At 31.6% G+C, this 71,431-nt stretch overlaps 9 protein-coding genes and 1 pseudogene across 9 annotated transcripts in view; 4 read left to right on the top strand and 6 right to left on the bottom strand.

Moving 5' to 3' along the window:
- LOC102590513 (naringenin,2-oxoglutarate 3-dioxygenase-like) overlaps positions 1-4,614 on the top strand; it is a 6,403-nt gene extending 1,789 nt beyond the window's left edge. Inside the window, exons 3-4 of the mRNA XM_006347459.2 lie at positions 3,285-3,609; positions 3,782-4,614. Of these exons, the coding sequence (XP_006347521.1) occupies positions 3,285-3,609; positions 3,782-4,024 (568 nt within the window). The 3' untranslated portion in view covers positions 4,025-4,614. The remainder of the gene's footprint in view (positions 1-3,284; positions 3,610-3,781) is intronic.
- Positions 4,615-5,338: 724 nt separating this feature from the next.
- On the bottom strand, positions 5,339-8,776 carry LOC102590869 (caffeic acid 3-O-methyltransferase). Its single transcript, XM_015308845.1, has 4 exons — positions 8,283-8,776; positions 6,383-6,693; positions 6,081-6,145; positions 5,339-5,980 (listed from the first exon to the last, which is right to left on the bottom strand). The coding sequence occupies exons 1-4, from the start codon at positions 8,699-8,701 to the stop codon at positions 5,684-5,686; spliced, it is 1,092 nt and encodes a 363-aa protein (XP_015164331.1). The 5' UTR covers positions 8,702-8,776; the 3' UTR covers positions 5,339-5,683.
- A 6,432-nt stretch (positions 8,777-15,208) lies between these two features.
- LOC102591225 (uncharacterized) lies at positions 15,209-17,710 on the top strand. The gene is made up of 3 exons (XM_006347460.2): positions 15,209-15,574; positions 16,281-16,367; positions 17,126-17,710. Exons 1-3 carry the CDS (start codon positions 15,320-15,322, stop codon positions 17,243-17,245), a joined length of 462 nt encoding a protein of 153 aa, XP_006347522.1. The 5' UTR covers positions 15,209-15,319; the 3' UTR covers positions 17,246-17,710.
- An 884-nt stretch (positions 17,711-18,594) lies between these two features.
- On the top strand, positions 18,595-20,340 carry LOC102591550 (protein OVEREXPRESSOR OF CATIONIC PEROXIDASE 3-like). Its single transcript, XM_006347461.2, has 3 exons — positions 18,595-18,674; positions 18,794-18,953; positions 19,546-20,340. The coding sequence occupies exons 2-3, from the start codon at positions 18,809-18,811 to the stop codon at positions 19,959-19,961; spliced, it is 561 nt and encodes a 186-aa protein (XP_006347523.1). The 5' UTR covers positions 18,595-18,674; positions 18,794-18,808; the 3' UTR covers positions 19,962-20,340.
- A 1,075-nt stretch (positions 20,341-21,415) lies between these two features.
- Positions 21,416-23,328, top strand: LOC102591892 (nascent polypeptide-associated complex subunit alpha-like protein 2). Its single transcript, XM_006347462.2, has 3 exons — positions 21,416-21,653; positions 22,601-22,713; positions 22,804-23,328. The coding sequence occupies exons 1-3, from the start codon at positions 21,500-21,502 to the stop codon at positions 23,149-23,151; spliced, it is 615 nt and encodes a 204-aa protein (XP_006347524.1). The 5' UTR covers positions 21,416-21,499; the 3' UTR covers positions 23,152-23,328.
- Positions 23,329-23,399: 71 nt separating this feature from the next.
- LOC102592222 (peroxidase 5-like) lies at positions 23,400-24,966 on the bottom strand. The gene is made up of 4 exons (XM_006347463.2): positions 24,678-24,966; positions 24,411-24,602; positions 24,082-24,244; positions 23,400-24,005 (listed from the first exon to the last, which is right to left on the bottom strand). Exons 1-4 carry the CDS (start codon positions 24,885-24,887, stop codon positions 23,593-23,595), a joined length of 978 nt encoding a protein of 325 aa, XP_006347525.1. The 5' UTR covers positions 24,888-24,966; the 3' UTR covers positions 23,400-23,592.
- Positions 24,967-26,822: 1,856 nt separating this feature from the next.
- On the bottom strand, positions 26,823-32,322 carry LOC102592566 (uncharacterized). Its single transcript, XM_006347464.2, has 6 exons — positions 32,193-32,322; positions 31,334-32,026; positions 29,080-30,650; positions 28,353-28,529; positions 28,044-28,215; positions 26,823-27,912 (listed from the first exon to the last, which is right to left on the bottom strand). Exons 2-6 carry the CDS (start codon positions 31,992-31,994, stop codon positions 26,972-26,974), a joined length of 3,522 nt encoding a protein of 1,173 aa, XP_006347526.1. The 5' UTR covers positions 31,995-32,026; positions 32,193-32,322; the 3' UTR covers positions 26,823-26,971.
- A 15,447-nt stretch (positions 32,323-47,769) lies between these two features.
- On the bottom strand, positions 47,770-48,839 carry LOC107060677 (uncharacterized; annotated as a pseudogene).
- Positions 48,840-56,116: 7,277 nt separating this feature from the next.
- On the bottom strand, positions 56,117-57,335 carry LOC102593133 (uncharacterized). The gene is made up of 2 exons (XM_006347466.2): positions 57,114-57,335; positions 56,117-56,553 (listed from the first exon to the last, which is right to left on the bottom strand). The coding sequence occupies exons 1-2, from the start codon at positions 57,241-57,243 to the stop codon at positions 56,285-56,287; spliced, it is 399 nt and encodes a 132-aa protein (XP_006347528.1). The 5' UTR covers positions 57,244-57,335; the 3' UTR covers positions 56,117-56,284.
- Positions 57,336-61,230: 3,895 nt separating this feature from the next.
- LOC102593471 (neurofilament medium polypeptide-like) lies at positions 61,231-64,046 on the bottom strand. Its single transcript, XM_006347467.2, has 5 exons — positions 63,723-64,046; positions 63,462-63,639; positions 63,097-63,269; positions 62,923-63,013; positions 61,231-61,944 (listed from the first exon to the last, which is right to left on the bottom strand). The coding sequence occupies exons 1-5, from the start codon at positions 63,741-63,743 to the stop codon at positions 61,487-61,489; spliced, it is 921 nt and encodes a 306-aa protein (XP_006347529.1). The 5' UTR covers positions 63,744-64,046; the 3' UTR covers positions 61,231-61,486.
- Between the last annotated feature and the right edge of the window lie 7,385 nt (positions 64,047-71,431).

The following is a 71,431-nucleotide window of genomic DNA, read 5'->3' on the forward strand; positions in this document are numbered from 1 at the left end:
TTTGAAAAGAAAAGAGGGTAAATGTCAGAGATGACAGAAACAAGCATGTGAGGCCACATTTGACTATTTCAAGATATCGTAGTTAGTACCATTTTTTTTTTAAAAATAAAATAAAATATTGTCTCAAGATGTAGTACCATATAGATTAATAATTAACTAATTAAATATTACGTCCTGGATGACAAATTTGATGACACATCATTGTCGCTATATTTTTCCATTAATCGACACGTAATCAATGAGTGTGTCACCCTAATGATGACATCAATATGGAGACGTAAGCCGACAAAAGTGATAGGTGATGGGTGGCCTTAACTCCTGATTCGTGTCGACTCAGAATCGGATTCCTTTGTTCGATTGAAATCTTTTCTTATCTTACTTTAATTAGAATAATTTAAAATTAATTTTTATTTATTATATCGTTATACAATTATTTAATACTTATTTTATAGCACAAATTAAAAAAATTATTATATCTTACTTCTATATTATGTTAAGTCGAAAAATGTTACATTTAGAAGAAGTAGCGCCTTTTGTTTTAGCAAGCTCTACTGTTTCTATTTGCTACACAAAAAAAGTACTTTTAGCCTCTTTATAAATATTCACCCGGTCACTTTTTATCGATCCAATTATATATTAATTAAATTATATTTTGATACGAATTTGTCTTTTTATTATCACAAAGAGACACATAATAACCTCGAAAATCAAAGAACTTATCCCAATTTTAATTAGCTAATTTCCTTAAAAATTCGTTCATTTAATCCATCCCAACCCATAAATATTAAAAAACAAAATGTAAAAATACTCAATAGGTGATAGATACACTGCCTTTGACCATTTCAGACCCCCATCATTTTCGTTCGTGTTATGCAATTTCCCCAGCACTTTTCTTTCCAAGTGTTGATATTCAAAAAAATAAATTGATTCGACTAATATAAAGTTATATAGCATATTTTATCATCAATTTTTTTTTATTGTGAGGTTTGAATCTAGAACTTTGAATGTGGGTACAAATATTTTATACATTCTATGTACCTCTTTCTCAAAAAGTAAATAAAAGAGTGCTTAATAATGAGGAAATAAAGAAATTATATACAAGTCTTTTTTTATTGAAATTTCTAGATCACTTTTTTGAAGTGGAGAATTGTCCAGAAGCGAATTAATTTAGTAAACATAATTTACTAGTGTAACATGTTGCGCTATAATTAAGCCGAACAAGGACAAATAACATAAAATAAACAAGATAAATATAATATTCATAGTTTTATGTACCCCATAAGAAACTGTCTCATCCCTTGAATTTCCAATTTGTGTGTCCAAAAAGTAATAGTGCCCTTTGACAATCTCGTAATGGTGAAAAACACAATAATACAGCAAATTTTCTATATAAATATCAAGTTTCGAGACCATAAGTAACTTATAATTTGTTTATAATGTTAAATGGCCAAGAAATTTGATGAGAAATTTAAAAAATTTATAATATTCTTTTTATTTTAAAATAGATGAATTTTTATTATTTTTTTAATTAAAAGGTATTAAAATTAAAAAGGTAAAATAACATATTTCACATCATTATGGCCAAATTTTATGGCCAAAAGGATTTTTCCTTTTATTTTTTATATTTTATCTTTATTTTTACCCATAATAGACTTGAAAGGATATTTTGTTCTATTCAATTTTTCTTATGCAAAGAGATTTTTTTTTCTTTCTGGAGTTTCTATTAACAATTACATAAAATGTTTAATTTTTCTATTTTTATAATAATGAGTAATGATGACAATTAATTTTCTTATTTTAAACAAAAGAATAAATGACGGTGGGTAAGCAATGAGAATCTGAAACATAAAAAATAAGAATATGCTGATTTTGTTGAGTTTCATGGCTAAAAAAACGCGTTTTTAAGGATTAATTTACCAAATGAAAGTGACTTGCAACAAAATTTCAAAAGACATAACGTATGCCAATGAATAATGGGGCTTTTAGTTCAATTATAGAGCATTTGATTAAACTTTTTACTTTAAAATAATAAAAAATGGGTGGGGGTGTTGAATTAGAAAGCCAACACAGCACAAAAATATGTTTATTCATTTCTTAGTGATTATTGATGGTTATTTAAGCGAACCCACCAGATCATCATTATGGTCACCATCAAAATTGATCCTGTTTTATATTCCATTAATTAATTAATTAAAAGCAAGTAAATTGTCAATACTAATTTGCGGCTGGTTTCACGCGTTAATTAAAGTGGTGTTGATTTTTGTACATCTGTTAAAGCTTCAAGATTTGCCGACATTATTTCTTTTCCAAGTTTCTTTTGGGGTAGAGTTGATGGACTTTTGAATAGCGGGGGAAGAAAGTTACTTCCTTTCTCTGTTCGGATTTATTTGTCAAAATTTTGAATAGCGTGGAAAGAAAGATACTTCTTCCATCTCAATACGTTTCGATGTTGAAAGTTAATTTTATTGATTTTCAAAGCTAAATTAGATTAAATTAGTTCAATATTTTATAATTCTTCAAAAATCTTAATGAAAAGTATTATAAATATTGGTCAAAGTTCGGTTGGTTCACAGATAATATTATACCAAGATTATTGTGTTGAGATCATATTCTTTGAACTAATTTATTTTTTTATTTAGAAGGTGGGATAAAATAGTACCTACTAGAATGCGATTTTTATTTGAGATTAAGGTTTTGTTATATTGATTGAAATTATAAATTTAATCTGGATTCATTTATATCTTTAATCTGTAAAATATAATTTTTAGCCCAAACTTAATCCTGAAATACATTTACTTTATCCTGCGTACCAAATTACCCCTTTGGTACACCCTTATGGAAGTATTTATTTCATAACTAGAGTTGATTCGCCTTTCTTAGTTTGAACTTCAGAATATTGTGTCTTACTGTTAAATTATGTCGTGCCATTAATTCCATGAACAAAATGCATAATAATCAAACTGAATCATTCAACCAGTTTCCTAATATAATTTGGACAAAAAAATGCTTCGATATCTATGTCAGGACTTGAGAGTTGTATAGAATATTAGTCTGATAGTTGAGACTTTGCCATTCTTCTAAAGTAAAGCCAAGCCCAACTATTATATTGACTACGCCAAACATAGCTTAGAGGGCTCTTACTAAATTGGGTGACATAATAGAATTCTCACTACTTTTTCTTAAATAAAATAAAATAAAATGATGTAATGTATCATCAATATTCATGTAAATTTTCTATTTATTTCAATTTGAAGAAGAATTAATCTAAATAGTCGTTGTTACAGGGATATCGTGAGCAGATATTGCACGGAAGTTCGACAACTCGGATTTAGATTGGAGGAAGCCATAGCAGAGAGCCTGGGCTTAGAGAAAGAGTGTATTAAAGATGTATTGGGAGAACAAGGCCAACATATGGCTATCAATTTTTATCCTCCTTGTCCACAACCAGAACTCACATATGGGCTTCCGGCCCATACTGATCCAAATTCACTTACAATTCTTCTTCAAGACTTGCAAGTTTCTGGTCTTCAAGTTCTTAAAGATGGTAAATGGTTGGCTGTCAAACCTCAACCAGATGCCTTTGTCATTAATCTTGGTGATCAATTGCAGGTAAACCACAACTCCTTGAGTCGTTTGTTTGTTGTGAGGTGTAAGTTATAATAATCCTGGCGTTTGATTGGAGGAATGAATTATTTATTCCACCATTCACCTAAAACATAAACTTTTTTTTTATTAAAGTGCGATTGCAAAATAAGTTAAATTTGAAATGGTGATTGTGCAGGCAGTAAGTAACGGTAAGTACAAAAGTGTATGGCATCGAGCTATTGTGAATTCAGATCAAGCTAGGATGTCAGTGGCTTCGTTCCTATGTCCGTGCGATAGCGCGAAAATCAGTGCTCCAAAACTCCTGACAGAAGATGGATCTCCAGTCATTTATCAGGACTTCACGTATGCTGAGTATTACAAGAAGTTCTGGAGCAGGAATTTGGACCAGGAACATTGTTTGGAACTTTTCAAGAATTAAATTCTTGCAAGTACGGGATAAGGTGGGATCTCCTGGGATTAAGTTTAGAATTAAAGTTGTATTTTGTTTGGTTGAGCGTGAGATAAATCTATACTTTCAATCAAACAGAATATAAATTTAATTTCAAACTTAATCCTGGATATCCCATCTTCTCCGATCCAATCAGACTTGGGCATCATTTAGTCAGCAAACCAAATGACCCCGAATCGTAAGTAGTACTACCTATTTTTAAAACCCACCATTTTAATTTGTCTTTTTGCAGAGTTGCCAGCATTTTCAGTACCTTTTTGTTATAGTTATGGGGTGTGAGTTAAACTAGTCTGAAAAAAGAAAAATGAAGACACCAATTATATCTTCATTGCCTTGCTGATTTACCCAATTACATGACTACTCCAATTTTATGTTACTGTCGAGTAGTATTAGCAATTGTCCCGGAGAAATGGACTACAAAATCTTGTTGGAATAATAAGTTGTAGTAGTAATTTCATTGTTTACTGTATTTGCTTCACTGATTTTACTTCTGTGGAAGTTTGCGTGTACCTATGAGTTATTAAACACTATGATAATAATAAAACATCGATGTTCGTTAATTCTTCAACGGATTGGAGCAATGTGGTGTCATGTTTACTCACCTTTGTTTTGTGAGGCCATATTCACAATGTAGGTGTTGAATTCTCTCTAAAATTGGTATAAGATTATCTGTTGGCACTCATGCTACAAGAAGACTAAATAGTGCACTTGATTATATGTTACAATTATTTATCTTGATTGCTCGGGATCATATTCAACTTAATACATTTTTTCTTCTTTTTTTTAGTGGTGCACTTATGTTCTAGAAATTCTTGATCCATCTAGGCGCCTCTGCAGCTATGAAACAACAAACAATGTCGTTGTGAGAAACTAACTTGAAACAACAAAGCCATAAACAATACTAGAATTTTGCTGTTAAAAGGCCATGTTATCTAGAGTACCAAATTAACAAAACAAATACTATTCAGTAACATATTTGCAATTGACAAATTAAAGCTGTGTCACAGTCCACAATTACATGTGCCAAGGCCTAGAAATGAGCAAGTTGGACTATCCGATGAAAGGTTGCGAAGCCCATGCATCTTCAAAGTACATGAGTCATTGCCAAAGCCTTGAGGTGATACTTTCTACTCTTATTCGCTTCAATTTGTTTGTCTTAATTTTTTTTTTTGGGGCAATTCTTTAGTTTTGATTTTCACATGACATGTTTAAAATCACATGATTAAATGATATTTTGATTTATTCTACATATGACATATATTTAAAATATTTATGATGGCCATATAGTTCAATAGAATATATGATTGAAATTGGCATTCCTTCAATACATACGTATTACAGAAATAGTACATACAAGTTCAAAATCCAGCCAAAAAGCTTCATATTAAACACATCCCTTTCACTGAGAACAATTATTTAATCTTCCTTTTCCCCCCTTTAGAACATCAATCTCTTCCATGTAAAAGCTAATTCTCTTTTATTTCACAAAGTGATCACTAGATCATATGTCAATCCACTCAGAAAAAAGTATAATCCCAATTACAAAATGACCAGTATATATATAGGGGTAAACAATTTCACTTCTTTTTTTTTGGGTTTGAAATCCTTCAAAGGAATTGAATTAGTTGATCACTTGCTGAATTCCATAACCCAAGTGTTGTAAGCACAACAAGCCTTGCTGAATCCATTAAATCCAGCGCCTTTAGCCAAAGCCTCAAATTCTTTCTCAGTCCTTTCTTTGCCTCCTGGATTATGTGCTAACATTATTACATCAATATGTACTGTATTCTTTGTGGAAGTTGATGTGTCTGGGACCTCTGGAAGTAAGCATTCCGCAATTATCACTTTCCCATTTGCAGGAAGTGCTTCGTAGCATTTCTTCAAGAACTTTAAGCAATGTTCATCGCTCCAATCATGACAAATCCACTGCAATAGTCATATATTCAATATTATCCTCTCTTTTACATCTTCAGTTTTTTCAAAAGCACAAAAAAGTAAAGCGTTCAAACTTCAATGTATTCATTACCTTCATGAAAATGGCATCCGCTTTCGGCACACTAACAAACATGTCACCACCAATGTGTTCGACGCCTGGATAAAATTTAGGAAAGCGATTAGTGCGCAATACAAACTAGAAAAAAGAACATTAATGTCGTTATCAATTGTAGGTGGTGAATAAGACACATTTCCTTCCGTCCGTTTTACTTATGCACCACGTTAATATCTCTCTCTGTATTTGTAATTAATGATAAATGTGGAGACAAACAACTAATCATAACTTGATTTTTTTTTTAAAAATAACACCGTATATTAATTAGCTTAAGTTACCTGGGTAAGGTGGAGCATCTTCAATAACATGTGGCAAATCAAAGTTAATGCCCTTAATGGAGGGATACTTAGAGACAATCATGCTCACAGTAGCCCCTGTTCCACCACCAACATCAACAATGGAGTTGAGTCCTTCAAATCCTTTATAGTCTTCCAGAATCTTCTTGATGGACAAGGTGGTGTGATCAGACATTCCACGGTTGAAAACCTTATTGAATCTTGGATCTGTTCCATGGTACTCGAATGCTGTCATTCCATATGCCTTGTTGAATGGGATTCCACCATCAAGTACTGCATCTTTTAAGTGGTACCTGTAGAAAAAAATTATACACCATTCAAATAATAATTGATTAGTCCAATTAACACCTTGCAGGTGCCATATATATTGTGTCGAACCATCGCAGCACAACTCATATGATAATAAAGTTTAGTGACCATACCTGAAATTCAATTCGAAAACTATCTGTTGTAGTTAGATGAGTAAGTGACTTAATTTCTGTCTTTCAATCATTGTTTCCATTACATCAAAAACTACTAGAAAAATAATTATTATACTGTGACTATTTTTAAAACAGAGATAGGTGCTTCCATATGATTTCTTTTTTCAATATTTGGTGGCCCATCTTATCATAAGAGAAACCAAATTTAATGAAAGTTCTCAACATCACGATACCTTCTTTTCCAGTTTACCACACATATAAAAAGGAAAATTTATAGTAGTAGGTAATACTACTTCTCATCAATTGTCTGTTGTTTTTTCAATGGGTAGAATAGAATCAATCTGTTGAATTACACGCTAAAGTTCCAATAAGGGGTTGGTCATAGGTGTCAACATGATAAAGACTCAAAACCTACTTTAATTCACATCTAAAAGGGTTAGCTAAGGGACAAACCACAGTTTAAATTCATTTTCTTTTTCTAGTGGTCTAGAAAATATGGCGTAACCAGAACGAAAAAGAGAAAATGATAATATGATTTGTACTACTTTTGATTGTCTCGTTTTTAACTTTATACGAAGTTTCAAAAGTAGACTTTGTTTTGAACTTTTTTATTTCAAACTAAAAATAGGTTGAATGTATCAAAATATATTTTAAATAAGATATAAAAAACTAAAATTAAAAAGGGAAAAACATTTCTGTTGCTAAAAAGACTAGAAAAACACTGAAACAAAAATAATAATTAATTTGCAACTGTTAGGTGTGTGTGGGAACTAAATTCACATTGAAAGTTGAAAAGAAAAATAAAGAGAGATGTATTGAAAACACCCCTAATGACGTAAATTATTAGTTTACTCCTCTAGTCATTGACAGTCATAAATACACTCTTTTACTTGGTTAAGTAATTTAAAAATGCCCTCTTATGCCACATGTCGTCCACTATGCGTATATGTGAAATTTTCTGCTGATGTGGCATACACGTAGATATATATATATATAGTAAAAAAAGAACATACAAATAAATTAAATGCTAAAATTTAGAAGATTTTTTGTCCTTATCCAACACCACTGAGTCCCCCTCCCCACACCCCCAAAAAAAAACTTTTAAAATAAAATATATTTTTTTCTTATCCCACACCCTGGCCCCTACCTCCTCCACTATCTGCCAAAAAAAAAGTTTAAGACAGTTTTTTTTGGGAGTTGGATAGGTAGTGAGGTGTGAGGTTAGGGTGTTGGGTCGACTAAAATAATAATTCACGTATGTGCTTTTAATACTTATGGCAAAAATAAGTTAGTTATAAGTTGTAAGAATATTTTAATCTTTTAAGAAAACTATGCCAACTTGATCCAAAATGAACAATATCACTACAACGGATACCGCAAACTACATTATAACTATAGGAATTGAGTAATTGTAAACCAGAACAAATGAATCACAAAAAGGCAGAATTAAGGGAATTTACCAGCTCTCCATAAGTACTTTATCTTGATTCATGAGCAAAAGTGGGGCAACAGAAACACCATCCGCATTCTTAGTCAAAAACTTACAAACCGGAGCAAGACTATACAGCCGCTCTACACGTCCATCAGGGAGTGTCCTGAGTGTACAATTGAGAACAGAGTAAGTAGCAAGGAGCCTAAGCATTCGATCGAGCATTACCGGTGCATCTGGGTTCTTCGAAGGGAGTTGATCTGCTAGCTCAGAAGGCGAAATTGATGCACCTGGACCAGCCTTAGCCATAATTTCAAGAAGGTCAAGTTCTACAGCTGATTTTAGGACCATGGGTAGTACAGAGGCACTGGCCAATTGCATAGCGAATAAGAAAGCTTCATCCTCTGTTTGAGTTAGGCTGTTGCTCTGGCTGTGGCTTGTTGAACCCATTTTTCAATTTTCTCTTTTTAGATAATTGAATTGAACAAGTAGAAGAAAACAAGAGAAATTTTGGGTGATGTGCAGAATGAGAGGAATGTGTGTGGCATTTTATATGGTTATATTTTGTTCACCAACCCAAATTTGGTGGAGATGCTGGCCTACAATTTGACGCCACAGCGCACCACTAAGAATTAGTCATCCTCTCTATAGTTGTGAGTTTAGATACCAATCTGACGTACAAATGAAGTGAGCAACCACTCACTCAATTCACGATTCCAATCGCGAATCTAAATTTTATGGATTTAATTTTTAAAAATTTTAATTTATTTTTAAAAAAAGTTATGAGATCATATTTAATATTAAATATGAAATGTAATTTTAATAAATTTTTAGTCCTTTAACAAAACTCTATATAGGATACAAAAGTTAAATCATCATTTTAATGTGAAACGGTTACACGTTTAATATTGAAAAGACTTTTTAGTAACATATGCCTACACTTTAACTCTACACGCCTTGCACTGAAAAAGTTATTTACACTCTAACACTTCACTTGCAGCTAATTGGAGGGAAATTGGTGAAAGACTCGAGATTGATTGTTAAATTTCAAGAGAGTCATTATGAGGACTTTCAGTTGTAAGATAGCCTTCCCCGAGGAAATGTCGATACCCGATCACGATACAACCTTAGGTCACTCTGGAAATGGTCCTTCCTAATTTACTTCTCTATTTTTTAAAAGTTATTTTCTAGATAATTATTTTAGATAAACTTCAAACTTTTAGTCACGAGCACACATATTTTAAAATAATTATAAAACTGCAGAAAACACGAAGTACAATAATTTACATCCCTATTAAATCAAAATTACTTTCAAGACAGTGTTTGTCACACAACATTCATTATCAATATTCCAAGTTTATTTTCCGAAAAGATTAGATCCTCGTAAAGGGGCATTGCAGACGGCATGATTACTTTAATAGAAGTGTATTCTTTTTAACATATGTAACGGTTTGATAAGTTTTAATATTATTCTATACGAAGGGTATAGGATAAGAAAAAAAAATACTTAACATAACATGAGCATTAGAACCTCCTACTTCGTGATATATATTCCTATTTACCAATCCTATTTTAAATTAAAAATTTGGGGACAGGGATCTGTCACCACTTCACCTCTCAATAAAAGAGTTTTATAAAATAAATTAAATCGAATCAAAACTGAACAACAAAAATGTCAAAGGCTAGACACAAAAAAATTACTCTCCGTCTAACAATAGTTGTCCACTTTATTAGAAATAGTTGTCCAACAATATTTGTTCAATTTAAAAAATTAAGAGATAATTTACCCTTTATATTTTTTTTATCCTTGTTATTAAACACTATTTATCATCTAACACATTTCTCAAAACATTAAATTTAATAAAGTCTAAGGATAATATAGTAATATTACCCCTATTATTTATTATTTCTTCTCAAATCAATAGTGAACAATTATTAATGAACAGAAGGACTAGATAAAATTGAGGTGAGCTATTGTTTCATTATTATGACTATAGAATAGAGAATACAGATGACAATGGAGCGGGGTGGGTCTAAGACTACGTGGGGTGGTAGGATGCGGGGGCGGATTGAAGTGGGGTTTTAAAATAAATAAATAATGCAAGGCAGGATGGGTTGCGGGTATATGTGATTTTATGTGGGTTCAAACTTAATTTTAACTTTTTATATGTTATAAGGGTGATAGAACATTATTTATTAAGATAATTTCTATAAAACTACTAAAATATTCAAGATAGTAAATGAAAATGATTCAATAAAAAATAATACAAATTCTTACATGTTTCCTAGGGGTGTCAAATGAGCGGGTTGGGTTGAAATTGGAGATATTAAAATGGGTTGAAATTGGAGATCGGGTTGGGTCTTGACCCACCCAAGTTTACTTTGGGCTCAAATGGGTTGGGTTCAAATGGGCTAAAAAACGGGTTGTGTCTTGACCCGCCCAATTTGACCCGATTAATCTCAATAATTTTAACATAGTGATATTTAACTTTTATAATCACAATTCGAATTTCAACTCAAGATTTTTTTAAAAAAAGTAACAAATAGATAGATAAATCCTAAAAGATGTTAAATAAATAATAATTCATACCTTTAATATAGTAACATACATTAGTAAAGAGTTTTAAAACGGGTTGAAATTGGAGATTGAATTGGGCTCAATTGAGGATTCTTTTAAAACGGGTTAGACTTGAATGGGTTGAGATTAAACCCAATTCAAATTATCTTGAGTCCAACCCTTAAAATTCTGGGCGGGTTACCTATGTTAGGGTTCATTTTTGACACCCCTAATGTTTCCCAATTGACCTCTAAAAAATAAATTTTTAAGTCACTATCCTATTAAATTAATATAACTTAATAAAAAAAAAATTTAGTATCACATTTCACTAGAAAAAAGAAAATATTTAAAAAGTTTTGTGGGGTAGATTGAAAATAAAAAAAATTGTTATGCAAGTCGAGGCGAATTAAAAATTTTAAGGGTTAAACTCAACCCACCCGACCCCGCACTTCCCCATTGCCATCCCTGATAAAGAAGCAATCAAGATCCCAAACTTGCTCCCTCCCACGGCCCACCCACCTTGGGCCCAAGAAGGTATAAATGACAACGACGTCTGTTTTTCTCTAGCTAATTTCTTCTACTTCTTACCTTTCTTCGTTTATAGTAAAATATGATAATTGCGTGAGGATTTAAAAGATCATTTTTTACCAAAAAAGTCAGGAATTAAGCAAACCCAAGTCAAGATAGTTACTGGAAAATGGAGATTTTTCAATTGGTCCACAATGACTAATTATCCAACTAAAGACATAATTGTGTTACCTACTTTGATTTAACTTGTACGTAGAAAATAATCTTGATTTTTTTTTATTGTTATAGTCTAAGTATTATTATGCATAAGTCATAGCATAACATAAAAAATGATTCCCAAAAAAATAAAAAATCAATTGTTATAATAAAATATCCTTATAAAAAATTATTGATAAAAGAGAAATCTAACTATACTAGTCAAATTTATAAGTTCCTCCTTGCCCTGAAAGATCAATTAATAAAAGTTTTGTGATCTACCTTTCTTCAAATCTTAAATAAAAATTTCAAGCCATATTGGGACTTCATTCTAGATTCAAGATTTAACGTAATTTATAGCAGTACTGATTACTTAATTAGTCAAAATTAGCACCCATAAGTAACACTCATACCCTATTATTCCTAAAAGCACGCTTAAGTTTTCAATTCCCACCCAAAACCGTTGCTATTTTCTCTCTTAATAACATAACTTCCCGTGATAGTTATGGTATATTGCATACTTAAATAGCAATATTTAACATATAAAATGTATAGTATAATGATGGAATATACTATATAATAACGGTATAATGTAAATGTGTACGTGTTTATTAAAAAACAATTCCCGGTATTGTAACACCCGGTGTTAGAACAATCTAGATTTAGAAAGCACCAAACTTGGAAAGAGCCAAAAATTTGAAATTTTGCAAGTAATGTCAAGTTATGAGTTTTGGGTCAATTTCAAACGATCATAACTTTCCGCACATGATGAGTTAGGTGGCCCATAAGATATCAAATGAAAGGTCTTGAAATCCTCTTTCCAACGCCACCAAGTTTGCTAAATTTTGAACTCGTATGAGGGAGATATGACCATTTGAAATCTGCCTGTCCAGTTAAAGAAAGTTACCTGAATTAGTGAGGGGTATTTTGGTCTTTTTCTTACCCAATCAGATTAATTCGAAATTAGTCTTATTTTTGGGGTCAAATCTGATTTGGGTCAGTTTGCATAATCAAAACACGCTTAGGGTTTTGAGAAGAGTTCGAGAAGAAGAGAAAAGGAGAAAAATTCAAAGCGTTCGTCAAGATTCGAGAGATTTTCGAAGGGTTTTCGCCAACGATTCAATCCTAAGAGGTATGTGAGTTCTCATAGTGTTGGCTTCGTTCACCCACACGCCAATCATGTTATTTTAATGCAAATTTCATTCTCAAAAGTTGAAGGATTTGAGTTCTTGATAAGTATTGTTTATGCTCTTGAATTATGATGGGTTTGATGAGTTCTTGAGATAAGTGTATCGAGTTTAAGAGTTGTTTTTGAGTAGATTCTTGTGTACTTGTATTGGGTAATTGAACATAAGGAAAATTTGAGGAAATCAATCGATTAAAAGTGATTTAGGATCAGAAAATGAGTAGAAAAATTCGTCGGACTGTTCTGGGGAAAGGGTGGCGCGACGCGCCCCAGATGCGCCAGGAGGTCTGGCGTGGCGCGCCAGCAGTGTGCCAAAAAGTAATTCCTGAAGTCTAGGGGCTGGCATCCGCGCCAGCAGTGTGCCAGGGTCTCATGCCCCTACCTTTTTTCCGTCGCTTGCTCCGTTTAAGTCTCTTTTAAGTATACATTTGCTCCTTATTGATTTTAATTACTCTAAACTACATCTAAACATCGAAAGATCGTTCATAACATGAATCATAACCTTGAATTCATAATTCATATTCAAGGTAGAGTTAAGAGTCAAGTTTTGAGAGTTCATTAGAGTTATTTTGATAAGTCTTTTTCAATCATTTTAAACTTGTTTTAAGACTTGAGCACTTGAGTTTGAGAAAGAGTAGAGTAGAGTTTATTTTCTTTAAAATGATATATGGGAACTAAGTATTTCCAAGAGTAATGTTTTTACATTTAAGATAAGAGAAAACACTGATTTTCAAAAGAGTTTTTGAGCAGTTTTGAGTTCCATCTCTTTTAAGAGAAAGATTTTTGCGTAATAATTTCAAACTAGAGAAAGAGTTATGTTTTAAACATATGAGCTAGTTATATTTTGGGAGTAGTATTGAACACTAATATGGGGACGAGTTCAGATAACTCTAAGTTCTCATAAACCATGTAGCCAACAAGGATGGAAAAAGGTTATACTTTTTAGATGATTCCTTATTGCTTTTAAGCATAGACTAGTGGATCAACTTAGTTAGTAGGTCCTATACCCCAGCAAAGTATATGACAGTTCTAGTAGCATGCGCTAGACGTTGTACCATCACATAACTCATAGTGATGGTTGTTGGTTAGAGAATCTCCCACAGAGTTATTTTGTATTTTTGCATACAAAATGAGTTATATTGTATTTTCTAATACATTGAGTTATTGTCTACTGTTTAAAAAGTTTTTCTTTATAATGCATCTTTACTAATGCTTTATATTGAAATGAGTTGAGTAAGTTGAGTATTCTTGAGTGGAGTTGAGACGAGGTAAGTTGTTTCTTCAGTTCCAGTTCAAGCTTATGTCTTGTTTAGATTTCTCGTCTCATGCTCGTACATTCTATGTATTGACGCCATTTGGCTTGTATCTTTTATGATGCAGATACAAGTGACCAGGATCATCAACCAGCGCTTCGCTGATCCAGTCGAGTTCCAGATTTGTTTGGTAAGCCTATTTGCTTTCGGAGGATCCCTTTTTTATATTTTTCCAGTATTTCAGTTTGTTAGGATAATCGTGGGTCTTGTCCCGACATTCCTCATAGTATTAAATGCTTCATAGATAGATAAACACTAGTTCATGAGTTTTTTCATTTTTAGTTGTTCATGTTGAGACTTGAGTTGCCTCTTTTGGCCAGTTGAATGTTTCTTTAAACATTTCTGAGTTTATCTTTTGAGTTATAGTTTACTTTTAAAAGTTATGTTATTATTGAGTGAGTCTTCCGCTGAGAGTTGAGCAAAGCCAAGGGTTCACTTGGGGCCACCAATGGTTCTCGAGTGTCGGCCACGTCTAGGGTGTAGGCTCGGGGAGTGACAGGTATATATAGAGAATAAATTAAAAAAATTACATAAGATACATATCAATATCCATTAAGTATTCTTTAAAGTAAAAAACAAAGAAATAATCCATTAAATATTATGAAAATATCGATGCTTAAAAACATATGTATGTGATCAAAATTCACCGTAATTATATCTTATACGCAGAATATATAGTTTACCCTCTGAGTTAGACGTCAAATCCTTTTGACATACCTCCACAATGTGAACAACTTCTTACTCACCAAACCCCTTTTTTCAAGTGGATTTGCATGTATACATAGACAAATCTCGCTCGCCTCACTCTTATCTCGCTCACCACTCTCATATCTCGCTTGTGTATTTGGTATTCCAGAATCCTGATATATGTATATAGTGTGTATCTAGTGTGATTCATATATGTATCTAAATTTTTGTCTGGTATGGAGTTATTAGATAGTGAGATAAAGTGTAATCATTTCAAACTATAGGGAGAGTTAGTAAATATGATAGAAATATTTGTGTAATTAAATAGTTTCGATTTTTTGAAAAAGGAATTCCCCTATGTTGAAACCAGGCCCAAATGTTCCCCTCGCCTAACGTTTAAGCCCATTTAGTCCTCTAAGAAAGGCCTCTTTTGGGGAAGAAAAGCCTTCTACGGCCCATTGTGTGTGGGGGGGAATTAAAAGGTTTATACGGCTACTCCTCTTCCCCAAAAGAAATTCGAATTTTGGGAGAAACGTTCACTTTTCCTGCTACCATCGCAATCCAAATTTTATTTCCATTAACGTTCACTTTTTTCCGCAAAAATGGTGAAGAAGCTTGAAAGGCCGGATTGTGTTACTCCATTGGTAGTAGATTTATCTACTTCACCAATCGATGAAGGAACTCCATTGAGACCTGTATTTTGCCTCAAAAAGAGAGAGCAATTGAAAGAGTTTGAAGAGAAAGAGGAGTGCTTTATCCTCGATTTTGATCCTTATGAATCTGTAGATATCTCAAAGTTATCTGTTTCCAAAAGTCTTGATGCTTCTGACCTTTCTGTTCTCGCCGAAAAAGGAGAGGTACATTTAATATCTAGGGGTTCTTTTGTTTTCTTGTTTTAACCATTATTTGCCTTCAATTTCGACTTAAATTGATGGAATTGGGATTTCTCTATTAGGGTTTGGGGAATGCTGGTTGTATTTTCTTACTTTTTCTTGATATCTTATTGAATTGATTAGAATGTCTTTATTTGAATCTCTCTTAATTTAGTCTTATCTCATATATGCAATGTAGCTGCACTTACATTTAAAGGTGATTTGATGACAAAATGAACTATTTACCTCTAAATTGAATACTACATTCCCTTAGCATGAAATGAGATTGATAATCTCCTGTCAGAATTGGGGGTGAAGTGGTACAAACGCGAACTTAATTAGTCGGTGAAGTAGCTCTTAAAATGTCACAACTTGAACAGCATTATCATTAGTCTCATTTCATAAGTCTGTCCAGTTGAGTTTTTTCTTGCTACGTATTTGGGGCACAACTACCGAGTGTTGGATTGATCGTGGATGATGTTCCTTAATTTAACATCCCATGGAACAATTAAAAGGATGGATTATTATCTTTTGCTCTTCCTCCGTGGCGATTCCTTATCTCTGTGTACTTACCATCATTTGGCTACCATTTATTATGTGCCGCTGTATAGGATTTTTTGGCCTTGAGTAATCCTTTTATTCTTAATGGGATTCTATGACTGACATGATTATTGATCTTGATGGTGAAAAGGTGGCATGTCGAGACTTTCCACATCCAAGGCATGACTGCGTGAAACATCCTTTTGAGAAGACACCTCACCAGGATTACTGTGAAATGGTAATATTTGTTTCATTTTATTAATTATGTGATTTTTTATGTCATTAGATTAATCATTTTAAGATTCAATTAGATTGGGTTTGACAGATAGTTGTTGTAGTATTAAATTTATCATCTTTTGTGCCTTGGATAAGAGGAAACGTGTGCATCCAATTCTAGTATAATGTTCTTGCTTCAGTATTTTAGTAGTAAGCTTCTGTTATTACTTTACTCTTTTTAGCTTCTTCTGTTTTAAAAGAATTAGGTAAGAAACATCTGCGGGTATATAGAAGATATTCCTGAATTACCGAATAGGGAAAACTGTTTCTTTCTAGTAATTTAAGTTGTGAGATGAGCGATGCCAGTTATTCATTGGAAAACTATATTGGCAGAATATACAATGCTTTTTGTAAGACAAGTTTGTGGTACTGATTTCTCTGGATTGTCTCTAGCTTTATAGATTTAGTATTGCCATGAAAAATTTCTGGTCAAAGTGAGAGCTAACCTGTGTTTGGTTGATGTCTGATTATTTATATGTTCAATAATTGGACTTGTTTGAAAAGAAAAAAATATTTATGCAATCCATTATTAGATCCAAGAATGGGACAGTTCTAAATTGGAACTTCGATGAGCTAACCTGTTGTAATGCATTCCTTGTATTGTTACTCTAGCTTTACGTATGCAATACATTCTAATGCTTCATAGCTTTGTCTTAAATAGTTGTTGTTGTTGTTGTAGTCACAAATTAATCATCTTGTGTGCCTTTGGATTTGGTGCAGTGTTATTGCTATGTCTGTGATGTGGCTGCTCCTTGCAAATCCTGGACTGGGAATTCAGCCCATTGCCATGCCATGAATAATGAGGCTTGGAAGGCTCTGAGGAACGCCCCAAAAAAGTAATTGAAGAAAAAGTATTCACAACATTGCATCTTTCCTAGACTTGTAAATTTTGTGCAGTGATGGCTCGTTCGGCCCATTAGCTGCAGTATGGTTACGTACCTAGTTATGATCTGGGATATTAAGTTGGATATGAGGTCTGTATTCAAGTGTGTCTCAAAATTATGCTAGATTTTTGTAGATATTTTGCTTAAGGTATGCAAAAATGTGGGATGAACTTGTTCCTTCTAGTATATTAGCGGTTGAAGTGAAGTCACCAGTAAATGCTTCAACTTCAGTGGAAAATGATTTCAACAGTCCTTGCTGTTCTGTTTGAAGCCAACTCCCTTAATTTCTTTGTGTTACAAATTACAATGTTGCAGATAAAATCTTGTGTCTTTGCGAGTACATATTGATTTTTGCTTCTTGTGTTCTTGTTATATCTACGAGTGAACATTATTTAAACTCCGGGGAAGCTTTATAGCTCAATTAGTTGGCTACTTGAACTCTCATCTTACTGGTGAGGGTTCGTTTCCCACATTGTAATCCCCTCTTCATTTCCTTCCCCTACCCCTAACTTTTTTAAAATTATTTATAAAGAACATTATTTGAACTCCTAAAAGCTCGATGGAAGTGGATGTTGGATCTGGTTATTCGTTTTGTGGCAAACTTAATGATTTGGTTCCAAAATGGATGAAGACTATCCATGGTCAAAGTAGTAGGAGGTCCGAAGTTTCATATTTACATCACTTTTGTGTGAAAGTATTTTATAAAGTTATAAATTTGCAACTCTAGAAGATTAATTATCACTTTGATATAGTAACTAGCGACTTAATCCTTGGTATGACTAATTTGAATCCGATTTATTCATTTGCTAGTTCTGGTGAGAATAGAATTATGAAGTTGGCCGAATATTTCAATAATAAGTTTGGTGATAACCAACTTTGAGATTTCAATTACCAGCTTGATGATTTCATTGTCTATGCTCGAGAGTGTGATAGCAAATTTCTCAAAAGGGAATTAAGGATGTTGCTGTTATGATGGAAAAAACAAATCTGGATCAAACTTTGATGACTTGTTTTACTTGTGAAACTTACATTGATTTTACATGTTTGCTTTTAAGTGTGAAAAGATCATTTTCCTTAATGAAGCTCCTAAAAAAATGATATGCTAGACGAACTCACAATCAATTGAAAGTAAAGGATGCTTACCGTCCGAGCAACTCTCTTTTGTCAAATACTTTTTTTTTACATTTTTATTTATAATGTACATGATTTATCTTTTGCTCACAAAGTTACTGTCACGGTAAATTTTTTAGATTTTATCATAAATGCAATACTACACTCATATTCGTATTTAGATTCAGAATTCATTTTAAAGAGAAGAAGCAATGTATTAGTTGGGCCGATGAAATTGGGCTATAGTTAACAAGTCCAAAGGGAGGAACCATAAGGTAATAGACCCACCATTTGGTAAAGAAAATATCTTCCGGCGTACAAATTTTTAATCACAAAACACTGTAAAAAGTGAAAACCCCTTCCCCTTCCCCTTCCCTTCCCCTTCCCGTGCCAGCATTCAGAAGCAGCGATGCCAGGTCTTATCGTCGAAAACGAGAAGAAGCTTCAGGATGATGACTGGATCGTGGAAGTCGACGATGATATGGATGATTCCGACGAAGGTGATGACGCCGAGGATTCTGACGATGACGATGACAAGGAAGATGACGCCGAAGGTGCTCGTTGTCTTCCCTTATCCCTTTTAGAGCTTCATTCTGCTTTTTGTTATTCAAATTTTGAACTGTCTTAAGTATGTATGCTGGTTTAAATATGGTCTGTTGGTAAACCTCTCATTTCGTGAAATATCTATTCCGACGGCTCGATTTGGATTTAGATTTTGAAGTTGAAATGTGAAAATATGAGTTTTTGAAGTTGTTTTTGGACATGCATTATACTTGGAAAAAAATTGAAGTTTGTGAGGGAAAGTTACAAAAACTGTCACATTTCAGATCAAATTTCATGGTCAAACAGATATTTGAAGATAATTTTCAGAAACTACTCTCAAAATTTATGGTCAAACACTAGCTTAGAGAGATCGTATGGTATTTGAAGACTTGAAGTTTTTGGTTGCATGAGTTGTTTTGCTGCTACACGTTTGTTAATTCCTTGAAAGTTCTGCCCTAATAGAAACTATTTGTTGTTCTTGTTTTGGTAGTTTTAACAATTTAAATGCTCAGTGCGCCTCTGTTTTGAAAGTTTTTTAGAATGAGAAATAGATGAACTTGCATTTCAATTAACTGACCACGAGCATGCATTTCGCAATTGCAGAGCGGAATAGGGAGCAATTGGCTGAAATTAGGATGATGTTGGCAAATATTGTAAGGGACCTTGCTGATATTAGAATGACTATGGAAGATAACTTCAAGCAGATGTTGCTAACGCTAGAAGCTCTACCTGATAAGGTTTCAGAGATTCTAGCCCAACATTTAGCTGGTCCATCCGTGTCCCATGAGCCTGGCCCAACCCCCGCATCTACCACGGTGGACAGTGTAGCATCTAAGCCTGATTCCGCCTCCTCTTCACATGCACCTGCACCTGCACCTGCACCTGCTGTTGATGCTCTTCCTGCTAATATTGGTTGTTCCCCTGAAAGGGTTCCTGCTTTTCTTGTACCTGCTGCTGCTGCTGATCCTATCCCGCCTATTGAGGCTGGAGACACACATATGCCAGATTCAGCTGCCTAGTGGAAGTTCTCTTCACCCTACTTATTATTATTTTGCGTGCATTGGTTGTGTGGTGGGGTGAGGGAATTAATTTTTTGTGGATAATTGTATTTGATTGACTAACCCTTCTTCTAGCAAAAATAGCCTTGCTGACTTACTGGAAAAATTGGGACTACGAAGCATGATGTCAATAGTTATTAAGTCGTCTACTACTACTGTATAGTAAACCTTTTGTTTGTCCCCTTTTGTATGTTTTGAATATTTTTTGGAGGCAAACGAACAGTTAAGTGTTCAATGTTAAGTATCCTTTTGCACCAAAAAGAAAGAGAAAGAGCCCGAATCCTCATTTTTCTTGCTGCTTTTATTTTTGGTTTGGCTGTAATAAATTTACTTTTGTGCATTTCTTTTGTTGCTATAGTTCTTTTTTAGCTGTAGTTATTTTTTGATAGAGTAATTGTAGGAAATACTAATAAATTTCTTGGGTTTCTATGAGTCACCGTTCTTTCTCAAGAACGAATTTTACCTTGAATCAAGTATTTCCAGGTTTTGTTAAATGAAAACAGCCCAACTAGGGCTATTTCAACCCATTTTTATCCTTCCAATCCGTCCAGTTACCAGTTTTATACAATCATATGGCAGTGTTAAAGTGAGTAACTTAAATCCCTAGACTACTTCGAAATAGGAGTTTTCTTCTTGTCTACTTATTTTTCGGCTTTCCCACCTCTCTTAGATTTTTGAAATGAGAAATCGACATTTTCAATTTTCTATCTATATTTATTTTATTCAGAAGTGATGGTAGTCTAATTCATTAATTCATCCATGATCATTAATCATAGTGTCCTTTCTAATAGACGAAAATGCTTAGATTTATTATTTTGTCCAAAAAAATATACCTCTTAAAATTGTTTATTTACATCCAAGCCGAAAGAAACCAATTTACAGAACAGAATGAATCAAAATCGTGAATCATACTGAATTTAGTTAGGTATGGTACTAGTATATCATTTTATGAAACATAATATTGAAAATATAGAACTTGAAATATCTAAAAAGAAACAACTGTATCAAATCGTCCAAAAACGAGCGACTTATATTTGTCACGTTAGATCGATTGAAGACAACACATGAAATTGATGAATAAAATATAAGAAATCATCGCAATATTATTATTTTTATTCAAATTATAATGGTCATGGTAGAATTTCAGTGAGCTTAAAAAAATCTGACTTTAACATCGTTATTACAAAAATAAAAAGAAAATTAATTTAATTCACAGTCCTTGAAACATTTTCGTCTTGACAAATATTTTTGTTTTTTTATCCTAAAGATTAAAAGAAGGGAGTTGAATTTCATAATAATCATTTTCTTATGCAATATTATTGGAAGATATGAAAGACAAGGTATAAGTGGGCTGATGATGATATTGGGCTTAAATTACGGAAGCCCATTACAGAGGAACCCTAGGATAAAACCTCACCATTTGTTTCACTCCTTCCTGCTTACGAATTTTATCCTCAAAGCACCGAAAATCCCTGCGGTTCCATCACACACAAGTAGCCATGCCAGGTCCCGTCATCGAAGAACTCGAAGCCGAGAAGAAGATTCAGGAGGATGAGCCCATCGTGGAGGACGTGAAAGAGGAAGACGACCACGATGATGACGCCGATGATTCTGAAGACGACGAAGATGATGACAAGGAGGATGGTGCCCAAGGTATTATTTGCCTTCCCCTATTCCCTTTTTTTTCATTTGTTGCCTTTCCTATAACTGTGCTGATTTTTATATGGTTTGTGAGTGAATTCTATTTCGACGGCATTCCTTTTAGAAGACGTTTTGAAGGTTATTTGATTGGATGAGCTAATTTGCTTATGCATTGCTTAAGATTCCCTGCAATTTGAATCATTTGTGGATAGTATGACGCTTTCAAACTATTTAGGGTTTGTTTGGTTAGTAGTAATAAGTTAAATGCTTAAATTCACTGTTTTCAAAACCTTGTTAGAAGGAGAAAAGGATTCCGATACAGTTTACTGACTTGTTCGAGTGTGCATTTCTAATTATGGAATGATTAAATCGTGTGATTGATTTTATTCATCATTTTTGTAACTTGTAATACTTGTTGCGTTTTAATTTGTTTATCTTAAAAATTCCCTTCAAGTTGAACTCTTTGTGGATAATTCAATGCATTGAAACTATTTGGGGTTTGTTTTTGTAGTAATAAGTTAAATGCTTAATGCGACTGTTTTCAAAAGCTTGTTGGACATCATTTTTGTAATTCGTAATAAATGTTATATGATTGCCAGGTTTTTGACATTGGATGATGTTATGCTAATCCATTTCTCTCTGAGTAGTTATTGGATGGATTGCCAGGATTTTGAGTATTGCATGAAATTATGTTATGCCTTTTGGTTTGGTGTAGCTTATTAGCTATTGCATGCAATATATTTCCTGGTGTGCAGTTCTGACCAGTATTGATGTTTTTGGACTTGCTACTTATCTCTTTGTGCTTGTTTTGATGATCCATTTTGTTTTGCTTTTGCACAAAATTCTACATGATCTGTTTAACTTCCTTGCATGGTTGTATGACGGGTGAGATAACATGCCACACTGTATTATTCTTGGCAATATAATTCTTAGAAGAATATGTGTGGAAAATGATGCAGGTGGCAATTCTAAGCAAAGCAGAAGTGAGAAGAAGAGTCGGAAAGCCATGTTGAAGCTTGGCATGAAACCTGTTACAGGGGTTAGCAGGGTCACTATTAAGAGGACCAAAAATGTAAATTACCTTGATCATTCTTCATTGAATTTTATATTTTAAAAAAAGAATAAGGATATATGCAAACCATTTTGAATCACAATACTGCAGGTTTTATTCTTCATCTCAAAGCCAGATGTCTTCAAAAGCCCAAATTCTGAGACTTATGTCATATTTGGAGAGGCTAAGATTGAGGATTTGAGCTCTCAGTTGCAGACACAAGCAGCTCAGCAGTTTAGGATGCCAGACATGGGATCTGTTATGGCTAAGCCAGATGTGTCTGGCTCTAATGCTGCTGCAGAGGCAGATCAGGAAGAAGAGGTCGATGAGACTGGTGTTGAACCTCGGGACATTGAATTGGTCTCGACACAAGCAGGAGTGTCTAGGGGCAAGGCAGTCAAGGCTCTGAAGACCCACAATGGAGACATAGTCAGTGCCATCATGGAGCTGACCACTTGAGTTTTTTTTTTTTTTTAAAGTTTCACCTTTCAATTCGTGCTCTATGATGAATTTTGGAAGAAGTTATGCTTTCATTCTATTTTTGTTGCCCTTGTTAATTGGTGAACCGCTATTGAGTAGTAGTGCATTGTAGAACCTCAATGACCAATATCAAGAAATGAAGGGCTTTCTTTATTATGTTGATTGTTTTTGAATTTATATTGAGCATGATATCTGGCAGTTCCATTTTGCCTGAACAGCACAATAGCTTAAGATCTAATAACTGAAGATATTTGCAATTTCAATTTTCTGACAGTGATAAAGGACATAATAAAAGGGCAGCAGAGCAATACATAGTCGATTTCCCAGTACTAACTGGTTGAAGAAGATAGTGCGGAAAGTTCCAGCTTGAAAGGAGCAATCCTCTATTAGAATACAGATATATATATATAACATTTTTGTTCAGCTATTGATGACTCTACAGTTAGCTCGGATCTCTCCAGCTGTGCCTGTCAAGACACCAATTTGGCCCATTTTAACCATTGCACTAGCAAATTTACTTTTCCAGAGGAATGGATACCTAGCATTTTGTATTACTTGGATAGCTGTAGTTGGATTTGTGAGAAGAGTTTGATCGGATGTAAACAAGCCCCTGTTGGCCAGAATATCGGTGTAGTAACATTCATCAGTGATAGCTGGGCTTACAGGGTTCATTGGCACCACCAAACTTGCATCCGTGCTGCCTTCTGGACATTGCTGTTTCAACTGGGCTGCATAGGAAGGATCAAGACTGGGATCCTGGCTTGTTGTTGAGTTGAAGCTGTATAGTCTGTTCCTGAAGGCCAGGCAATGAGATCGACCAATGGTGTGAGCTCCTAGACATCAGAGATCAAAGATTCAGTAAAATGTCAGTGCATAGAACTGAAAACGAAGTGCTACACTGCTGCTTACCAGAGAGAGTAACCATTTCTTCTTGGGTGAGTCCCATATTTTTGAAGTTTTGGGTGAGCTGGTCAACATTCAATGTAGGCGGGGGCAAACTTGTTGTTTCAGAAGCTAGTGAGATTCTGCCATCTCTTCTACCAGCTGGAACTTCATAGCCAAATCCTCCAGTCTACAGTAATTTCAAGTGTGCAAGTAAGTAATATAACAACATACTCCATGAAATCCCATGGAGTGTATGTAGACCTTATCTTTACCTCGTGAAAGTAGAGAGGCTAGTACTATGGTAATAATACTTGATAAATCTTAATTTGCATCACAAATTGTATTTTACTTACTATCGCTACACTATCCCTAGCTGCAAAAGCGACTATATCAGCACAGGAAACGACTCCTTGACAAACAGATTCCAACCTGGCCTTTGCACTATCAATGACTTCGAAACCTCTAAGGCTCGGGTTATTTGCTGGTGAGTCCTTCTCAGCTGAGTTTGTTGAAGTTGAGTCGATCAGCACTGATCCATCACAACCCTATCCACAATGCCAACAAGGTTAGCCGTTACAACAGATAAAATACATAGATTATGCAAAAATGATACGACTTACTCTAACGAAACAATCATGGAAATGCATGCGGACAAGGCCAGCAGCCACTCCCTTATTTATAAAGAAGGCATTTGTAACCTCTTGTCTCACAATGAACTCAGCCATACTACATGAATTATCATAAAATCCCACTTGAAGTTGTGCTTCTAACATCATACACTCACATAAAACCAAGAATATTAGTGCACTAATCAATATTCTTGCACTCATTCTCCCTTAATTTTTCTTGGTAAAGCTTGAGTAGCTTTATCATTAATAATAGATGTCAATATATAGGGCCAGCCCGTGGATATCAAGTGGATGCAATGTTAACTTGTATTGATACAATAGCTAATCTATAATATTTTAGTGCATGGTTGGAAGGCAATAAACTGTAACTTATACTTCCTCCGTCCATTTTTACTTATTCATGTTTTACCTCACACACAAGAGGTACTTTTTCCATTTTATTTTTACTTGTTCAGTATTGACTTGACACATTCAGAGTAATAAATAAATTGGACAAGTATTAATAAACAACTATTTTTAGTATAGTGGACAAGTTAAACTAGACTGAAGGAATATTAATAAAATGGTAAATGATAAATTATTTCTTGATTTTTTAATTTAGACAAGTAAGTAACATTTATTTATTTTTAATATAGTGCACGAGTATAAGTGGACGGAGGAAGTATATACGTAAGCAAAGATGCCCCAATGTTTTTGAAGGTTTAGTTACAACTGGAGTTGGTCAGTGATCGACTATAATTGCACGTAAATACATTTTACTATCTTTCTTTTTCTTTTGGTTTAATAAACTTCTCATCCAATCTATTTTGTTGACTTTTTTTGCATGAAAATACAAAGTGTAGTAGTTAGACATTGATTTAACCCTAGATTTATGCTAATTGTAGTGGATTATGCTTGCAAGTGGGTCTTTTTATTTTCTATTAGTTCTAATTATATTTCTTTAATCAAATGTATAATCATTGAGTTACGTTAACTACAAAAGACTTGCCGCCAGTTTTTTAAAAATGAATCGGAGGGTTTTACAAAGAAGAGTATGACTTTTATGCATCGTAAAAAATATTTTTACACGATTATATTTTATAAACATTAGTTGATAATTTGATAAAAATAATAATCTTACTTACAATCACAATTCACAAGTTAATATTCATTGCTAGTATAAAAGAAAATTCACTACACCGTTCATGCATATATGATATATATATAACTTAAATCCAAGAATGAATATGATATCTTGGACCCGTGACTTGAGATTTTGCAGATTTATTGGAGTTAAAACACTATTCACTAATTAAAGTAAAATGTCGGCATTTGATGGTTGAAATAATATTTTAAACAAGGTAATATCACATGCATATAATTATAGTACCAGAAAATAAAGAATTAGCGACTGACACAATTTCGTAGTTAAATAACAATAATCTCATACTCATCTCATTTAACTACAAATTAGCAATGGATTAAAAATAAATTCAAATCCGCGGTAGTTTCTATTGTGTAAATAATAAGCTAGTAATTTAATTCAATTAGGATCCAAAATAAATTCAAATCCGCGGTAGTTTCTATCGTGTAAATAATAAGCTAGTAATTTAATTCAATTAGGATCCAGCTTGCACATTATGTGAGGTGTCCTCATCAAGTCATAAACAAAAATTATATATATTGCATAGTAATTAACACATACAAGTAATCAGACACTTATACGGAACAAAATACATCCAGCTCATTATATGTTGTATTATGCATATTATTTAATCTTTGTATGTTAACTCCCCCTATTATAGTTCCATAAAAGAAAAACTAATGTATATATTGCTGTTCAATCACAAATAATTATTTCCCAGCTTATAAATATATAATCATGACAACTAGTTTGCTAGTATTTATAAGGTTGCAGGTAAAATATAATTTTCCTACATAAAAAATATTTGCCCTCTAAATAAAATACTTTGTGCAAATTATTTGAAATCAATATCATATGTTAGAGAAAAGAGGTGTAATAAACAAACAAAAAGATGAATCATGCATATAGTATAGGATCCTGAACTTAAGTGGGTGTTTCTGCATTAGCTGAAGTATGTTTTCCTCAAGTGGGAGCAGAATTTAAGTACTATAGTAATGACTGCACAGGTAAGCTAGAAATAAAACGATGAGCACAACCGAGTAATGTTATTGCAGTATCAGCAAGCAGAGAATAGGAATACGTAGTGTTCCGTCTACTCTACAATATATACAGTGTATTCATATATCGACTGGAAAGAGTAACATCAAAATATAATCAGATGTCAAACATACTCATCCTTGGCAACATGCTCCCAATCTGATGAAGAATTATCATACAAACCTGATGAGTGGTGATTTCCCAGTCTGGCCTTCCTATTTGAATGGACAATTGGATCATCCGCGACAGAGAGAAGAAACTGTTTCATGGAGTCATATCCAGAACCATCAGCATAAGACCCAAAGGAGTTATATCCTTCACTGGAATTAATACTGTGATGATAAAAGTAAGGTTCTATGACCACATTTGCTCTCTGATAGCCTGATACTTCTCCATTTATCAATCCATGATTCTCCATATCTGCAGAACCAGCAGCCACCATGTCCAGATCTTTTTTAACCTCCATAAACGGTGAATTCAGGTTGTCTCCCCGGTGTGTTAATACATTGAATCTTGCCATAACAGAATCCTCAGCATCATTAGTGACCATATCTGGATCCTTTGTCTCCTCTGTGAAAGATGAATTCAAGTTGTCTTCCCGCTGTCTTAAGATGTTGAGTCTCACCTTAACAGAATCCTCAGCATCATTGGCAACCACATCCTGATCCTTTTTCTCTCCCATGAAAGATGATTTCAAGTTGTCTTCCCGTCGTCTTAAGATGTTGAATCTTTCCATAACAGAATCCTCAGTGTCACTGGAAACTATATCAGAAGCTTTTTTCTCTTGCATGAATGATGAACTGGAGTTGTTTCCCTGTTTCCTTAGGATATTTAGTCTCATTGTAACAGAATCCTCAGAATCACTGCCAACCTTAACAGAATCATTTTCCTCTTTCATGAATGATGAACTCAGCTTCTCTTCCCTTCTATTTAAAATATTGAATCTCTCCATTACAGAATCATCAATGTGGACACTTTTGCTTGAAGTAGAGGGACTCTGAGTGGTAATCTTTGACGCTGAGTCATTTTCAGCTTCAGGTGCCACTGAGGAATTCAGGTTTAACTCTGGAGAAAATTTGAAGTACAGAATCTTATTGGCAACAGCCACATCTACTGAAACATCTGAAACAGAATAAAGACCACAACTGCGACAGAATCACAGCACAGATACCAAAATAAACAGCTTTTAACTTTACCTTGGCTGAATCTATGCTTCTCCATTTCAATCTTCATACGGTCAAAACGAGATTTATAGCTTAAAGAACATAACTTTGCTTCAGCTTCAAGCCATAAATTCTTGAAAAGAAGGGCTTGGGGTTGCATTCCTTCATCAGAGAGAAAGTTCTCATTGAGGACTTTCTTTATAGCCTGCAAGCCTGCCATATTAGTAGGCCAATAACATAGAACTCTGGATGGTTGGAACTCCTTCAAAGTCTCCTTTTCAACATTGAATTTACAAGACCAAAATTTAGATGAAAATTTCACAACTTACACATAGAGCATACCTGGACCACTTGTTCTTCATTTGAATCCCCCAAGTCATCTGCAGGAGTTAGAAGGGCTGAATTCTCAGTTTTCTTACCATTGTTCTTGCTCTTATCTTCAGGCGTGGGCTGATTATCGAGGCCACAAGAATCCCAAGCAACTTCTTCCATAAACTGAGGGTGGCCTGTCTCAGTGCCCTGGAGGAGAAAATTACAGTTATCTACAAAATTATGCTAACAAACATGGCCTGTCAAGTCGATGCACAAATAAAGAACTTAAAACTTCGATTCAATCATTCGCACATAAAACAGAAGGGCACATAATGAAAATACCCAAAGTTCAATAAGATAAACAGGACTGACCCAGTCAAAGGCCAAAGATACACAACAATCAAAAGTCAGAAAGCTGACACAAATCCTGTAAATTCGATAAGAAAAATGACATACTAAAACTTAGATTCATATTCTTGCATACGAAACAGAAATGCATGATAAAAGTATTCAAAGGTCAGACAAAAAACGGACTGACCCAGTTAATAGTCAAAAGGGTACCCTAATGATTGAGGTTCTCTTATTTAAACAACAATACTTCATGGACATAAGACATCCCATTCTAGTATTAAGGTCTGGAAGGAGGGATTTAATTCCACACTGGTAATGGTAATACTGCAACTGCTTCCACAATTTGAACACATTGGCCATACCTAAAAAACAAAATTAACTAGTTTGATCTCTCCTAAAAACATACCATAAAAGAGCGGCGAGATTCTTCGAACTTTTCGAAAGTGTCATGCTGGGAAACCATTGTATCTTTTGTTTCAATCTTCTTAGCAGTACATGCACCCAGATTGGTAATTGCACTCTTAAGGGTGTCAATGTCTTGACCCTCCAGTAGACATGCATTAGCCAAGCATTGAGATTTAAGTAGTTCCGAAAGGTTATGAATTGCATGCACAAGTGTTTGAACATCCAGCTTTGGACTTGATCCCATTTGATATTGTTGGGCCTGCTTGGCATCTTCTTGAGAAGCTGGTGAACGTAAAACATTTTCTGCAGCATCTAGTGCAACTACTCCACCCTCTAATGTGTCATTGAGGCTCAAACCAGTATGCATATAACCTTCAGGCAAATTATGCTTTTTGGGTCCATATTGGTGGCCATCAACACTAAGGTGCTTGCCCCAGGAATATTGTAGTTGACAATCATTTTCCGAGTACTGAGGTAGACTATATCCTTTGCTAGGCTTATTCAGATCTTCAGAAAATTTAGGTATCCCACCATTGCTGGACAGATCCATAGGCACAAATGTTTCTTTTGTGACATCAATGGTCCTGAGTTCTTCTGTGGTGTAGTTATTAGTACCAGTGCCTACCGAAGGAACAGACAGACCATTTCCAGCATATACATTATGGTTATGCAGATTTTCCTCACCAAGTTTTTTTAAGGAAGTTTTCCCTGAATATTCTGCTGGAGGAAATAAAGGATTGCTTTGACTAAAATCAGCGAATTCTACTTTGCTTGTGAAGAGGCACGGGCTTGAAGCGTCAACAGAGTCGCCGAGAGAAATACGAAAAGCAGGAGCACCTTTCCAGCAGGGTGAATCTACATTTGGGTTATGAAGATCTAGAGCATCTGAACATTTCTCAGCAAAAGTCACAGGTGGTGCACTAGCGCAAGGAGCTTGAGATCCAGATCTTTCTTTAACTGCAATCTCTATGCTATTGCTGCTACAAGGACGGGTCGAGCACAGATTGTTAACTGACGACGATGCAAAAAAAATGTTTTTGATCTTGTCAAAGTCCAGCGGTGTGCTTGAGCCCAAGGAAAACTCTTTGATCGGAGAATCTATTGGTAGCCGAGTTTCCTGACTCTTTAACAGGTCACAGACATCTGATTTCTCACTGTTTGTAGCTCCAGTTTTGCAAATATCCACATTTTTGTGCAAGTCTATCTTTGGTGCAAAGAAACGGCTTCCAGAAGGTGCTGGTCTGATAACCACTACAGGAGAAGATTTTGATGTGGATGTAGTATCACGGGGACAAGAATCAAGGGGTTGGAAGAATTTCTCATGTGGAGTAAAAGGGTTTTCATAGTTCAAGTAATTATTAGAAGACCCTAAAGAAAGACCCACTTGGCAAGACACGGGGAGAATTGAACCCATAGCTGTTTCTGAGTTAAGAGACTGGTAGATTGGTTCTTGAGTGAGATATGATTTGGCATCCATATGTCCCATACTTGAAGGCCCAGTATATACTCCATCAATAAAATTTCCAGCACCAGAATCTTCTCTAGCTATGTTCACACCTTCAAGTGAATTACCTACAAAATGACAGACATCAAAAGCCTCAATCTGATTGCGTTATTGCAACAAATTTAGACAATTAGAAAAATGACAGATACTTCGTTTAAGCTCCAAGTTTGAACTAGTTACACACATAAAGCGACCCTCACCACACATAGAGATAAAATCGCATGAATCAGACATGTAGAAATAAAAGGCTTTAACTCCGTGATATGAATAATTTGTCATTGACATAAGAAGTTGAAATGGATTTGATAATCGAGGGAAATTTTCAGGTCAGGAATAGTATAATAATACTCATCAACTGAATTAAATTTCTTTCTTTTTTTGGAAGCAAAAAAAAAAACTACAACAGTACTTCAGTAGTGAAAAGCAATTAAAAGATTATTACCAACAACAAGCATAAGACATTGAATGGTTAAACCCATACAAGTCAAATTTGACATCCTAAATGCAAATAAAACAAAAGTTAGATACACTCAGAAAGCAAATTGACACAGATAAACCAAAGACCTGTACAGCTTAGTAATATATTCAAAACAAATCATGGTATGGAACATATATGAACAATAAGAATGCTGAAATTCTAAAGCTGAAAAATGCGAGAAGATATACATTCACATCAATGTTCAATCGTATGAAGAATACATTGCAATTGGAACAATGAGGCTACCTACAGATAAGAACAAAAGGAAATTACCTTGAGACATGCAATTCCTGTAACCATATGAAGCACCAGCATTAACATTCCCCAAGGAAAAACTTCCATCAACTCCATTCCTCTCATCTTGCTTCCCATCAGCCACTTTACTAAAAAAACTCCAATGTGGGTATTCCAAACCAGACAAGCTCTGGGTATAATCAACTTGCGAGGATGCATCAACATGAATACTACCAGAATTAGGCAAAACATCAAGCGAAGGTTCATTGAACGCCGCCGATGGGTGTTCATTGCTCACTATGGAAGGGACATAAGGGGCATAATATCCCTCACGGCCAAACGAATAGGTGTCAGTCGAAGCATGAACAGTTGGGTTTGAAGTTGACCAAAAGTGACTACCGGGTTCAACTGAATCAGCAGGGGAAAACTCAGGTGATAAAGGCATATTACAAGTTGTGGGCACAGAATCAGTAACTGAAGGGAAAAAATTGTATCCAGTGGGTGATGGGTTAGCAGCACCATACTGCCATGACTGTCCAAATGGTACTGTACCGGTATAAGATGAATCACTGAAATTCAACAATTGGGTTGAACCCGTTTTGGAATTGGTCCGATCAACAGTAAAAGGTGGAGCTAAAGGTGATAAATTGGAGAAGGATGATGACGAACCCCCATTACCGAAAGACCCTAAACCCATCATCTTTGAGTGAGTCAAAACAATATTTCAATCCACTGATCAAAACCCAAAAAGCTTTGATTAGTCTAAACAATTCTGAACAACAAACAACAGTATCAAGAACAGGTAAAAATTCAATCTTTTTGACCACAAAAACAGGAATCAGAAATCGAAAATTGAGAGATTACAGAATGAATTGAAGAGAAAAGAAAGAGAAGATACCTAGTAGAAATAGTAAGGCATAAGGAGACTGAGAGAGGCAACGGGGACTCTTCTCTCTTGGTTTTCTTGCTCTTTCGTCTTCCCAAACTATAGTGCTGGAATTTGGCTTATTCTGTTTTCGATACTCATCTTTTCTTGATTTCGTTTACTTTCAAAATTACCATCTTGCCCTAAACATCTATTCTACACCCGGCGAAGAAGCCGAAGTTAATGTAATTGGCCACGCCTTCATTATTATCTTCGTCTGTTCATTTTTACTTATTCGTTCTTATACGTCAAAAATAATTAATATAAGTATTTTATAGCAATACCCCATAAGAATAGATGTATAGTATTAAATTTTGAAAATATAATTTAGAGAATAAGTAATTAACATTGAGAAAGAAAAAAAAGATAATAGAATTGACTTAGTAAACTATATTTTATGTTTATTATTTTTCCTAATGAGCGTGAAATGAATTAAAGTGATACTTATTATGAGATGAAAAAAATTGTACTTTTTAGTGCCTTAATTAATTGAAATGTGGATTTTTGATCTTTTTAGTAATGAATCACTAATATTCACAAATTTTAGATGGTTAATAACTATTTGACTGCTTAATTATTCATATATTATGATAAATTTGTGTTATTAGTTATTACTTTATATATATGACGGTAATATAACTTCAAAACTAATTCAAACATAATATACTTTCTATATAAAAGTAATTAAAATCTGTTAAAATGGAATGTATTTAACTAACTATCAAAAGGACCACGGTAAGAATTTATCAATATTTTAAGGTCCAAAATTATTATTATTTCCCCGAGGGACTAAATATTACTTACCATTTACTCAATAAATATGGTAATTTGCAATTGATTTTATTTTTTATTAATTTTTTATTGTTATTTTACGATTTTTCAAATGGATTTACTTTGGTGAGCAAAAGGTGTACTACTTGAAGAAAAACAAAAAAGAAGTCAAGAGATTGAATGAGTAGAGAATAAAGAAAGAAAGAACCAAAAATAATTAGTTATACGTACGACAAAATAAAGGGAACGTGCCCATATTGTTGATATTTTTTTGGCTAATTTTTAGTTCATAAATAAACAAATTAATAGGAGGGTGAAGTCCTTTTTACATGTTATTATAGTAACAACATCTTATAACTTGAGTATAAATATTACTATAAAAATGTGGATAGATTATAAGAATTTTTACATATTCTCTCTTTTTGTTTTTCTATGTCTTTGTTGTTGTTGTTTTCTTGGTGCCTTTGTTGTTGGATGTGTAAACTTATAGGGCTTAGGACTTCGTTATGTATTTTTTAAGGCTTCAACAATTGTAAACAACACCTAGAACAAAAAAACACATTATACGATAAGTCGAGTGACACTACATCAAAAATAATTTTTAATGACAATTAATTAATATATAGTAATGTTTAATTGTTGCTAAATATATGTATTAGATGCAATTAATACTTTCTATAAATGTTTCTTAAGTTTATAACGACACTAGATATAATGAAAACTAACTAATGTCGATAAAGGCTTTAGCCCTCTTTGTTAATGTACATATTATTAGATCAAATGTTCCTAAAGCTTATAGCGACATTAGACTCAATAACAATTAAATAATCTCGATAAAGACTTTAACACTCTTTGTTAATGCATATATTTATTGCCGCTAAGAGTTATTTTTATTGTAGCGTGGAAGTTCTAACTAACTGATAGACTAATTAATTGAGTCGTCTAAATTCTAGCAGACATCTAACATTGTTAGCAATATTCTTATGTTTGAACAGTAACCGAATACTAAAAATTGTGGCTAAAATTATAAACATCACTACATTAAGTTGTGAGTCTCTAAAAATGCTAAATACAACTCGAAACTAGAGAAGCTATTTAATTGCACAAATATCCCCTATTTCTATCATAAATTTTTCCTAAAGTTTGAAATAAGTATATTTTATTTCACTATTTAATAATTTTGTATTATATTTCATGTATCTTAAATTATATTAGATACACACGATATATATGTATTTGGTGTATGTATATGGGATCTCATATACGTCAGTGAGATATAAAAATGGCGAATGAGATGGGAGAAACAAAAGTGAGATTTTTCTATGCATCATAGATACATGTGAATTACACTAGATACACACACTATATATATGTATCTGGTGTGAATAAAGACGGACGAGATTTGTCTATTTATTCTAGATATATGTGAATCGACTTGGATATAGTGTATCTAAAACAAATTACACCTAATTTTGACTACATGTATCTCGAGATCCATGTATTATGAAACTAACATATATTTAAATAATTATCTCCTAAACTAGTGAGATTTCTATAAATTACTCGATACAAAACTGTCTTGGAGGTATTATTCTTGAAAATACTTATAAATTGAAAACAAATCAAAATAGAAATCTCCTATCGGGAAAGAAAAGGGGAAAGTTGGACTAAAGTTAGGCTAATTAGTGGTGCCAGAAATATTTAAATATTTTTTGATTGTTTTAACTAAGCAACTCGAGAATGTTTAAATACATATCTCTTCGAGTGTGTAAAATATTTGTCTGAATGGTTAATTAATATCAATTTTAGATTGTTTGAATAACTTTTGTCGATTTGTTATTAAAAAAATCACTATTTAAAAAAACTAAACATTTTCACAACTAATTCAGTAACAACAACAAGAAAAAGAAGAAGAAAAAGAAATGCAAAAAAATGAAGATGAAAACGTCAAAAGAATATGGTTGCTTTTTTCTTAACAATAGTTTTTTGTCCTTCGAAGTTCTCTCCCATGGCTTCAATATTTCTTCTCTCCATATATAACTTGTATAGCACTGTATTTTATGTTTACATAATATATTCACGTGATATACATATGATATATAGTGATATACTATGGCATACACAATATATAGTGATATACACAATTGTATGTCGTTGTAACTTGTATGAATGAAACATCAGTGATAAATTAAGAGATATTCCTAAGTTATATTTTATCAAAGAATTAAGTTAACACTATAATTTCAATTTGATTTAGTTGTAATTATATCAGATTTAATTTTTTGAGTTACAAGGTTTACATGCATAGATAATTTAATGATACAGAGTTGATTTCATTTGGTAATGATATCTGAATGGATTGGGTGAATCAAATAGAGTTTTGGCTGAATTGGTCACCCCTAGTTACAACTATTAATTGTAATTAATAGATTTGAAGAAATATTTTTTAAAAGAAAAAAGGAAGAAGGAAGAAAAGATAAAAAATACTTAGTTAAAATGCAACAGGGGACTCCAAATATTCCCACAAATGTAAGATTTGATACTTCAAGCTCAATTGTAAAAGGTAAGGAAAAACAATAAGAAGATGGACGGGGAATATGAAGCATCACTTTCACTTGAAGAGGTACTAATAATTTTTCACTACTATTAAAAAAATCACTATTTTCTTAGTGAAAAATATTATGTGGTTATTTTTATAGATATTTGATTGAATTAGTGAAAAAAGAAAAACGATGAAAAAAATAGGAAGCATCTTAGTATTTCAATGAGAGTGTTTTCCATCATGCGTTTTTTCCACTGAGCTAGTTCGATAGAAATGAGTGGAAAAATTATATTTTCTAACACAAAATTTATCATTAACTCGCGAAACCTCTATTTCTAATAGTGAGTGTAATATATATAACTCTCGAGAGAGCTAGAGAATTGGTCAATGTATAGCTTTTCATAATTTGAATAAAGAAATGATCTTTCATGTTTTATTTTTAGATATCTTACGTGTGGAAATAAAAACAATACTCCTATAAAAGAAATTATACAATTGAAAGTAAATTCATAAAGTGTTACAAAATCAATTGACCCAATAACATCAATACACATATATGCACTTATTTTTAAAGAGATATGGAAGGAGGAACACGGACTGTGGCTCCCCTTGACAATTAAATGCATGAATGTAACAAAGTATGATTAATATACTTGAAATCAATATACATAAACTTCTCATTAGGTAAACAACTTTCTTCAATAACACCTTGTTTGGAGGTTATTAGCCATCGTATTATATTGTATAATTAGTTTAAATATAATGTTTATTTTGGTTATTACTTTAATTTTATTGTATTATATATTTATTTAATTCATCATTAAGTAACGTACGTCTCATTTTATGTAACGACCGATAGTGTAATTGCATCGTTACATTAATATTGTTTTTTTCTCTTTGACCCCTCATTTTCATAATAGTACTACCTCGTATCCTACTTTTCTTGTAGGTTTATCAATCAAATTTACTGAATGTGTGACATTATGTAATGACGGAGAACAATATAATCTATCCAAATATTGTATTCATTAAAATAATACAATACAATATAACACAATATAATACGATACAATATGAAACAAGACTTAACAATCATACAAACATAATGTAAGAAGGTTGAAGTTGATAATCTGATAAGTAGTCTTGCAGACTTCAATTTCATTTATTTGTGTTGGTGGCACTTAATAAACTCTTTTATATTATGCATATATAGTGCAATGCAAAATGAAAAATAGGAAAATCCAATTAAGTTTCCAAATAAATTTAGAAAGGTGCAATCACAGCTAGATGCAGTGAATGATCCAATATAGTGGCATATTATTCATGGACGTCATTTCACCGTAATTATTGGTATTTGATGAACAGCACTAATTTCTAATATTATTAGTGTTTTTTTAAGACTCTGAAGGGACTAGTCATATAAGATTCTATTTGGGAAGTTTGTGATAAGCTTTGGACGTCAAAGTTGGTCAATATTCAATACATTGAATCATTCATAATTTAATTATTAGCTTAGGTCTCTCAAGGATGGATCACCAATTACGAGCAAGGGGTATTAGGTATAATAACAATAATGATAAAAAAATATTATTTCAAATTATGTTACCTACTCATATTAAATTAATAAATGCATGATATATTTTTCAAATCTATTTTACTCGATCCTGAAATACTTTTTTTATAGAAGTGAAACTACATAAATTTTGATTGATATTTTAAGATATACTTTTCCATTCATTTTTTTGTCCATAATACTAAAAGTGTATTTTTACATTTAAATATTAAGAGAAAACATTTTTTTCTTCATATTTTATCCTTAAAATTATTTACTTATTTCTCAAGTCTAGAGAATAAACAATACTGTTTATCATTATTTCTTTAAAACCCTATAAAGTCCAAACTTGATTAGTAAATGTGAACGAATGAAGTTTTTTTCTTTTATCGTATTGAAATGGAAAAAAATGCATCTTATAATATTTGTGGTGTAGTTCTCGAATATCTAAATTTTAAAATATTAATTTAATTTATCTCTAAAAATAGTCAAATTAACTTTTAAAAAGCGAAACTTGACAAATATTTTGAAACAGACAAAGTATCACTTATTTATTTTATTGGATATCCTCAAAGGAACCACTAAACTTTTCCTCTTCGATGTTCTTTCCGATATATCTTCATATCATTACAATTTTAGCAATTTCATAAGATTTGAAGTTGAAATAGTTTAGAACAAATTAGTATTATTTTTTGGTGAATGATATTATTTGGAATTTAATTAATAAGGATATATACATGTGATGCCATGAGACTTAAGCATCAGTGTGGGTGGCCTGCAAGGTCCACACCAACTGCTGTTGCACATAATGTCAACAAAAAACCTGAGGCAGATCTTCATACACCAAAACCCAATGACATAACATTTACTCTTTAATCACAGGCTTTCTGTCCGACAAAGTGGTAGAGTCAAATATTAATTATATATCCAAATTTCAAAAGAATTAAGAATATCACACATAGGATTCTAAAATGCAAGCTCAAATAACTTTTGAGGCAGTAACAAAGCAACCTTAAAAATAAATATAATGAAAAATACAAGATTTTATTTGCTAGAATGATGTTACGTACCATACCTTTTTCACTAAGTAGTAGAATCATACTCAGGAACGGATCCATCTTGTGGTTAGGAATTCATCTGAATCTTCTTTAGCAGAAAATTATATTATTTATATATAGTTAATTTGTTTTATGTATATATACTAAATGTGCAATCTCCTTAACTAGTTCGTGTGTGTAATTCTTTAAAATTTAAACCCTCTTATTAAAAATCTTAATTTTGCTGCTAAATTCATACTCATGTTTTTAAGTAGTTCAAAGAGATGCTTGAATTTAAAAAGTCAACAAAAAAATGTCTAATGTGAAGATATTTTATTTTTTTTGATACATTAATCACTAGAGTTTAGTGCTAACACAAAAAAATAAATATAAATAACTTGTTGGAGTTTAGTGGTCAACAATAGAATTAGTGCGATATGTTAAATGACATTCCAACAACCTCACTAGATTTAGTTGGCGCTAAGCACTTAAATCAGTGCTAACTAGACAAAGTTGATTTTCCAAATTTCAGGGATGCTCTACAAAATTTTATTCCCACGGTTCAATATTAGTTGACCACCTAACAAAAACAAATATATGTTCACTTATTGAATCAAGATAAAATTAATTTTAAAAAAATCCATTTTATCCCTACAACTAATACTCTTAGGAAGCCTAAATAAATTTAGAAATTCCAAAAAAATCGTTTTCCAAGAATTCATTAATTAATTATTTTGTAGATATTCATAAGCCTTATGCAATTAAGCATATTTTTCATAAATTATTTTAATGTCGCATAAATGGTAAATTAGTAAAATTAATCATCTTATTTATGATTTCTTAAATACTATGTAAAATGAAAAACGATCAACTAGTATGAAACACAAAGATATATTCCAATTTCTTAGACCAAATTTAATAAACAACGAAAATTTTATATCTTCAAATTGAGTACAAATTTAGAGTAGAAGATCACAAAAATTTAAGTTTCCAAAAAAAACGAGAGTGAAGAATCACAAATATTTTAGTCTCCCAAAAATTAAAAGTAAGATGAATACAAAAAATGTTAACATAACATAAAATTTAATTCTTAGTTTATAGAATTCATTGTTGTCAACGTTTCAGACTAATTCCTTCCCGTATAAAACGAAATAAAAATAAACTATTACGTAACGATGGCACTTCAAATTAGAGAACTTCATCGAAGCCAACAAGCAAATCACAAATTTCTACTATTTTGGTTATGTAAACGAATTCAGAAAACAATTTAAAGAAGAGAAAGAATTCAAATAATTTATATATAAAATCTTAAACGAAATCTCTCTATTTATAGCCAACAAAAGGGTTAAATATAAAAGAGTGTTGATTCAAGAACACATTATAGTTTGTTCGGCAGAAAAAGCTGTGACAAATGTCCGAAACGCCCCCTAGTTTAATTCATGACAAATGATCATCATTTGGTAGATGAAAGAGAGTAAAAAAGTAAAATGTAAAAAAGGAAGTGAAAGAAACAATTTCAATTTCTCATCAATAATAGTTAAACTAATCAAATGGACCGTCCAAATATATAGCTGACATCTAATCAGGGAACCAACATAGGTCCCCGATTATTTTTGTCACTACAGTACAAATATCTCTTATATCAAAGAGATATAACAATTCATATAGTATACAATATATTTTGGAAAAAATAAATTTGAAATTTAAATTGGATATGTGTAGCCCCCCCACTTAATATTAATTATTTATTTAGGGGCCAGAAGTGTCATGGGTTACGACCCCTCGACAGTTGCCATTACTTCAATATCGACAAGGCGCATTTAGTTGGGTTTAACCGTTGAGGCCCTCTCTATCCTATAATTATAATTTAAATGATTGTAAAACGATTACTTCATTCATTTTTCTTAGGGGTGTTCACGGTTTGGATTAAAATCGATCCAAATCAAAAAATTGAACCAAATCGATTAAATAAATCAATTTTTATTTGGGTTAAGTATGGTTTGGTTTTAGATTTTTAAAAATCGATAGTATATGAGTTGGTTATGGTTTTGTTCGGAAAAAAATCGAAGAAATAACCAAATCGAACCGACAAATTATATACATATATTTTATTAATATACATACATAATATATTAATTTTATAAACAATTTTAAAGATCTTATATGTGTTTTCATCAAAATTTATTTATAATTTACTTATTAAAGAAAAAATGTCCAAGGTGAGAATATTTATCTTATTGGTTTTATGTATATGAGTGACAATTCTTTATAAGATTGAAAATATCACTTCTCTTTCTTCTAGGCCAAGATAATGAATTTTGAAGCATACTTAATATATTATTTTTATAAACAATTTTAAAGATCTTATATGTGTTTTCATCAAAATTTATTTATAATTTACTTATTAAAGAAAAAATGTCCAAGGTGAGAATATTTATCTTATTGGTTTTATGTATATGAGTGACAATTCTTTATAAGATTGAAAATATCACTTCTCTTTCTTCTAGGCCAAGATAATGAATTTTGAAGATTTATTCATAGTAAATTCAATGATTGAAATTTTTGTAATGTTAGTCATTGTAACTATTTTCGTTTTAAATGGATTGTTGTCACTTTTTTCACGTTTTGAATAAATTGTTTCTTTTATTTTTGTTTATGATTAATAACCGAATAACCAAACCAAACCGAACCAAAACCGATAACAACCAAACCGATAAATATATACTATATTTAGTTTGGTTTGGTTTTGATAATTTTAAAACCAATTAAGTTGATTTAGTTTTAATTTTATCCAATAACCGATCCAAACCGATCCGTGAACACCCCTAATTTTTCTAATAGACTAGCCCCTACGCTAAGAACAAATAACACACTACTTTTCTCATATAACAATTCAAAAAAAAAAAAAAAGGTAAATCCTCAAGCAAAGTAGAAGTATGGGAGAATTCAAACATGTTAGAATGAGTGAACTTGTGGTATTCATTTTCGTGACGCTGGCCTATAATCTTTATCTGCTCTGATACCATATTAAAAAATATATGACTATCTTATCTAGAAGTTTACTTTCATTCAGTTGTATTCTTTAGCAACTATCCTATATAGAACAATTAATAAGGATTCATAATTTGGAAAAATGAACTCATCTGAACTAAGAACATGTACGGTTCTACGGAACTCAATATTAAGAAATGTATTGAATAAGTACAAAAATTAAGTTTATAACATCAAGAATTAACACTTAAAATTGTTATTAAAAATTTTAGAACTTCTGCTGAGGACATCAAAACTGATATACTCTTTCTTCACTAGAAATGAAGTATAAACCTCTGTTTTTCTTATTGATTTGAAGAAATTGAATCATCATCCATAGTGATGCACATTACAAGATTCAAAGTACAAATTTGTACATTGGAAAATTAAACAAAAAAAAATTGAAATTGCCTCAGCTATAAGTTAACAAGTAAAATTATTGGTATATATATATATATATATATATATAGCTAAAAGTAAACAATGAAAGAAGAAGAAGAATCTTGAATAACAGGGGAACGAAGGCTCTGTAAAAACAGAGGAACCTGCAAACGCCTTGGAACAAACAGCTGCTCTCTCATTCTTGATATAACGATTCCGTATTCTTCAAGTAATTCCACCATTTTCCCTACTTTTAGCATATCTTTAATTATTTCTTCTTGATTTAGAAAAATATGGAAAGAGAGTTGCCTTCAAAAATCACAATGGTAGTTGAGAAACCAATTTGCCTCAAACAACAACCACTCAATGAAAAGGAGAAGAGAGTCCATACTAAACAGAGCCATAGCTACCCCTATATATAGATAATTTTATATGTTACTCCAATTTGTATGACGTAATTTGAACGTAGATTAAAAAAGACATTTTAAAATTTTGTGTTGATATAAATCATTTCATTAAATTAAATTTTTATTAATTTTAAAAAAATCTTTTTGAAATTGATTAAAAAAAATATGTCATATAAATTGAGTCGGGACGAATATTTTCTTTGCTATTATTGTTGTTATGAGATTTTTGACTTGTATTTTGGGATAATTTGACAATCTTCCATGTGGACTCTGCCCCGTAATGATGTTAGTATTATTGAAAAGTTGAAACTTTTTACACATTTTACAATGATTTGGTTTTTGAATAAAGTTTGGTGGCTTTGTTATTTACGCGTTTAGATGAAATAAACATCATTACCCATGAAAAAGATTTACTCTACTGTTATTTATTTAATTTGGAGATGGAAGTTGCGTGAAATATGGGATAAGTAGACTTTGTGTTACATGTGAAATCCACCTTTATAGTTTTCATCAAAAAGACAAATTTCAAGATTCTCATGTTGTGTTACTTTTGACAATTCATCTCTTATCCACTCACACAAAATGTGAATGAAAACACTAGATAATTCATTTTTAGGTGAAGTGACAATAATATTAGTATAATAAAAGAACTGGGTCAATAGATCCTAGATTTATGCAGATCCAATCTTGTACTGATTTAAATTCAGTATACTTTTCATATTGCGATGTCAAATTCAGAAATTTATTTGGAGCTGTTATTTGTTTGGCCTGGTTGTCGAAATCAGTTTATGTTGATGAGTACTTTTTATTAAAAACGTTTTTTTTGGACAAAAATATATTTTGTAGAATAGTTTGTATTTCAGTAAATCATTTAAGAGGTGATTTCCTTGTTTTTTTTTTTAAAAAAATTTGTATTTGATTAAATCATTTAAGGCGTAATTTAATTTGTTAGTAATATATACTTGCCAATATTTATAAAATATGCTTTTATGTATCAAATTATTAAAAAGAAAAATTATTACAAACTTTAATTTGATAAATATAAATTAAAATTACTTATTTTTGAGGGAAACTACTTTTTTTCCTTAAAAGCTACTCCATCGATTAAAAAAAGAACGATTAAGTTTGACTTGACAGGAAGTTTAAGAATATAAAGAGGACTTTTATGGTTATACATTAAAGTTATGTCACAAATAACCAAAATATTTTTTGATCTTGTGGCTTAAACATGTCACGTGGAAAGTTGAAATTAAAATATTGTCATAAAAATGGATCATTCCTTTATTTTTAAAATGACTAAAAAAAGGTCATTATTTTTTTAAAACGGAGAGAATAAAAAAATAAGTATTATTCTAAAATACTTATTTCTTCATTAAAAACTTGATCAAACACCTTTATTGAAAATATGTGTAAGCATTTTTACTTTAAAGAAAAATTACACACTTTTGACCTTTCATAAGCTTGGTAATCAAGCTACTACTTTTCTTGATAGTTTTGGTTTTGCTTAATAACACAAAATTAGCGTTTTACGCCGCAAAAGAAGGAGATAGATAATGATAATTTAAAAAGATTTTACATAGAGAAATCCTTGTATATATTATAAATAAACTACGAGTATAAGGTCAAATTAAAGAATTAATAAATATATTCTCATGGGAATTGAGGGTTATATTTATATGATGAATATGACAACTCATCATCTAGACATAAAGAGATTTAATTTCAAACAATTGTTACCTACTCGATCAACCTACTAATAATAATACAAGTCTAGTCTTTCTCAACTATAAAATCTATATATATTTCCAACAAAATTTAATGACATTATTGAAAAACTTCTTAAAGATGAAATAAATTCAAGATAGAAACTTTTTAACTGAAGAAAAGTATTTAACAAAAAAGTTTTTCTCGGCCAAACCCTAGCTAATAAAATAACTGTCTAATGATTTTAATTAGTTGTGCAGTAAATCTTGAAATGATTACTGGTTTAAGATTTAATATATAATTAATTAAAATTATTAGTCAGTTATTTTAACTAACTAGGGTTTGACCCAGCAGTTAAATACTTTTCTTTAATCACAAATTAACACACTTATATTTAGTTCTCCACTTCTCTTTAATCTTCTATTTTCCATTTCAAATTCCTTGATAATTTTTATTATTATTGCTTAATACAATTGTTTTCTACGACAAAAAGTGTAGTCAATAGATCAACGTAACGGCGATATATACATGTATTTACCATTATTATGTTTAATATACAACAACTAAAACGTGAAACTCAAAATATCGTTCATTTTTTCCCGTTGGATTGGATAAATTAATTTCGCATACAAGATATTATACTTAACTAATATCCTTACTATTATTGGGTTTAATTAATTAAGGCGTGGTTTTGTTGACTTAAATAGTGTTTGCAGTCACTATCGTTTGTTGCTTATGAGCTACGCAATGAAATAAAATATATGAGTAGTCAATTAATTTCTTAATCAAGATTGTTAAAGGCGTATTAATTTATTGGTAAATTTTCCATTGTTCTAATATTTTTGTTCAAGATGGGAGTTATACCATAATGTATGGTGAGTTTGGATTGAATACAAGTTCAACGTTTAAGAAATAATGAAATGCAGGTGGCCTTTTTGTTTTTTTGGAATCAAATTTGGTACAAAGTCGTCCCAGATTATTTAGGTCATGTGTCACGACTTATTCATATGTCGATAAATTTTTGCAACCTTCTTGTTTTAGAAACTTGTTGCTATATCCTTAGTTTACGTTTAATTAAAAAAAAAGAATAAACAATCTATATCAGCCAAATCGCTACAAATATGAATTATACACGTAGCAAGTATTTGTGGTTACGAAATTATACTCCAAAAAAATATATATTCTTCTTTTCTCTTGATACAATAGAAATGTTGTTAAGAATGACAAAAGTCTCATATTGATAGTTAATGAGATGGATGGACTTCTTATAAGACTTGGACAATCTTCTTTCCTTTGAGCAGCTTTTGGGGTGTGAGTTAGGCCCAAAACTTAATTTAACATGGTATTAGAGTAGGGTCCCTTTGAGCTAGCTATAAAACAATAATACAATTTTAGGATAGAATCTACCAGATGTGTGCAATTTTAGTTAAGATTCTTGGAGGTTACTCCATCCTAAACGCTAGTTCATGCATCAAGAAAGTCCAAATCATCTTAGTTTGAGAAATACACTATTAATCTCGAGGCTACTCCATCCTAAACCCTAGTTCATGCATCAAGGAAGTCCAAATCATCTTAATTTGAGAAATACACTATTAATCTCTATTGGGGGGAGGAACAAGATCGTGTCCATATTATTTTATCAATAAAATTATATATCTTTATATTTTATTTGTGATTATAGTTATTTTCTATAATATCAAAATTTGTCACAAACAACCGTAGTAACATTACGACGTTATAGAACAATAAAAATTCTTCAAGAATGTGTTAGATTGCAGAAGAGGTGTCATTTGACACGAAACGGTGAGCTTTAGGCATTGAAGATTGGCCCTCACCTGCCTTAAACCCGCAAAGATTTAAAAAAAAAGCAATAAATCCGTCCCATCCAGCTTGCACCAGCATTGATTCAAACCCTCCCCTCATATATGCATTAAAATATGTTATGCTCTACAATCGTACCGTCTCATTGTCATCCTTAGTGTTATTAAAAATATATGGCTGGCAATAATAGACTATAAGTACACTCTTTTAAATGATGATTCGTACCTCTATGATCTACTATTATTGATCTATAATGAATAATGATCTACTACTATTCGTACCTCTAGCGTGGTCGTCTAAAGAACACAAAATAACCAAGGATTTCAACAAATATGAGGTCTATATACTCCTATAAATCATCAATTAATTGGAGTGCTAAGTGTGTATATATATATATATATATATATATATATATATATATATATATATATATATATATATATATATATATATATATATATATATATATATATATATATATATATATATATATATATATATATATATATATATATATATATATATATATATATATATATATATATATATATATATATATATATATATATATATATATATATATATATATATATATATATATATATATATATATATATATATATATATATATATATATATATATATATATATATATATATATATATATATATATATATATATATATATATATATATATATATATATATATATATATATATATATATATATATATATATATATATATATATATATATATATATATATATATATATATATATATATATATATATATATATATATATATATATATATATATATATATATATATATATATATATATATATATATATATATATATATATATATATATATATATATATATATATATATATATATATATATATATATATATATATATATATACACACTTAGCACTCCAATTAATTGATGATTTATAGGAGTATATAGACCTCATATTTGTTGAAATCCTTGGTTATTTTGTGTTCTTTAGACGACCCTAAGAGGTTTGTTAGTAATATATATATATATATATATATATATATATATATTAATGAACGATGATCAAATGATAATTGTTTTTGTTAAAATACATATATCATCATATATTTACTGATTTGATAATTGATATAATCAACCTCATATGCTAAATTTTTTTTTACCTGCAATAGAATGGGCAGAAATAAGTGGCCGGGTCAAACATAAGATAATAACGTGTATGAAAATTTAAGTTTTCAAAAAAGGACAAATAGATAATCTAAAATACAAACATAGTGATCGATTTTAGAAAATTACATAAATTATCTCAAACAAAGTATTACTTACTCGTATTATGCTTTTGCTTTGACTAAGAGCGCAAGTAATAGGGGGTGGGTGCATTAAAAACAATGGCGGCAAATGTATTGTATGGCAAAGTCGATGCTGACATATTCCTAACTCGAAAACTAGAAGCCCCATATTATTTTAGACAAATAAAAGAAATGCCTCGCAAGTCACAAGTACATTATTATTATTATCTCTAATGTCTAATTTGTAAACGAAATATGACATGACATTTAATTTATCCAAACTCACATGCCAAATGAATAGTATTTCAATTCTAGGCATGAAAATGCATCAATCTTTAATTGTATCATAGCTTTAACGATTCAAAATTTTAATTTTATGGATTCAGGAGTTGAATTTCAATTATTGAGTCAATTATCTTGTTCGAGTTATGAGTTCATAATTCAATATTTTCAACATTTTAAATATTTTAGACAGAGATAAATTCAAATGTAGGCTAAAAGTTAGGGGTTCATATGAATTCATATATATACTATTGGCCATTGGGTACACCCTTGTACTATACAATTGAGTCCCTCATTGATCACAAAGATAGATAAAGTACGGCTTGAAATGTATGAGGTTTCAGAAGGAATACCAATTGTGATAAAATATTCCCTAAAAAGAAAAAAAGAAGCCTAGAGGAATGGTGACTTGAATCTTGAAATTAATTTGTAATCGATGGCGATTGATGTTAATCGATAAGTCTCTCATTATTAATAGCAATCTACATTGATAATAATTCGTCAAAAGTTTTAGTGGACTGATCTCTCTCACCTAACAGACTAATTGTTTTAGTTGAGTTCTCATGTTTAATCTATAACCAGAGGCAGACCCACGTGTATAAATAGAACTGCATGTGCACTCGTTAATTTTGAAAAAAACCATGTATATAATATAAATGTATATCTATATTGAGTTAGCAGAAACTAAATATAATAATAGTGCCCCCATAGAAAGCATATAATGAAATCATATTGTATTGAAATGGATAATTTGGATTACATGTACAAATATAAGAGTTCATTGTTATAGTTACTCCAAACTACTTCAATGTTAACGTTGTTGTCTTCTGGATTCTAAAAACGAGCCTCTTTTCGTTTGCTCCTAACTGTGGCTAACACATCATACTTGTTGCAGATTGTCACCTTTTAATTTGTTGTTCAAAATCTACATTCACCTGCAATTTGACATATAACTAAGGTTATTCATACAAGTTTCCGACTGATAAATTGATTTCGTACCCAATTCCATATGATAATGAGTGCATATATTTTTTTGTCAAAAGCTCGAACGATAAAACAGTAAGTATTGGATTAAGAATAGGGAAACTTACGTGAATGTACCCTTTACCAACATGGCCAAAGTATACACTACTTATACACTTTGGTTGTATATGGTGTATCTATATATGTATAATGTACGTATAAGATATACATTATTATCTATAAACTAGATGATTCAAAGATACTGATAGCTTGAACATAAGTGAGTTTTAGATTACTGACTATAAACAAAATGTAGTGATTTAGGCCAGATCAGGACATATAGATCATATTATGTAAGCCCGTTTTCCTAGGCCCTAGCTTGTTGGGCCTAAGTTGCTTAAATCTACTGACACAAAAACATATATATTTGTTGACTTGGGCATTATCCTCTTGGTCCTTAACATATTTGGGGAGGCTCAACGTATAGACTTAAAAAATACACAACTTAGACCTCTACAAATTACTAACTCAATACAAGAACCAAAAAAACAAGACATCTGATGACACTTTAAGATCATTAAAAGTTTATTTCATCAAATTTTGTCCCAATACACATGATGCTATAGTACATAATTTTACCTTTGATATGGGAAAGAGCTTTGTTGATTTTTCTCTCACAACCATAAGAGTATAGAGGAACCATCATTTCCACAACAATATTTCTGCCGGCTGGAACTATCTGCATGTTCGCCATATATCCCCAAATTCAACACAATAACTATAGTCCTTATCTTATTTTTGTTATATAATACAGTATATATGTGTCAACTTAGGTTGAGTATGATGAGTTACGTTATTATATATATATATATATATATAGTGATAATTAGCATTTTGAGGATTATGACATTGATGACGATCTAAAATCAAAAGCAGCAGACAACATACAAAAGATTCTTTCTAAAAAGTTAGATGAAAAATTAATTAAAGAGCTAGCTAGCACCCCTTTTTTACTTTTCACTTTTAGATTCTTAATTCATCTATTTTTATTGTACAAATTAATTAACCCTACTGCTGCTGAAAGTCATTAATTTTATAGTATTGTATGGTTCACTGAATAGAGGAAATTTTATTTAAGTTTTTAAAAAAGGAGACGTAGAATTATGACTAGGACTTTTGTTTTTTGGAATCAAATTTGGTACAAAGGCGTCTCAGATTAATTAGGTCACGTATCACGACTTATTCATATGTCGATAGATAATTTCAACCTTCTTGTTTAAGAAGCTTGTTGCTACGTCCTTAGTTTTCGTTTAATTAAAAAAAGTTAACGAGCAATATCGGCCAAATGGATACAAATATGAATAATACACGTACGCAAGTATTTGTGGTTACGATATTATACTCCTTCAATTTTTTTTTTATCTTTTCCCTTGATACAATAGAAATGTTGTTAAAGAATGACAAAAGTCCACGGTTAATGAGATGTGTGGACTCCTTATAAGGTTTGGACAATTCTCCTCCCTTTGAGATAGCTTTTGGGGTGTGAGTTAGGCCCAAAACCTAATTTAACATGGTATCAGTGTCAAATGCTAAGCACTGGGCGTAAGGTGTTAAAGAATGACAAAAGTTGCACATTGATGGTTAATGAGATGGGTGGACTCTTTTTAAGTCTTGGGCAATTTTCCTCCATTTGAGTTAACTTTTGGAGTGTGAGTTAGGCTCAAGACCTAATCATTAAGCGTTGGGTGTGAGGTGTTAAAGAATGACAAAAGTACCACATTGATGGTTAATTATGAGATAGGTGGACTATTTATAAGGCTTGTGAAATCCTCCTCTCTTTGAGTTAACTTTTGGGGTGTGAGTTAGGCCCAAGACCTACTTTAACAAATGTTTGTAGAATCAAAATTTTAGGAGACTCAACTAGATGTGTTCAATTTCAGTTAAGATTTTTAGAGGCTACTCCATTCTAAACTCTAAATTCATGCATATATAAAGGGTGATATATTCTTTTGAAGAGACATCTCTTTGAAGAGACATCTCAAGTTTCCCATAACTCTTGGAATATTCATAAAGAGATGTAGGAAGTTCAAATCATCTTAATTTCATAAATACGCTACTAATCTCTCTTGGGGGAGTAACAAGATCGTATCCATATTATTTTATCAATAAAATTATGATATAATTATATTTTATTTGTGATTACAATTATTTTTTATAATATTAAAATTTGTCACAAACAACCGTAGTAACATTACGACGTTAAAAGAACAATAAAAATTCTTCAAGAATGTGATAGATTGCAGAAGAGGTGTCATTTGACACGAAACAGTGAGCTTTAGGCATTGAAGATTGGCCCTCGCCTGACTTAAAACCTGCAAAGATTTAAAAAAAAAGAAGCAATAAAACCGTCCCACCAGCATAGATTCAAACCCGCCCCACATATATGCATTTAAATGTGTTCTGCTCCACAATTGCATCGTCTCATTGTCATCCTTAGTGTTATAAAAATATATGGCTGGCAATAGACTATAAGTACGCTCTTTTAAATCATGATTCGTACCTCTATGATCTACTATTATTAATCTATAATGAATAATGATCTACGTACCTCTAGCGTGGTCGTCTAAAGAGCGCAAAATAACCAAGGATCTCAACAAATGTGTGGTCCATATAGAGATATACTCCTATAAATCATCAATTAATTGGAGTATTAAGTATATTTATTAATGAACCGTGATCAAATGATAATTGTTTTTGTTTAAACACATATTATATATTTATTGATTTGATATAATCAGTCTCATATTAAGTATAAGGAAAAGGGTCAAAATTACTCTCGAACTATTCGAAATAGCTAATATATACCCTTTAGTTATGTTTGAGATCAAAACTACCCTTGCCGTCTATGTTTTGAGAGGAAGGAATTTTTGCCACGTTGGACTGCCATGTACGCATATATAAGGGTGGCAACGGAACCGGTAACGGAACTACCGGACCGGGACGTTCCGGAACCGGAACGGAACCGGGCACCCGGACCGGACCGGACCGGAAACCGGGTCCAACCGTTAAAATTATAATTTTTTTATTAAAATTAAAAAATTAGGAACATTACACTTAAAAATTTATACTTTTAAAGTTTTAAATACAAACTTTAAAAGTATAAAAGTTTAAAATTCACACTTTAAAAGTTTGAAATTTTAAATTCAAACTTTAAACTATAAAACTATAAAATTTTAAATTTTACCATTTAAAAGTTTGAAAATTTAAATTTAAATTATAAACTTTAAAACTATAAAACTATAAAATTTAAATTTCACACTTTAAATTTTAAAAGTTTGAAAATTTAAATTCAAACTTTAAAAGTTTAAAACTATAAAACTATAAAAGTTTAAATTTCACACTTTAAAAGTTAAATTTGAACTTTTGAAGACAATAATAAAAAATAATTAAGGCGAATAGCCTATACTTTTATTAATATTAATTAAATAGTACAAGTTGAGTTACAAAATATTAGTAGAGTATTAAAAAATCTAATCTACACAGCCACCTTCTAGGAAGGGTTCTGTTTGAATTAGACCTCGAATTATTATACTCATACTAATAGACATTTAAATTTAATAGTTCATGCTACCAAGGAAATCTTTTTTTAAATCATTTAACATTTCTCTACTAACATGCTCTGGAATTGGTTGATTAGCTAGTTCTTCCATTGCATCAATGCCGTCATCACTAAAATCTTGCATTATTTCATCAACGTCATTTTCAAATTTGGTCGGTAGAGGTGGACGACCATAACTCCTTCTCTCGCCATTAATCCAATCTCTAAATAGTACGGATATCTCCAAGCTATCTGCTGCTAATGAATATCTATGCTCTCCAATTTGAAATCTTGCTGCACTAAAAGCGCCTTCCGAAGCTACTGAAGATGCTTGAATAGCTAACACATCTCGAGCGACCGGTTGTAGTTTTGGAAATCCTTTGCCGCGATTGCTCCACCATTCTAGAAGATCAATAGTAGTAGGTTCTGTATTTTGATTAATATATGCATCAAAATCATTTCTATCATTATGAGAAAGTTCAATAATACCATCTATCATATCATCAATATCATCTTCATTATTATATCTACTCCTAGAACTTTGAGGCTCTTCGTTATGTACTACATTCCTTATATCAGAATTATACAAGTCGTACAAATTTCTAGCTTCAATTTTTATACTATCTTTAACATCTTGACAACTAGGTGTTTCATCATCTTCACTATCAATGCCCAAATTAAAATATATTTTATCAACCATTCGTGATGCACCTTCATCTTTGTAATGTGGGTTTAACAAACAAGCAGTTAAATAAATTTGAGGAATAGGAATAAAATATTTTTTAAATTTTTCAATCATTTTCTTAACAGATGCTTCAAATCTTGGTTTATTTTTGAATTTATAAAATTTATTAGAAATAGCACAAATATTAGGTAAAACAGAGCAAATAGTTGGATAATAAAGTGCAGATATTTTTTTTGTAGTTAAATAAAAAACTTTTAAGAATTCTATAAGTTCTTTTATGTTATTCCAATCACTATCATCAAGTCTATATGCCATATTTGAATTATGAGCATTCCAAACCATTTGTAAAGGTTTCCTATATTCATAAGCAACTTCAAGCATTTCAAATAAAGAATTCCATCTAGTACACACTGATTTTGGAATTTTTCTAGGTGGAAGATTAAATTCACGACAACGATTTTCAAAATCTCTACGTCTAGACTTAACTTGACATTTAAAAATAAAATGACATGCAGTTTCAACTTTTGTGCAACCATCATCATATATTGCTATACCATCTCTAACAATCAAATTATATATGTGTGCAGCACACCTAATATGAAAACCATCAATATAAATAGGGCAAAGAGACGGTTTTAGTAATTCAACAGCATTACTATTATTAGAAGCATTATCTAATGTGACACTACTTATTTTATCACAAATTCCATAGTTTTGCAAAATATCTATAATTGTTTGAGCTATATAACTACCGGTTTTATGCATTTCACAACATTTATAACCTAAAATTCTTTTTTGCAAAGTCCAATTTTCATCAATCCAATGCGCAGTAATTGTGAAATAATCATTACCATTTACACTACGGCCCATATCAGTAGTAATAGCTATTTTACAATTGTTATAATAAAATAAACAACGAAGATATTGAAAATGTTGAGCTTGATAATCAAAGATAGCCTTTTTAATTGTATTTCTAGTAAAACCTTTAAAATGTGGATTATACACAATTTGAATATAATGAATAAAACCGGGATTTTCAGCAAAACTAAATGGCAAACCCATAACAACAATCATTTTAGCTAATTCTTCAAGATCTTTTTCTCTACTATATGACCGTTGTATACTAGAACCAGAAACATTAGAAGGATTTAATTGTGTTTGGACCATATTAGACCCCCCTACTCCTACAGTTTCAGGAAGGGTGGTACCATTCTTTTTAGCTTCGGCTACAGCTTTAGCATGCAAAAATTCATTTTTACAACATGACATTAAATGATTACTCAAATGTCCCGTCCCACCCTGTTTTCCTACAGTTTTATGATTCATTCTATGTTTACATTTATTATAAATAGCTTGTGTTTTATCTTCATTCTGAGTCATAAATTGCCACACAACTGATTTTTTAGCGCGTTCTACCTTAGTCCTAGGATGCACGGGGGGAATGGGAGCAGGACAACGAAAGGGAGCAGGAGTCGGGGAAGAGGGATTGGGAGTGGGACTAGTAGCCGACGGTGGCTCAGTTTCATCATCATCATATTCATCAACATTATTATCAAAACTATCAACATAAGCATTAACATCATCATGTTCATCATCTTCAGGTAATTCCTCTTCAAAATTACCAAATCTTCTTTGTAAATGTTCATGATAAGGATCTAATCCACTATTACTATCAATATTAAAAACAGTTTCATCAACATGCGTATAATCATCCGTATTTATTCTAAATTGAGAAGTTTTTTTAGTTTTAGATTGAGAAGTACTACCGGTTTTTTTATTTTTCTTGGATTTTGAGGTAGATAAATTAGTGAACGAATTAACTATGGTTGTTTTACCCTTTTCAATAATGTTTTTTCCGAAATCCATATTCAAATATAAAAAGTGAGTAAATTATATATAATACGAAAATGATTAGCAAAGTTTTAAACAAATAAATAACTAAATAAGTAGAGACTAGAGATTAATTACTCACAAAATAAATAATTAAATGCAAACAAATAAATAACTAAATGAAAAGTGAGTTGGAACGAATGTACCAAACGTCTACTTAAAAGAGTAGACGTGTATGATCGGAAGGCGAAAATTGAAAGTTGAATTTTGAAGCTCCAATTTCCAAAGATCAAATTCGTAATTTTAACGAGAATAAGAGAATTTGGAGAGTAGAGAGTAGAGAGATTAGAAGATATTTTTGTGAGTGAAAAGAATGAAAGATTAGGGGTATTTATAGTTAAAAAAAAGGATGAAAATGTAGTTTTAAGAAGTTTGGGGTATTAAAAAAAGTTTGGGGGGTAGGGAGGTGTAAAGGGGGGTTATGGGGGTGAAAGAGCCGTTGGTGGGGCCCAAAAGCCGTTGCCCAACGGCTCTCAACGGCTATAAATTTTGAAATTTCAGATTAAAAAAAAAATTAAAAAAAAAATTGGCCCAACCGGACCGGAACCGGGACTAACCGGACCGGGACTAACCGGTAAATTCCGGTTTCCGTCCCGTTACCCTTCCGGACCGGTATAATACCGGATCTGACCGGTACTATCCGGAACCGAGACGGAACCGGTAACGGACCGGAACGAACCGGAACCGGTACCGGCACCTCCCGGTTCCGTTGCCAGCCTTACGCATATATAGCAAAGATAACGTTTTAAGGGCATTTGTAGTCCAAAACATAGACGACAAGGGTAGTTTTGATCTCAAACATAAATAAAGGGTATATATGAGCTATTTCGAATAGTTTAAGGGTAATTTTGACCTTTTTACGGGTTTTTTTACCCACAATAGAATGGGCAAAAATAAATGGGTGGGTCAAAGTTCAAACATGAGATAATAACGTGTACGAAAATTTATGGATGACTTGACAATTCCAATTCAAATCGATCAATTGAATCCGGTATATTTTCCACGTTCATAGGAGTGTGTTTATGTTTCTGCTTTACGAATATGATTTTTTTTGGGCATTTCTAATAATATCCATCCTTGTTCCTATTTTGGCATTTTTCATTTCCGGATTAGCAAAGAGTTTTCAGAAAAAGAGGACAAGTAGATAATCTAAAATACAAACATAGTGATCGATTTTAGAAAATTTTAAAAACTACATAAATTATCTCAAACAAAGTATTACTTAGTAGTATTAATATATGCTTTTGCTTTGACCAAGAGCGCAAGTAATGGGGGGTGGGGGTGCATTAAAAACAATGGCGGCAAATGTATTGTATGGCAAAGTCGATGCCGATATATTCCCAACTCGAAAACTAAAATCCCTATTTTTTTAGACAAACAAAAAGAAAGGCATCGCAAGTCACAAGTATAATATTATTATTATTATCTCTAATCTCTAATTTGTAAATGAAATGTGACACGACATGACATGACATTTAATTTATCCATTCCTAACTCACATGCCAAATGAATAGTATTTTAATTCTAGGCGTGAAAATGCATCAATCTTCAACTGTGTCGCAGCTGCAATACATAAATGGATTCAAATTTTTAATTTTGTGGATTCTAAGAATCAAATTTCAATTATTAAGCCAATAATCTTGTTCGAGTTAATTTCAAAATTTTAGACAGAGATAAATTATGTTAAGGGATTCAAACTCATGATCATTTAGTAGAACAAACCCACCTTGACCATTGAAGGTTTCGCTAATGCCTAAATTGAGATAATATTCAAATCCTAGGTTCGACTTTATCTATAGCAATATTAGTATAAAGTGGTTCAGTTTCTAATTTACTATTTATTGCATCGCGATGAGGAATTCGACCATTAATTAACAAGTAATTCTAAGTGAGATTAGTAGTAGCTTAGAGGCATTAATAAGGTAAAAGTAGCAGTTGAGTTTTTATGTTAAAACTCTATAACAATCAAAGACCATAATAAACAAACATAAACGGATTATTTGTGCCACAAAAAGCAAACATAGGAAAACATAATATAAGTGGCAGCAGCTATTTACAATGTGGCTCATATATAATTGAGAGGTTGATATTTTAATTAGAATGAATATGATCTTGTGAAGGCCTTTTTTAAAGCTAATTTCCAGCTTAGAGATCGAGCCCTTATGAGGGCTAAAGGCGGCCTAATTCGATAACGACAAGTTGCTGATGAATCTGTTTCTGAATATTCTTCCATGTTGTCTTCTGTATTCCAAAAACGAGCCGCTTTTCTTTTGCTCCTAACTGTAGCTAACACATCATACTTGTTGCAGATTCCCCATACTGTCACCTTTTGTTGTTCAAAATCTACATTCACTGAATATATTCCTGCATTTTTTACTAGGATTAATACAATTCAATGAGTACATATATCAAAAGCTCCAAGGAAAAAACAGTAAGTATTGGATTAAGAATAGGGTAACTTACGTCCATTTAACCATCTAATTTATCAAAATAGCCTATTTATATACTTCGATTATATATGTCATATGTATATTACATACATTATAAACTAGATGGCCTAAAGATATTGATACTTGAACAAAAGTCATTGAGTAGTACTAGATTAGTGACTATAGACAAAATGTGCCAATAGCATTAATCTATTCACACCGGATCATCAGCCAGAGTGACAAACACAGAAATTATCTGGGCCTAGCTTGTTGGGCCAAATTGCTTAAATCTACTGTCAAAACATATCTGTCCATTGACTAATTGGGCCTTAACATATCTTCATGTACCATATATGTTGTAGACACATTAGATCTCTAGAAATTAACTCAACCAAAAAGACAAGACATCTGATTATAACCCATATCATTAAAAGTTTAATTCATCAAATTTTGTCCCAATATATATACACATGATGATATAGTACATAATTTTACCTTTGATATGGGAAAGAGCATTGTTGATTTTTCTCTCACAACCATAAGAGTATAGTGGAACCATCATCTCCACATACTGAGGCTCTACATTCACATTTCTGCCTGCTGGAACTATCTGCATGTTCGCCATATATCCCCAAATTCAACACAATAACTATAGTCCTTGTCTTATTTGTGTTATATATATAATACAGCATATATGTGTCAACTTAGGTTGAGTACTTCGCCTGATGATGAGTTACGTTATATATATATATATATATATATATAGTGCAACTGTGCAAATTAACATTTATTGGATTATGACATTGATGAAGATCTAAAATCAAAAGCAGCAGACAACATACAAAAAGATTCTTTCTAAAAAGTTAGATGAAAAATTAAAGAGCTAGCTAGCACCCCTTTTTTACTTTTCGATTTTAGATTCTTAATTCATCTATTTTTATTGTACATATTAATTAATCCTACTGCTGCTGAAAGTCATATAAATTGTTCTACTAATGTATGGTTCACTGAATAGAGGAAATTTTATTTAATTTTTTTAAAAAAGAGACGTGGAATTATGACTAGGACGAGTGTAAAAAGACTAGTGTCTCATTCAAACGATAAAGTTTGTTCTTCACAACCCATGTGCCCTGCATTGCTTAGCATGTAAGTTGCCTATTATCAATGCTAAGAATTGGATTTCAACTGTTTTTTCAAACTTTGACTACCAAAGTTATTATTTTTTCATGCTTCCTAGTTTAGATACCCCATTTGGCTTTTAGCAAAAAAAATAAATCTATCGATCCTTTAATGAACCTTTTTTTTCCTTCAGGTGAGGGGGAATTCGTGTAGAGTGAGGAAATAAGAGGATCATAGAAAGGGAAGGGGTGCGGTGACCTTTTCATTAGATTGGATCATGCACCTAATTAATTGGTGCAGTGTGAAATTAGGATAGTTGGACTGCTGTTTAATTTCTTGTATAAAAAATATGTGGTTGGAGTTTGAGGCGGATTCACAATTTAGTTGTAGGATTTCTAATATTGATCCTATTATATTTGTTAGCATGAGTTTTTTTATACTTATTATTTGTTGGAGTTTGAGATGGATTCACAATTTAAATTCTATGGATTTAGTATTAGGGTTATTAATATTAATCCCATTATATTTGTAAGGTCGTAAGTTTATATACTTACTATACTATTTACTGGACATGTCCCCTGGTTGAAGCAAGGCAGACTTTTAGAGTGGGTAATTTTTGAATTCTTTCAAACTCAATAATTTTGGCTAGTTGTATTGATTTGTATTACAAATTCACCAAAATAAGTATATAAGTAATATCAGATTAAATAATAGATCATTTATAAAATGTTGAATTCAAACTCATAAACTTCAAATTCTCAATCCGCGTCCAAATCAAAGGTAATTAAGCGCGCGTCAACCTAAAGTAATGGGGGAGATTGAATGAATATGTTTTCTGTAGTTTCAAAAAGTGATGAACCTAAAATAATTCCTTTTACTGTCATGGAAAAGGTGGTTGAGCTTTTGCGTAGCTTATGGTCTTACATGACGCCAAAGTAATCTTATCCTATACATATATTCCTCAGTGAACCTAAAGTTTTAAGGAATAAGGCTGCACTTACACTGACCCCGTTCCGTATTTCTATGTAATTGTTTGTTTGGATTGATTTATTTTAAGTATATTTTTAAGTTCATCCAAATCGGCTTTAACTATCAAAAGTATAGTATTATCTTAATTCAAAGGACAAAGCACAAGTACTTCATCATAAGCGGACTTAGAATTTGAAAATTAAGCGCACCACCAAGGATATAATACAAATTAGTTAGTGAAAACATGTTACACCATAAAATTAAGATGTAAAAATTAATTAAATGACTTGTTGGTAAAAATTGCACCATGGGTGCATGTGCACTTTATCCCTCAAATTTTATTACTAACATATTTCTCTCTCCAAACTCAACTTATGAAATTATACTATTGTAATCGTTAAACAGCCAACAGATACTGGCATGCAGCAGCTACCATTGAAGGAATGCAAATATGGGCTCACGACAAAAGTGATCAAGCCTATTAGTTACTTTCTTGGTGGTCCTTTTTTGCTGCATGCCCTAGCCTTCTTGTTTTAAAGTATAGCAGCAATATTTGAATAGTAACACAACAGGACAACTAACCCCTGCTTAAATAGAATTTAATGACAATGACAAAGAGGGTGTATAGTGACAAACATTTTGAGTTAATAAAGCATGTTGTTCTTTTCATCAAATAAGAGCTGATCGTCTTCTCATAGATTCCCTTCACATGATCGATCCCCCACCTATCATCATCTTGATAAGCAATAATTCCACCTACTGATTGTGACAATATAGTTACTTCTAGCTTTTCCTATTGCCTTTATCTTAATTAAGTCCGTCACTCGATTTTGAAACATGTTAAAAGGTTGTTTACAAAAATCCATTGTATTTTCTAAATTTCTATCAAGTCTATTTCTGAAGCGACACTCCTAATTTACTGAAACACAAACTTGAGATCTCTAGTTAAAGTATAACCGTTCTGTTAATATGTGTGTATCGATTATTCCTACGTTAAACGTGGATTGTCGCTACGGTGCGATACAATAGAGAGCCGAGAAATGAAATTTATGGAGACAAAAAGGAGATGGCGGCGTGGAATCCCAAGATTTATAGAGGAAAAGTGCCCCCACCATGTTAGTAAATCGTTCAGTTCACTTTTACTTGTCACTCATTTTTTAAATAGATTTTATTTTGATTTGTCACTTTTGAAATATCAGAATTTTCTATTTTTTCATATTTTACCCTTAAAATTATATATACTATTCTCTAAATCAATTTTCAAGATCTAATACTAAATATCAATTAATAGAAATAATGTAGTAAAATATTTATATTAATGATTATTTCTTAATGAATATATCAAATAGTGACAAGTAAAAATGAACGGAGAGAGGGAGCACAAGTCGGTAGCTGACTCAGATCCACGTAAATCCCAAATGGTGGGTCCCAAACCACGTGGAACCCATGCACTTGTTTCTGTAGAGGGAAAAAAGAGAATCTACGATTGAACAATTTCTAACACGCATCATGTCTCAATTTGTATTTCTTGGGGCCGCAGTCGGTTTATATGATGTTATTTAAGTGTTTTATTTCGATTAAGTATACCAATTGAGAATGAAAGGAAATTTTATAAATTTAAATTAAAGACATGTTTATGATTTTTAAAATTTATAATTATAAATTAATATTGGAATAATTCTTTTTGCTAAGTATAAAAGAGGCACTTTGTTTGACAGTGAGACAAAGTAAAAAATAAATAAGACACTTATGGTTGAGCTTTTTTCCCTTTTTCTTATTTATTTATTTTATTTGAAAACAACGATGGGCCATAAAAAATTAATTGTATTGGATTTCGGATCAAAACCTTTGTTTTCACTTTTCGAATTTATCTTAAAGTTTTGTTTTTATAAAATAAAATAATTTAAATTATATTTCATAATTAAATGATATTTATTTTTTTTTAAAAGAAATATACATTTTAATTTTAAATATTTATTGTAAAAATATGGCCAAGCACAACTTTAGTTTTATAAAATAAAGTTTTTTTTTTTTTCAATTTTTATGGGCAATGTGAAATGTCCTCTTAGATTGAGGTCGACGATTACTATAAGCTTTTACCAATTGTTTTCACCTTTCATATGTCGCTTCTTTAAAAAGTGTTTTCGTTTCGAGCCTGCTTTTGCTTTGTCTCTAGTTCCATGATTTTATATATGTGATAAAAATCCTTCTACTTTTGAAACATACTTATATGACGGTTGAAAATTAGAAGTGTTCATCAATATAATTAATTACTATGAGTAACATTTTGTACTATTCAATTATGCTTGTTCTCTGTCTTATCATTTCGTTGGATAGTATTTAATAGATCTTACTTTGTCTTCATGGTATACATATAGTTTCGTAATATAGTCGACCGGGCATATTATAAAATAAAAACATCTAAGGTAGACAACTTTAATTTGCACAATTTATAATGAACGAGATATCATATTGTAACATTATCAAAGATGGTAAATAATAAATATACACAACAAAACAATAATATGATGTACTTAACATTTTTATATCTACTCTTGAAATACCATATTCAAGATTAGATATATATTACACGATAAATATTTATATTTATCATTATTCATCTAGAGATAGAATAATCCCCTTCACATGACCATCAATACAACAAATCAAATTAAATACTCCTACGTGTTTAAATTAATCATCGTCCCACAATATCATAAAAACTTAGTGTGAGGATTGATTAATTAAGTAGGTACTATAATTGCTTGCAGGTTTATTAATTATGTAATGCAACATGCATTAGGGTTTTCATCGGAAAATAGCTGTGGAGGTGGAATTCTTTCAATGACGTAAAGTGGCTGATACTGATGATAATACATCAACTTATTAATCGTATGTTCATCATAATGATCTTCAATTGGAACGATCATCTCTTCTCCTCCGCCACCGCCTTCGTTTTTTTCTCCCTCCGGTGGTTTTTCACCGTCGCCCCCTTCTTTATTTTCAGCGGGGGCTGCACCGTCATCTTTCTTATCTTCGGGCTTTGGTTCTTCAACGGGCTTTGCCTCGTCGGGCTTGGTCTCTTCAACGGGCTTTTCGGGCTCAGGTTCGGGCTGTGGGACAATTTTGGCTTGTTTTTTGGTGCGTCGATAGACATAGTCGACGAGCTTGTTAGCGTCCATAGTGCCTGTCACCGTTACTTTGCCAGTGCTGGCTTCTGTTTCCGCACTTCTAACACCTAAATTCAACAAGACAAATATTAATATGATTACTAAATTAAAGTGATACTTAATTTATGACGACGAAAATAATACATTCCGTAAGGAACATAAAGCTGTATAGATGAATCCGGATTCGCTAAATTCTATTGGGTCAAAGACAACGGTTCTGATTTTACACGGTCACTTGACAGACTTTAATAGATTAAGTACCTATCATTTCTGAGGTTTCTTATCATATTTTTCACGCTATCAATTATGTGCAAATTATTCAAATAATTTGTAAAATGCTTTTGCAGCTAAAATATATCATATATGGATAACAATCGTGCACCTGCCCATTGTCCCACCACCACCTAAAATATGGTGATAGAGGTGGATAAAAGCTCACCATCTCTCTAAGTAAAAACTTATTTTTATTCCAATATGTATATGGTACTATTTATTTGAATATAAAATGGTTTTACTCTACCGTGGTTAAGTGATATGTATTTAACTTCATATTAGCCATGATAAGTTCGTGTAAACATTTGATGTGGATAATTTTTACGCTTGAAGCTTTGTGTTGACATTCTATGGCTTGCTCTTGCCTTTCACTCTCACTTGGTCTCTTTCTTCTGAAAAACAAACGAAGCAAAGTGCATGACAATTGACTATCCGTTTCACTCGGCCTATTTTGCTGTGTGTATAAGGTTTCATCATTACCATCCAAAAATCTAATGACATTAGTGTTATTGATGATTTGATTATCTTAGACCACGAGAATCTCAATCGTCAAATACTCAAAGTTTACTTCTTTGATTAGGTCTCAACTTCTTCAATGTGATCTTCAAAGTCGTTTACATACGAGATGAAATTATCATTAGCTAGACTTTGTCTATCCATAATGATAATATTAAAAAGAATAACCATTAGTAACAAATTTAAAATGTTATAATGAATAACATTCTTTTTATTTTTATTTTACAAGCCACAGAACATGGTTAGTAATATGTTACCTTTCATTCTGAGAATCTTTTTTTTAAGTTGCTCAGCGCAGGCCTCACAATGCATGTTGACATTAAGCTCCACAGTAGTCAATCCACTTACCTAATAAAAGCAAATATCCAATGTTCACATTATGATTCTTTATACCAATAATCACTTCAAAAAAGCTGCCATAAAAATTATACCTGTGAAGCAACAACTTCAGGAATTGGTTCACCCTCAGCTGCCGGCAGGGGTGACAACACTTTTGCAACTCTTTTAGTTTTCTTCGTAATTCTGTCGCACACTGCTTGTGGCTCTATTACTCCCTTTATTGTCACTTGGTTTTTCGCCATCTCTATTACTACCCCCTCAACCCCTGCTCCAAGGTACACACAATCAGGGCAGAGCTAATGTATCGAAAGGGATCATTCGAACCCCTTTCGTCGGAAAATAACACTATACTACATACACGGTCTAATGTTTACTTCTTTTAGTTGTGAAAAATCTGATTTCGCCACTGCAGTGCTATTAAGATAAAGAACAAATAAATAATAGAAGCTATACAAACCTCTAATCTTTGAAATGGACCTCTCAATTTTCTTTGCACATCCAACACAATGCAAGTCCACATACAAAACAAAAGGTGAAGGCGGTTTTGGCTCTTCTTTTTTCTCCTCTTCTTCTACTTTCTCCTCTGTTTGCTCTTCCTTTTTCTCCTCTGTTTTCACTTCTTCCTTTGGTGGCTCCTGTTTTACGTACATTTCATTCACAATCTCATCAATTCAATAAACAAACATAAATTCATTCATTCAAAAAACAGAGCACTAACCTGTTTCATTTCTTCACCCATTGTCTCTGTTTTTTCTATGAGTATAATGTCAAAAACAGAGTGATAGGTTTTATATAGTTGAAAGTTGGAGAAAAGGGGGCTGTGAAGAGAATCAAATAGGAGTTATATGACAAAATAAGATTATAAAGAGAGAAATGGGCGGTGCGATTATTACTCAAAAAAGCAGAGTCTGTGCGATGGCAGAGCACATGCAGAGCAACTAACTGCCTACAATGAAACTAAATTTATTCCTTCTTTTTGTATATTAGTTAGGGAAGAACAATTTTTTTTAAGAGAGAAGAGGGGAGTTTCCAAAGAGTAGGGGCTAATCAAATTTATAGACATAAAGTGGATTCAATTAAACAAATAAAATAATTAAAGGGAATTAGTAGGAGAGAGATTAGATACAAAAGAGAATATTGTGCTTTGTGAGAATAATAATTTAATCAAATTATATATTGTACTATCTCAATTTATTTATTTGTATTTATTTTATGCTTTTTTAGAGTCAAATTATATTGATTTTTAATTTTGAAAATTCATTGGGTTAATTCTCAAATATCGAAATTATTTATCTCTTTAAATATTAATGTGAGGCTTTTTTCATTCTTAACACTCCATCTCACACTCAAAACTGAACATCCGATGCGTGAACATTTAATTTGAAGACCTAATATCGAGCAAGATAGATATTGCTCTGCTACCATATAAAATTAGCTCTAAAAAAAGAAGGTTATCTAAGTCGGAATTACTGTCAAATGTAGAACTTGTTTCAATCTCTTGTAACGAAGAGAGCGTATGTTGTTTAAGTTTCGAGAACTATTGTTGTCTCCTGTTTGAGTGTGTCCCACAATAATTAATCACCTACCTAATCACATAATTTTGTCTTAATACTCCCTCTATCCCTAATTATTTGTCCACTTTTGAATTGATACACCTATTAAGAAATTAATAATTGACATAGTGAGTTTACAATTTACTCCTATTAATTATGAAGTGGATGAATTAAAAACTTAATATTTTCAAGAAGTTTTTATATTTTTCAAAGTAATTAATTGAGGATATAATAAGTAAAAATTTTTTATCCTTTCTTAATTTGTCAAAATGAACAAGTAATTAGGGACATAGGGAGTAATACATTGACCCAGGAGCACATTAATTAGCCAAACCATCACTGATTAACTTCAACTATGCGTTAATCAGACCTTTAATTAATTCGTCATTTTCCTAATCTTCTTTTTAATTGTAGAAAATTCTAGAACAGAAGATGAAAATTAAACACGTGGGGCCTCATATAGAGAACGTTAATGGATCAGTAAACAATACTCCAATTTGCTATGCTTCACAATGAACTAGCAAACTCCATTATTTGAAGCTTCTCTTTTTTTTTCCTCCCTTTTATCTGATCTTCAATTTCAAAGGTACTTTTTTCCCTGCATAAATTTATCGACTTTCTGTGGCAGATGAGTCTGGTAAAAAAAAAAAAGGAATATATATCCCTAAACTTTAATTTCTGCGATACAACTTGGTAACTTTGAACAAAATTTGGGGATGCTAAATTTCTAATGATTTGCGTGTAAAGTTCTTTGTGCTTCAAAGTTGGTATCACATGGGTTGTTCCACTTCTACATCTCAAACTGCCCGGGCAATTTAGTCCAGTATTTTAAACGCGAAATATAATAAGTTTAATAACTTAAATTATAAAGTAATAATATATCAATTTAAAGTTTTGAATTCAAATTTAGTGTGTACAAAATTAATCATGTCTAAGAAATAAAATTGTATAAAACAGAAATAATAGCAGAAATAGAAAAGGAAAAAGACCCAACAAAAAGGAAAACAGAAACAGGTAGAGAAAGGAAAATAGATGAAATGTTGCATACTTTAATTAGAGTTTGTAGTTCATGTGACATTTTTCTGTTTAACAATCGATTAATTACAAAATTCATACTTATCAGTTATCATTTTCACTACACCTACCTTACCAAACAGGTCCAGACTCCAGACAATGAAATTCACAGCTAACTAGTAACTACTAATACTTTAAAATCTGTCCCATCAAATCCAAATTATATGTCGTGATTTTTAAAAATAGTTATTTCAAATTATTTTTTATATTTTAAATAGATAAAATTAATTAACCTTTTTCCATTTACCCTTTAGACGAAATATGATAAATAATTTGAGACGGATAAAATACTAATGCTATAATAAGTAATTTCAAAAAGGTGTTTCTATGTGGAGTTAATTAATTTGGTAATTAAAGTAAGTACTTTTGAGATCAAAGTTGTGAATATGTCCCTACTGTGACACAACATGGACGCTAGGTTTACGTGGAAATGAGTCAGCACTAATCAGTGGTTTTCTTGCATTAATCACAACTTACAAGATTACATATTACCCCACTTCACCTAACTGAAAAAGTTAACTTGAATTATTATGACATATTGCCAACCAAAGGAAAATTTTAGATAATTGCAGTTTTCAAGTTTGATTTGGGATCTAGTTGGATTGATTAAATATTTCTTCAAATAGAGATGTTTTACATGAAATTTCTTACGTGTTTGAAATTTGTGATTTGTTCGTTAATTATAGTTAGGGTGTTTTTTTGTGTGGTTGATGAAAATAGTTTTTTTTTTTATTTTAGGTGTGGAATTGTGGGCCACTAAATCTGGAATTTTCAAAGTATTTGGTTAAGTGGAATAGAAAGGTTGGTAACATGCAGACACCTCATATGCATATTGCATCATTTGTAGCAAAAAGGCAATCAAAACTCAACCACCCATTACCTTTCAAACACCTTTCTTGTTACAATTCAAACTACAGAATATACTTCCAATTTTGTTCCTTAATTAAACAAATGAGATTTAGCTAAATACTTTTAAAGATTCGGCCTAGTAATCAATAGCCAGTGAATCCTACAAATAAAGTCGAGAAAGAATAGAATCTATGCAGATATTATCAGTAATTCATGAAAGTAGAGAAATTATTTTCGAATAACATAATAATCAATGACCAATGAAAATAACACTATAAATAGCGGATTCAGAAGTTTGAAAACATAAAATTGGTGTCTAGTATTTGAACTTGGCATATCAAGGTTGATCTTCAATTTCCTAAACCACTTAATCAACCTCTACTTTTTATGTTTAAGAGATTATAAATCTATCTATCTATATATATATATATATATATATATATATATACACACACACTAATTATTTTTTTAAATAAACCTTATTTATACCGTATAATTTTTTATCCATGGGATTCATGTGAACATCCTCTTCCCCTCCTAGATCTGCCATCTACTTATTCTCTATAATAACATTTCATGTTATGTTAATATAGATTTTTACAACAAGAATTTTACTATAGCAGTCAAAAAAAAAATGAGGATAAACAAAGTCATTATCAAAGAAGTTTGACGTATGGGATTTTTTCTTACATATACTTGAGCAATAGTATCGACACTTGTTATGATATTAGATATATAATAAGTATTCATATGCAAACAACATATTTTGAGACTTCAAATAAAATGAAATTTAGTTAATAAGTGCATTTCAGATGGATTGTGTGGGTGCAATATGTGCTGCACCTCTTCACTGATTCCTTAATGCAGTCAAAAAGCAATAGAATTTTCAAATGGAATATAGGCAAAGAGAGCTATGTTGCTTAAGGCAACTGTATTGTATAAGTTCTAGTACACTATTACTTTATTTCATATCACATTGATTAATAATTACTCAACAATATCACTTATTCATTGAATCACCACTGAATTATTGTTTCAACTAGTCTAAAGGATGCTTTGAAGTTCAAAAAATTCCAGGTTCAATTCCTCTATACTTTTGTGCTCTATATCCTACTAACAAGCTTACTTAGTTAAGAATTAACAAAGATCACTTATTTAAGTCCAAGCGGCAACTATACGCATCGACACATAATTAATTTAAATTTGAAGACAATAGAGCATCTGTATCTTCATTTGTATAATCAATTAATTCAAATTCCCATGTCCAATAATACTAGATTTATGAAGATAGATCATATTTCAAGAGCAAACATATGGACTCTTAAACCAAAACTAAATGGCAAAATTTTCTGTAGTTTTTTTTTTGTTTAATACATATAGCAAACACAAAAAAGATCATAATAAGCATTAAGCAAGACAGACATACGATGATTATATATATGATAATTGAGCACTTCCGAATTGAAAAACAACAATTATAATGAACGCAAGAACTCAAGGTAAAGCATAGAAACGGCCAAGCTTTTGTGAAATAGGTGTAACGCGGCCAGGCCTGGACGTTTCCGTTATGTGAATATTAATGAAGTCCCTCACAAGCTGATTTTCCTCCTCAGACAAATCACTACTGATGACAAAATTTCCATCAATATTCAAATTTTTAGCCACAGTTTTCTGGGCTAACGTTTTTGAAGAGTAACAGTAATGTGCAGGCATAGATAACAGATATCTGATGATAGTAAAAATAACGCTCAACATGATTAATTGTCAATCATGTACTCCTTAGCCTGCGAAGGAATTTTGACGGTGTTTATTTCACTAATGCCTAATTCAGTTAATCTGTTGCATTGTTAGCTTCATGCAGTGCAATCTCAAAGTGAAATTGTAACTTTGGATTGTCCCCTTGTAGGAAAATACACTCTCTGTTTCCAACTCTAGAGTCTGCCAAGGAACTCATCATAACTCAATCATCTACTAATGTATAACAGAATAGAACAATTTTGCTTTACTCAAACTAGTACCAAGTAATGTATAAACCATTTGCTTATTGGAACAATTTATATATGCAAAAACATTGGAATAGGAAACGATCAAATTAAATGTCATATTGTCATGAAATTAAAGTAAAATGATTTGATTAAATTAAAGGACTGAATCCAAGCAACATTATATTATATTGTTTCGACACTATTCTAAAAGGATGCGTCTTTGAAGTTTTAAAAAAAATATTCCAGGTGCATTTTCTCTATACTATATATAAAAGCACTTTACCCTATAGACAAGTTTACTTGTGACCATCGATGTATATCAAATTCACATATATAGTCACAATAGAGCATGCGAATCTCCGGTGTTTAATTTATTAATTCGAATTCCATTAAAGTCCAACTTGATTTATGAAGGTTCATGCATATTACCTGGTACATGTTAACTTGTCACTACTTAAAAAAAACTTTAATAGGAAATGTATTTATACTAAAAAAAAAGACTTGCTAAAAATTCTTTGAAATTTTAAACTTGATTCCACTATTATTGTATTGCTTTGATAAATACAATGTTTGGATAGAATATTGTACTATTATCAATTATTACATAGTGTCACACATTCATAATTTGAATTATAAAACCTCGATAAAAAAAAAATAGGGTGCGCGGGCAAAGCTACAGTGAAAAGGTAAGATAAAAGATGAAATATAACTATTAAATAAAAAAATATATTAAGGTAACGACCCGAACACACCAAATTTATGTTACATAAAATGAGTCTTTTCGTCGTTACTCGTTACCTAACAATAAATTTAAACGATACGATATAATTAAATTTTAGAACAATCAAAACAAATACTTATTATATTCACACTAACAATACAATATAATGGATAACAACCATCCAAACAACGTGTAAAGATAAAAATTGAAAAATATAGTAGCAAAATTCTTTATATTACATAAATTGGACAATAAACTGAAACAATTACAAGCTCTAGTCCATACTCCATAGTAACTGAACTTTTGGGTGTCAAAAACTAAACACTATTACCTTTTAATTATTCTCAAATTATTCTCTTAAAAATGTAGAAAATGATTCCTCTATTAAACATAAATAGGGACTGGAGGAAGTTTTTTTAGTTTGTAACAAATAGGGATAAAACTATTTCCTCTAGTCCATATAAAGTGACTTGTTGAAACTATTTTAATACTCTCTATTCATCTTTACTGGTCCATTATATTGAAAATAATTGTATAACAATACTTGTCCAATTTGGAAAATAAAAAAATTATATTTTTGTTGTGCCTACATTACCCTTGCTAATTAAATACTATTCAATATCTAATATAATTCTCAGTTAAATTTAATAAGTTCAATTTTTTTTGTTGCATATTTACACTTTTAAATAGGTTCTTAATTACTTAGTTTTGTTTTTAGAAAAGAGTTTGAGAATAATCAAAAGGATAATAGTGGAAAGTAAATTTATATGCTTAATTTATTTTTATTTTTTAATTAGTATATCATACCCCCAACTATAAACTTTATTACATGAACACGGAACGTTAGAACACATTGCCTTAATCCTTTTGGTCATGAAATTGTCATAGTTAGCTCGACTGATGTATCAGTACGGTGCAGCCAAAAATAACATACGTATCATTAAGGCTAAAATAACGCTCAACATGATGTACTCCTCTGCCTGGGAAGGAATTTTGACGGTCTTTATTTCAGTAATGCCTAATTCAGCTAATCTGTTGGTAAGCACATCTTTAAAACCAAAATTCAGTAGAATAAGTAAATTGGCCACAAAGGCACTAGTGTCCCGATTGTCTGTTGCAGCGTTAGCTTTACGCAGTACAATCTCAAAGACGACACATTTGGAAGGTAGCTCTGGAGTGTCCGGTTCTAGGAAAATACACTGTTTTAACTCTCTGTTTCTAGAACTAGAGTTTGCCATGGAACTCAAAACTCAATCTGATAAATGTATAACAAACGCGAACAATTTAGGTAGTACCTTGAAATTATTGATGAGGAAACCAGTTATTGGACTACAATTTATACATGCAACATCCACCTTATCTTTATTTATTTACATTGGAATTGGAATAGGTAACGATCAAATTAAATGTAAACAGTGAACACAATGCATAAACTAAACGACGTGCCAGGAATATCTAGCTAGGTGTATTCATATTACATTTAATGGGTCGTTTGATTTGATGCGTCGGGCATGTCACTCTCCCCTAGAATGATATTTTATCTATGTTATTTTACCTTTTTGAACATTTTTACCCTTTTAACTTTAATACATTTTAACTAAAAAATGGAAAAAAGATCAATTTATTTTAAAATAAAAAAGATATTATAGTTTTTCTAAATTTCTGGCCAAATTTTCTGGCTATTTAGCATTACCCTAATTAATTATTATTAGACTCAATGTCATGACTATAGGTTGTAGCCATTAATTAATTGTCGTTAAAGATTTTTTTTGATATAGTGACACCATATGTGGTTTTCCGTCTCGATTTTCCTTCTCTTGTTATCTTAATCACGAACCACTAGATACAAATCCAAGAAGAGGCCAAGTGACGATTTAAAATTTATGGGTCATTGAATTTACTATCGAACTTATGCCTCATTTTAGTATTTAATGAATTTTCCTAATCCAACTACAGATTCCAATCAAAAGCTACTAGAGAATCCGTAAATAATACACTAGCTCCCCCCCCCCCCCCCTCCCCTGAACCCGAGGACTGATCTTCCTCTCATATCGTGAAATTAAAGTAAATATAATTTGATATTATAATAGCAGTATGCTAAGCTATTTTTAAAAAATCGATTCAAACATCCTCTAAAACTATCCTCAAATTAACATAAGGATGACAAGTGAGTGATATCAGGCAATTTTGGATATCTAGACTCTAGAATCTAGTGCATGCACTCTCCCTCATTAATTTCTCCCTT

This window comes from Solanum tuberosum, unplaced genomic scaffold (genome assembly GCF_000226075.1).
Source record: "Solanum tuberosum cultivar DM 1-3 516 R44 unplaced genomic scaffold, SolTub_3.0 scf00093, whole genome shotgun sequence".
Classification (NCBI taxonomy): Eukaryota; Viridiplantae; Streptophyta; class Magnoliopsida; order Solanales; family Solanaceae; genus Solanum; species Solanum tuberosum.

Excerpts from the sequence above, each read along its gene's own strand:
- LOC102591892 (XM_006347462.2), top strand. The coding sequence starts at position 21,500 with ATGCCAGGTCCCGTCATCGAAGAACTCGAAGCCGAGAAGAAGATTCAG. Across the intron at positions 21,654-22,600 it reads CAAGGAGGATGGTGCCCAAG|GTGGCAATTCTAAGCAAAGC; the intron begins GTATTATTTGCC and ends AAAATGATGCAG. Across the intron at positions 22,714-22,803 it reads CTATTAAGAGGACCAAAAAT|GTTTTATTCTTCATCTCAAA; the intron begins GTAAATTACCTT and ends ACAATACTGCAG.
- LOC102593471 (XM_006347467.2), bottom strand. The coding sequence starts at position 63,743 with ATGGGTGAAGAAATGAAACAG. Across the intron at positions 63,640-63,722 it reads TGGGTGAAGAAATGAAACAG|GAGCCACCAAAGGAAGAAGT; the intron begins GTTAGTGCTCTG and ends TACGTAAAACAG. Across the intron at positions 63,014-63,096 it reads CTGAAGTTGTTGCTTCACAG|GTAAGTGGATTGACTACTGT; the intron begins GTATAATTTTTA and ends TGCTTTTATTAG.
- LOC102590869 (XM_015308845.1), bottom strand. The coding sequence starts at position 8,701 with ATGGGTTCAACAAGCCACAGCCAGAGCAACAGCCTAACTCAAACAGAG. Across the intron at positions 6,694-8,282 it reads AAAGTACTTATGGAGAGCTG|GTACCACTTAAAAGATGCAG; the intron begins GTAAATTCCCTT and ends TTTTTTCTACAG. Across the intron at positions 6,146-6,382 it reads AGATGCTCCACCTTACCCAG|GCGTCGAACACATTGGTGGT; the intron begins GTAACTTAAGCT and ends AATTTTATCCAG.
- LOC102591550 (XM_006347461.2), top strand. The coding sequence starts at position 18,809 with ATGCCAGGTCTTATCGTCGAAAACGAGAAGAAGCTTCAGGATGATGAC. Across the intron at positions 18,954-19,545 it reads CAAGGAAGATGACGCCGAAG|AGCGGAATAGGGAGCAATTG; the intron begins GTGCTCGTTGTC and ends TCGCAATTGCAG.
- LOC102593133 (XM_006347466.2), bottom strand. The coding sequence starts at position 57,243 with ATGGCGAACATGCAGATAGTTCCAGCAGGCAGAAATGTGAATGTAGAG. Across the intron at positions 56,554-57,113 it reads TGCTCTTTCCCATATCAAAG|GAATATATTCAGTGAATGTA; the intron begins GTAAAATTATGT and ends TAAAAAATGCAG.
- LOC102592222 (XM_006347463.2), bottom strand. The coding sequence starts at position 24,887 with ATGAGTGCAAGAATATTGATTAGTGCACTAATATTCTTGGTTTTATGT. Across the intron at positions 24,245-24,410 it reads CTAGGGATAGTGTAGCGATA|ACTGGAGGATTTGGCTATGA; the intron begins GTAAGTAAAATA and ends AAATTACTGTAG. Across the intron at positions 24,006-24,081 it reads AGAAATGGTTACTCTCTCTG|GAGCTCACACCATTGGTCGA; the intron begins GTAAGCAGCAGT and ends TCTGATGTCTAG.
- LOC102592566 (XM_006347464.2), bottom strand. The coding sequence starts at position 31,994 with ATGATGGGTTTAGGGTCTTTCGGTAATGGGGGTTCGTCATCATCCTTC. Across the intron at positions 28,216-28,352 it reads ATGAAGAACAAGTGGTCCAG|GCTATAAAGAAAGTCCTCAA; the intron begins GTATGCTCTATG and ends GCAGGCTTGCAG. Across the intron at positions 27,913-28,043 it reads GAAGCATAGATTCAGCCAAG|AGTTAAACCTGAATTCCTCA; the intron begins GTAAAGTTAAAA and ends AATTTTCTCCAG.
- LOC102591225 (XM_006347460.2), top strand. The coding sequence starts at position 15,320 with ATGGTGAAGAAGCTTGAAAGGCCGGATTGTGTTACTCCATTGGTAGTA. Across the intron at positions 15,575-16,280 it reads TTCTCGCCGAAAAAGGAGAG|GTGGCATGTCGAGACTTTCC; the intron begins GTACATTTAATA and ends GATGGTGAAAAG. Across the intron at positions 16,368-17,125 it reads ACCAGGATTACTGTGAAATG|TGTTATTGCTATGTCTGTGA; the intron begins GTAATATTTGTT and ends GATTTGGTGCAG.